General features: G+C 49.3%; 2 protein-coding genes across 6 annotated transcripts; both read right to left on the bottom strand.

Moving 5' to 3' along the window:
- Window positions 1–1,528: 1,528 nt before the first annotated feature.
- Window positions 1,529–32,436, bottom strand: COLEC11 (collectin subfamily member 11). 5 transcript variants are annotated; one of them, XM_045548978.1, is made up of 7 exons: window positions 32,227–32,436; window positions 28,294–28,447; window positions 21,444–21,515; window positions 7,253–7,324; window positions 4,728–4,781; window positions 2,559–2,654; window positions 1,529–2,445 (listed from the first exon to the last, which is right to left on the bottom strand). In XM_045548978.1, exons 2-7 carry the CDS (start codon window positions 28,421–28,423, stop codon window positions 2,036–2,038), a joined length of 834 nt encoding a protein of 277 aa, XP_045404934.1. In that variant the 5' UTR covers window positions 28,424–28,447; window positions 32,227–32,436; the 3' UTR covers window positions 1,529–2,035. The 5 variants fall into 5 exon arrangements, with proteins under 5 accessions (XP_045404934.1, XP_045404936.1, XP_045404935.1 ...); XM_045548980.1 differs by having other exon boundaries at window positions 1,529–2,427; window positions 32,227–32,434; XM_045548979.1 differs by lacking the exon at window positions 32,227–32,436 and adding an exon at window positions 30,199–30,260.
- A 10,666-nt stretch (window positions 32,437–43,102) lies between these two features.
- RPS7 (ribosomal protein S7) lies at window positions 43,103–48,276 on the bottom strand. The gene is made up of 7 exons (XM_045548977.1): window positions 48,195–48,276; window positions 47,922–48,005; window positions 47,676–47,747; window positions 47,267–47,410; window positions 46,374–46,438; window positions 43,870–44,020; window positions 43,103–43,213 (listed from the first exon to the last, which is right to left on the bottom strand). The coding sequence occupies exons 2-7, from the start codon at window positions 47,994–47,996 to the stop codon at window positions 43,136–43,138; spliced, it is 585 nt and encodes a 194-aa protein (XP_045404933.1). The 5' UTR covers window positions 47,997–48,005; window positions 48,195–48,276; the 3' UTR covers window positions 43,103–43,135.
- Between the last annotated feature and the right edge of the window lie 7,797 nt (window positions 48,277–56,073).

The following is a 56,073-nucleotide window of genomic DNA, read 5'->3' as shown; positions in this document are numbered from 1 at the left end:
TCAAATGCATGGTTTGGCTTGTGAGTATCTTGCAGATTTTTTTAGAGCAATTTTTGTGGAACCATGGATAAGTCAAAAATTTGTGTTATTTTCGAATATGAGTTTTGTCATGGAACCAATGCAGCACAGACAGCTCAAAATAGCAGTGAAGTGTTTGGGAAGAATGTGGCTAATAAACGCACAGTACGTTGATGGTCTGAGAAGTTCCATTCTGGTGATTTCAATCTTGAAAATGAGCCACGTGGGCCACCTGAAACCAAGGTGGGTGATGATGGGCTGAAAGCTGTAGTGGAAGCAAATCCATCTCAATGTATGTGTGAATTAGCGCAAGGTTTGACGTTACTATTCCAACAATATTGGCCCATTTGAAACAAATGGGCAAGGTAAAGAAGCTGGATAGATGGGTGACACATGAATTAAACAAGCATCAGCAGGGAAATCTTCTCGAAGCTTGCCTTTCTTTGCTGTCATGACATAAAGGCAAACAATTTCTATACTGTATTGTGACATGTGATGAAAAATGTATTCTTTTTGACAATCACAAGTGTTCAGCATGATGGTTGGATAAAGATGAAGTGCTGAAACACAGTCCAAAACCGAATATTCATCAAAAAAAGCTAATGGTGTCCGTGTGGTGGTCCAGCACTGGTATTATTCACCACAGTTTCATGAAATCTGGTCAATTGATTACAGCTGGTGTCTACTGCAACCAGCTGGATGAAATGATGAGGATGCTTGTGATTAAGCAGCAGAGCCTGGTCAATAGAAACAGGCCAGTTCTCTTGCAAGACAACGCTCAACCACATGCAGCACAAAAAATGCTGCTCAAATACAGAACCTGGACTTGGAAACTCTCTGTCATCCACCATATTCACCAGACCTTGTACCAACTGACTACCACTTCTTCCAGGCTTTGGACCTCTTCTTGCAAGGAAAAATATTCAATTCCCAATAAGCTGTGGAAAATGCCTTTTGCAATTTCATCACCACTCGCTCTCGAGGCTTCTTTGCAGCTGGCATAAACAAGCTACTGTTAAGATGGCAAAACTGTGTCAACAGTTTAGGCGCATACTTAGATTAATTGTAGTGCTTCTTGTTGAAGATATAATAAACTACACTTTTGATTTGAAATTGGATATTTCATAGTTAATTACCCATAAAAATAGAAAAAATTAGGCCCAGGCGTGGTGGCTCATGCCTGTAATCCTAGCACTCTGGGAGGCAGAGGCAGGAGGCTTCCTTGAGGTCAGGAGTTCAAGACTAGCCTGAGCAAGAGTGACACCCAGTCTCTACTAAAAATAGAAAAATAAGCCAGGTATGGTGGCACATGCCTGTAGTCCCAGATACTGGGAGGCTGAGGCAGGAGGATCGCTTAAGCCCAGAAGTCTGAGGTTGCTGTGAGCTATGATGTCACTGCATCCTATCCTGGGTGAAAGAGTAAAACGCTGCCTCAAAAAAAAAAAAAAAAAGAAAAAGAAAAACACACACAGAGAACAAATGACACCACACATCTAGTAGTAAAGTCAGAAGAATTTTTATTGTTGTTATTTTGGAATCTGAGTTTGAAGCAAAGCAAAATTGTTTCTCCTTGGATAAAAATGAAAAGGAACCTGTATGTTAACATAATTTACAGAAACTTGGTCAAAGGTAGGTGGGTTCTTTTCCATACAGAAATGAAAAGAAAGGCAGTAACTCAAGACCCTGCTACCGTTATTTGTACTTAACTATTGCAATAGTTAAAGATTTATTTTATAGTTTGGACGAAGGCAAGAGCTCTACGGAAAAGCAATTCTGAGTAATAATAATCAGATAATGCACATTCTGGCAACAATACAGGAAATAAAACTGTGCTTGTCAGAAACAGCACCGGGAACACTTTCTTCTTCCTCCTAAGCACAGGGCTCTCTGCGGCTCAGACCGGGACCCTGGGCTGGGTGAGCCTCTGCGCTCCTGGGGGGCGAGGCCCTTAGGAGCTGGCCGCCTCCGTCCCTGCAGAGGGACAGCCGCGGAGGTGCCACTCAGCGCCAGGGCCCACTCACACGCTCTCCTTGTCGAACTCGCACAGGAAGTACATGGTGACGTGGCAGGCCACGTCGTTCCAGCCACCCGAGGCCACCATCTCCACGCAGTCCTCCTCGTCGTAGGCGTTGTTGGGCTCGCCGCTGCGCCACTTGTTGAAGGTCTGCATGGGCGAGCGGTCGGAGTACACGAAGGCGCCCTCCCGCTCCAGGTCGTTGATGCCGATGAAGACGCGCGCCAGGCCGGCCTGCGCCACGTAGGCGGCCATGAGGCCGTTGGCGGCCTCGTCCTTGGGCATGCCCAGGGTGCCGCCGCGGCCCTGGCAGGACAGCTGCGCGTCCGCGTACCGCTTCTCCTCCTTCACCAGCAGGTAGATCTTGCTGTCGGTCTCGCGCACGCCGGCGACAGCTGCGGGGGAGGGCAGTGCTGGAAAGTGAGCACCTGCTGTCTGCAACAAACTCGCGGCCACACCCGGCCACACCCGGTGGCGAGCGCGGCGGGCGGGCTGGGGCGCGGGCAGGGCCGCGGGGACAACGTACCGTTCTTGATGAACTTCAGCTCGGTGGTCAGCTGGGACACCTGGTTGTCCATCTCCCCGATGGCCTTGCGCAGCTGGCTGCACTCGCACGGGATGCCTGCAGGGACAGGCCCGCGGTCAGAGGCCGCGCAGGACCCCGCACTGCACAGTCCGTTTGACAAACACCCCACAGGAGATAAAGGTTTGCTCTTTATCCTACAGGCAGGAGAAGCCGTGGGAGGATTGCGACCGAGGGCGGGAGCTCAGGGTGAGGCTCTCCAGCCTCACTCCGGCCGCAGGGATGAGGGCGCTGGGGGGGGGCGGGGAGAGAGGCCAGAAGGTTTGGGAGAAGAGGGGGCAGCGCCCGCGGCACCCAGTGGTGGCTGAGTGTGGGGGTCCGGCCGCAGCAGCTGCAGGACACCCGCCTCCCATGCTGGGGTTCAGGGGGGGCCGTGCATGGCTGGCTGAGCGTGGGGAGGGGAACCTGCCAAGCTGCAGGTGGACGCTCAGAGCAGGCAGTCGGGGCCTCGTGGGCACGTCCTCGTGGGCACGTCCATGGAATGAAGAGCTCGGGAGGGAGCTCAGAGCAGTGCCCACACCGGGACCACCCAGGCGCCAGGGGCTGCCAGGGTCAAGTGGAGGACGGCTGAGTGCTCAGAGGTCAGGGGCAGGAGGGGAGACTGAGGCCGGGGGTAAGAACTATCCTGCTAGAGGGGCTCAGAGTCGGGCAGCGCTGGGCTTTCCAACTGCGTGGCTGTGCTTTGAGGTGAGAAGCACTGAGTGTGTCTAAATGACGCTGGGGGGGAGCTGGTAGGACGGGACATGAGATGAATTCGGCGCCATCCTTGCACACCCGAGGGAACACAGCAAGTGTCCTGGGGAGGCGGGAGGGAGGATGAGAGTGGGCGAGAAGCCACCTCCTCTGCTGAGATAATGGTTCATATTTCTTGGGCCTTTCTAGGTGGAGATGTCACTCGAAACGCTTTGCATTCACAAGCCGGGCCAGCTCACACGCACCCAGACACACGCTGCAGTCACCCCTCTGTCACAGAGCACATGGAGACCCACAGTCGCCCTGGCCAACGTGACAGGGCGTGGAGAAGCCGGGCTGTGAGCCCAGGCAGGCAGTCTGGCCGATTCTGGCTCTAAACGCTAGTACCTGTGCCCCCGGCTGGACAGGGAGCCCCTCTGGCACCTCAGTGCCAGCTGAGCACCCAGAACGCATGGCGCTGCATCGGTCCCTGCGGGCTGAATGACAAACTCAATTAAAGTCAACCACCCAGCTCCGCCGGCCGTTCCTCTGTTTCCTTCCTGGGACCCACCTTCCCCCTGCGGGGAGCAGCACCGGCTCCTCAGCTCTGTGGTGTGTGTGGTGTGGGGTGTGGGGGGGGGTGGGGTGTGTGGGGTGTGGGGGGTGGGGTGTGGGGGGGGGTGCGGGGGGGTGGGGGGGTGGGGTGTGTGGGGTGGGGGGGTGTGTGGGGTGGGGGGTGGGGTGTGTGGGGGGGTGGGGTGGGGGGTGTGGGATGGGGTGTGGGGTGTGGGGTGTGTGGGAAGGCTGGGGTGTGGGGTGTGAGGTGTGGGGTGTGGGGTGTGGGCTGTGGGGTGTGCGGGGGGCAGTGAGCTCCAGGGAGGGGGCACACTGCCCTGTGGGGAGGCGGAGGAGCCGCAGAGGGAGCTTTGGGAAGGAGGACGGACAGACGGACAGACGGGCAGGCTGAGGGAATGAGAGGTCCCACGTCCTGGTCACTCGGCATCGGGAAGCAGAGCCAAGTCCACTTGAGCTGGACCCAGAGGTCCCTGGTGACCTTGGAGGTCTCAGTGGGAGGTCGTGGGAGAGCAGCTGCAAGGATGTCACGAAAGAGGAAAAATCCAGAACGTACAGGGCAGGGGTCCCCAGTGCCCGGGGAGCGATAAGAATCGAGGCTGCTGGCGTTAGGGCGGGGGTGGCCGAGCCTGGTTCCGGGCACAGACGTGAGCTCACGGGTGGGCAGGCAGACCGCACTCCTGAGGTCACTCCCACATTCCGCGAGAAGGAAATCAAATACTGAAGCACCCACCTGAGGGTGCGATCGTCAGTCGTGTGTACCCCGCTTTCCAGCCCGTTGTAGTTGTATTTAATGGTTTACATTTTTTCAGGAGCAACAATTTTTAATATATTTTATTAAAAATCCCTGGACCCTTTCGGCCATACCTGGTTCTCCATTAGGGCCAGGGGGTCCCATGTCACCAGTGTCTCCTTTCTCACCTAAAAATGAAAAGCAAGTCACAGTCACCAAGCAGAGGTGGACATGTCGCATGAGCTCTAAAATATCAAGGTTTAAAATGTTTTTGCTTTTGTGCATAATGCCCTGGGGTTTCTCCCAGGCCCTGTTTGTGCTGGGAAGTACAGGGGCTCTGTCCCATAGATAACCAGTTCTTCCCACTCCATTTGTATTGTGTGTGCTGTACATACATCGTGGGGTTGTAGGGATTATCAGATGATCATTCTTTAAGACAATTCTGGAAAATCCAAGATACGTGACAGAACACTTTGCAGACGTCATCTCGTGAGTCCTTAACACCGTGAGGAAGGGGCGAGGACTCTGACGCCAGCTCCTGCACGTGCCCTGTGACAGCAGAAAGTCCAGACAGAACACGCAGGGCAGAGCGAGGGTGGACCTCAGCGATAAGCCATCAGCAGGACTCACGGCCTCACGCTGCAATCAAAGTCCTTCTTGGCCCCTCTTGAGGCAGCACCGTGTCCTCGAAGGGCCCAGACTCGAGGACCCAGGACTCCGTCCTGGCCCCTGGGATGGGACAAGCCACTGAACCACGGTGCCCTCAACTTCTCTCAACTTACGGACAGAATGATGGCAACAAAGCTTTCTAGCTGCTCCAAAATTAAACAAGGAGTGTTTCTGTTAAGTCGCATGAACGTTCCTGAAGCACTATCTTTCCTCGCACCGAGAGAACCTAAACGTCCCTGCGGAGGAGCCGCCACTGCGGCGTCTGTGGGCTCAGGTTCCCTCGCGTACGAGGGCAAGCGCTTGGCAGTGGCCGCCCGCCTGGCTCCGTGGTGTTCTTCACCAACTCCAGGGGCCGGAAGGTGCAAGTGCAGCTGGACAAGGACCCCGGGTGACGATCTCAGACACGGAGCCAATCGAACAAGCAGAGCCAAGCAAGGGGCCCGGCGAGCTGTCCTTGGCGAGACGCTGAGGTTTGCCCGCACGCGCGGCGTACTGAGGTTCACACCCCGCCTGCACGGCAGCGCCACGCACAGGCACAAACAGGACGCGGGACAGACACGGTGTGGTTCACCCGTGCGGTGGCAAAGCGCTCAGCCGCAAGGAGGGAGGGGACCTGCCACGCTGCCACAGGTGACCTTGAAAACCTTGCGCTACGTGAAATAAGCCGAACACAAAAGGGTAGATGTTGTGAGGATTCCACTTGTGTGAAACACCTCGAAAAGGTAAACTCGGAGCGATGACACAGTTTGGAATAGACGGTGGCGATGGCTGTACAACATGGCAAATACGCTTAGTGCCGCTGCACTGTACACTCAAAACAGTTAAAATGGTGAGTTTTGTGTCCTAAATGTTTGCCACAATTTCACTGAAGTTTCTTAAAGCATCCGTCTCCCTCCCGACCTCATGCTTGTCCGTATGTCCTCTGCTGAGTCGGCCACCGTAGGGCAGGACATCGCAGATGAGCTGGTCGCCCTCCCCTCCCCCTCCTGGCCAAAGGCCCCTCTACCAGGGACAGGCAGGGCTGGGGGAGGGGAGGTCCATGGCCCCAGGTGTGGCCTCACCGTGCCTGTGTCAACCGCTCCAAGGCAGAGGCGTGAGCTACGAGAAGCCTGCACCGGAACTGGGCAGCCCAGCCAGACTCTCCCTGCCTCCGGGTCTCAGGGCAGCTCCACGCCGACCACTGTCCTCCCCAGCCCAGCGTCCACATTGCTGGCGCCACAGCAGGATCTGGGGGGGACTTCCATGAGGTCACATGTGCAGAGCTCAGGGACTGCCGGCTCCTTGCCCCTGGGGTCCAGCACAGGTAGGGAGCAAACCCAGGGTTCAGAGAATGAGCATTGGCTGGGTGAGGAGGGGCGGCCTGAGAGTCGTGTGATTCTGAGCAACCCTTAACTGTCCTGGGCCTCGCTGTCCTCGTCACGGGGAGAATGTGACCCAATCTACCCTCCTCACCAACGTGGTGCGAGTCAAATGCAGCAGAGATGGTGTGATTTGGAATGGCAGGTGTTACCTGAGCCCAGGTGTCACCAGAGCTGCCACTCCCACACCTGCTGCCATCTGTGCCCTGTTCTCTCTGAGGGCCACCCCATCATCTCAAAAAGCCAAAGAAACACACACTGGCTGGAGAGACACATTGCTTCCCAGCACGGTCCACCCATTACTTAAAAGAGGCTCTGAGGGTTTTAACAAACTCATTAAGGAAGTTGTAGCTGAAAAGTCAAGATCTTGCCCAAGCACACTTGCTCCAGACCCTCCTTCCTGGGGCACTGAGCAAACCCCGCCGAGCGGGGAGCCCCTCCCCCCACCCCAGTGGGCACAGAACTAGCAGCTCACTGACACTCCCAAAGCGCAGGCACTGCGACGGAATCGACCACGCAAATGCACACAAACAAGACACAGGTGAGAAGGCTCAGTCCATGATCCATCTCAGGTGTCCAGTGTTCGGCTGGGAGCCTGGGAGGGGTTGAGGCGAGAACCGCATCACAAGTACCTTTCGAGCCAATGGGACCAATCTTTCCATGGCGACCCACACTGCCTTTCTGTCCTTTGTCCCCCATGTCTCCTGCAGAAAACAACAAGATCAAGGTTGGTTGGTGCTCAGGTGATGCAGTGGCCTCCTCCTCAACAACACACGCACACAGGTGATCTGATGTACATCACACACATGCACAGGTGATCCAACATACATCACACACATGCACAGGTGATCTGACATGCATTACACACATGCGCAGGTGATCTGACATACATCACACACATGCACAGGTGAGCTGACATGCATCACACACATGCGCAGGTGATCCGACATACATCAGACACATGCACAGGTGATCTGACATGCATCACACACATGCACAGGTGATCTGACATGCATCACACACATGCACAGGTGATCTGACATGCATCACACATGCACAAGTGATCTGACATGCATCACACATGTGTGTAGGTGATCTGACATGCATTACACACATGCACAGGTGATCTGACATACATCACACACATGCACAGGTGATCTGACATGCATCACACACATGCACAGGTGATCCGACATGCATCACACACATGCACAGGTGATCTGACATGCATCACACACATGTGCAGGTGATCCGACATACATCACACACATGCACAGGTGATCTGACATGCATTACACACATGCGCAGGTGATCCGACATACATCACACACATGCACAGGTGATCTGACATGCATCACACACATGCGCAGGTGATCCGACATACATCAGACACATGCACAGGTGATCTGACATGCATCACACACATGCACAGGTGATCTGACATGCATCACACATGCACAAGTGATCTGACATGCATCACACACGTGTGCAGGTGATCTGACATGCATTACACACATGCACAGGTGATCTGACATGCATCACACAGATGTGCAGGTGATCTGACATCACACACATGCACAGGTGATCTGACACACATCACACACGCACAGGTGATCCAATATACATCACACATGCACACACACAAAAGGAAACCAAAACAAAAACAACAGCTCTCAATCTCTTCAAGGTCACATGTGTGATTGTCACTAGACCCTTCTTCATGGCTCACCTGTTGATATAGCTGCCAAAGGGAGATGTACTTCCCCTAAAAGTCACACACACCATGGAACGGAGGAGGCCAAATGGGTGTCCCTAAAGTCCCAACCGCAGCCAAGGTCTGTCCGCTCCGTGATTGTGAGGAGAGGGCAGTTGTCCTTCTTGCATCCCAGCTCCTGTCCCTGCACTCAGACCAAACCCAGCACCCACAACTCTGCAAACCGCACTCAGCCGGCGCCCTGGGAACATGGGTGGTCAACTGGCAAAGCCACTGGGCCCCTCTGGTGTGTGACGGTGAACTCGAGGGGGCCGGGGGAGGGTCCCCAAGTGCTTCATCAGACATCCCCTAATTTGACCAGTTCCACAGCAAAACGCCTGGCTCCACGTGACCTGTCATCACGGGAGTGCTGAGCAGGGTGCGGGTCCTCCGTCCCCCTATCCCACCCCCATCTCGTTCCTAGCAAGACGGGCACCAGGCCCCACAGGGCATCCCTCTGATCACAGACCCAAGACTGAAGAACAAGTTAGGTCAGAGGACAGGATCTCTCCACGCTCAGCTGTTGTTCCACAAAGTTCTTAGCCCCTGGGCGACTGCTCCTGCCAGTCTGTGGTTGTTGCCACCGGCCACCACTGAACCAGCAACAGCAAACGCGCACACGGGGGAAACTGGGAAGACACACAGGCAACCAGTCCTAATTTAATAACTTTGTCACGGACATGTTTACGAGTGATTAGGATTTAGTAATCATTTATAACACCCACTGTTAGAGAAACTAAACAAAATTCAGCACAGGTGGCTCTGCAGGATAGGGCTGGTGGGAAGGACTCACGCTGCATACAGACGGTGCTCCGTCCCACTCGGACCCCAACGGCGTGCTCAGAGCCCTGCCAGGAACGCCCAGCTCGTTCTGTTAAGTAGACGTAACCTTCCCTAAGTTCAGAGCAGATGGAAACCAGAGGACAGAGCACAGGCTTGGGGAGTGAGCTCCGGCAGAAATGGACACGCACGTGTGCACGCACACACATGCACACACACATACACACATGCACACGGCCCACAGAAATGGCCAACATTAGCACTGATTTACAAGACACCTCCATGTCAGTTCTCTTATTTGATTATACAATAAAAACAACTCGTCGAACAGCACAAGAGCCGTGGTTTGCTGGTCTGAAGCTGGGGCCACACAAGCCTGGGGGCTCCCAGGGAAGCAGGGGAGACCCTGACCGGCCCAGCCAGGACGCGCGATCCCTGCACAGGCACTGTGTGCTGCACGAGCCCATGTGAGTGGCGAGTGGCAGAGCTCAGAGTCCGCTGGGGCAGTGGGGACACAGCCAGACCACCGCACTGTGTGTGAGGAATGTCTGATTTCGAATCAAAAGCGTATTTTATTGTATCTCAAACAAGAAGCAGCACAATTAATCAGAGTAGGCGCCTAAACTGTCAACACAGTTTTGCCCTCTTAACAGTAGCTCGTTGATGCCAGCAGCGAAGAAGCCTGGAGAGCGAGTGGTGATGAAATCGCCAAAGGTGTTTTCCACAGCCTGTTGAGAATTGAGTATTTTCCTTGCGAGAAGTGTTCCAAAGCCTGGAAGAAGTGGGAGTCAGTTGGTGCAAGGTGTGGTGAATATGGTGGATGACAGAGAGCTTCCAAGTCCAGCCTCTGTAGTTTGAGCAGCACTTTTTGTGTGACATGTGGTCAAGCGTTGTCTTGCAAGAGGATTGGCCTGTCTCTGTTGACCAATTTCTGCTGCTTAATCGCAGGCATCCTCATCATGTCATCCAGTTGGCTGCGGTAGACATCCGCTGTCATCAACTGACCAGGTTTCATGAAGCTGTAGGGGATGATACCAGTGCTGGACCACCAGACAGACACCATTAGCTTTCTTTGATGAATATTCGGTTTTGGACTCTGTTTCAGCATTTCATCTTTATCCAACCATGGTACAGAATGCTTGTGATTGATTGTCAAAAAGAATCCATTTTTCATCACGTGTAACAATATAGTGTAGAAATGGTTCACCTTTATGTCATGACAGCAAAGAACGGCAAGCTTCAAGATGATTTCTCTTTTGACGTTTGTTTAATTTATGTGGTACCCATCTACCCAGCTTCTTTACCTTGCCGGTTTGTTTTAAATGGTCTAACATTGTTGAAATAGTAATGTCAAACCTTGTTAATTTATGCGTAGGCTGAGATGAATTCACTTCCACTACAGTTTTTAGTTTTTCATTATCCACTTTGGTCTCAGGTTGCCCACGTGGCTCATTTTTAAAATTAAAATTACCAGAATGGAACTTTTAAACCATCGACATACTGTGTGTTCATTAGCCACATCTTTTCCAAACACTTTGTTGATATTCTGAGCTGTCTGTGTTGTATTGGTTTTATGACAGAACTCATATTTGAAAATAATACGAATGTTTGACTTACCTATGGTTGAATAAAAATTGTTCTAAAAAAATTAGAAAGATAATCACAAGTCAGAATGTGCATTTGAAAGAATGAGGATGGACCTTTACAATAAAAATAAAACAAGTGTCCAAGTGAACTGTCACAGATATTAACTGTCAAATGTAGTACTAAAGGAAATCGACATTTCATACTTAATAATCTAATATTATTAGTCAGAGGCAGAAACTCTCAGAGTTGGGGAGAGGTTCATGGACAGGCCACATGGATATCACCTGGGGGCTGGATGAACATGCGTCTGCACGTTAACACGTTTCCCAAGAGATTATTATGGGCACTAGAGCTCGGGTAGGGCCCGTCTAGACCCTGTGGGCAGCTCTCTTTGACTGTCCCGTTGAGACTCCGCTACAATCCACTCCTCGCAGGCACCACTGCAAACAAGAGTTAGTGGTAGACGCACTTGGAATCCTAAGGCAGCTCCGTTCACTTTTCCACCTTTCAGAGGTGAATAGAATACTTCCAAGTATCCTGTGTGCCAGGAAATCACACTGAGGTGTATTCATTGATTTCAACTTCACAGTATTATCATTACTATCTGTTACGTGCTTAACTGTGTCCCTCCAAAATTCACAGGTTGAAGCCCTAACCCCAGCGTGGCTGTCCTGGAGACTGGGTCTTCAAAGAGGCCATAAAGGTTAAGTGAGGTGACAGGTAGGCCCTGAGGCAGTGGAACCGTGGCCTCACAAGGAAAGGAAGAGACTCCAGGGCTGTGCGTGTGCAGAGGGAAGGCCACGTGAGGACACAGCGAGGGGACGCTGTCTGCAAGCCCCGGAGAGAGGCCTCAGGAGAAACCCGCCCTCCCGGCACCGCGGTCTCGGACTTCCAGCCTCCAGCACCGTGAGGGACAAGTCTCTGCACTTTGAGCTGCCTGTCTGCGGTATCTGTTACAGTCGCCCAAGCAGGCCGAGCCCCTGTCCCTCTGCTCCAGAGGAAAAGCAAGTAAGAGTGAAGTGACGCCCGCAGGTCACACATGACCCAGCAAGAGACTGGAGTGTCTGGTGAGCGGAGCGCATGCAGGCCGGCCTGAACCCCTGTGCCCACCCTCGGACCCCTGGATGCGTTGCGACCTCTTTAAGCCTCGGCTTCCTCGTCTGTAAGACGGTGTCCTCGTGGCATTCAGTACTGCGGGTCACTGTGAGCGTCAGGAACAGGGTGGCCCTTGATGACGTGGATGTCACTCACACCGAGGCCCCTTGAGGCACGTCCAGGGCTCCAAACCCGCATCCCTGCTGTGGACCGCGGGCATTTCCGCCTCCGTGCCAGGCCCCAGCCTGCACCAAAGCCACCCCCAAACGGCAGCAACCACGGGACGGCTGCAAGTGTAAGAACTGGGGGCCGAAGTCATGGTGCCAACCATACATAATCATACACACACACAAACATACACATACACGCAAACATGTACACTCATGCATACACACATGAACAAACACAAGCACACATACATGCTATACACACCACATATACATACATTCACATATATACATATACATGTGCACAGTTATGCACATACACACATATATGCACTTACTATACACAAACATATACACATGACATGCACATACATACACACACAAATACCACTATATATGCACATGTATGTACAGACATGTACATACATACAAGCACAGAGACAAACTTATACATATGTATGCACACCTACATGCCATACACATACACCTGCAAAAATGCAGGCCTACATATATGCGTGTGTGCATATATATACATATAAACATGCATACTATATGCACATTCATGGCACCTTGTGCGTACATACTACACACACATGCACAGGTGCATGCACATAAGCACACTTCTGATCCCCACACAATTCAGGGTTGTAAACCTGGCAGGCACAGAGCTGAGTTTAGACCCAGACCACGGGAAGCAATCGGGAGACCCCTCTCGCCACACCTCACCCTCCACACCAACTGCTACACACACACACCGGGACCTGGTGCTGGTGTGAGCTGCTGTCTCTGATAAGAATATTCTATTCTGGATTTGCTGGAGAAGAAGAAGAAGATGAGAACCATTAAAATCCACTGAGACTGTCAACACATTCTCTACTTCACAGCAACCCGCAGCCTTTTTTGTAGCAGACTTGCATTAACTTGCAGATGTTTACTGGAAACTAAGCCTTGGGCAGAACAATAGAGGTTCCCTAAGGAGAGCGGATTAGAACAAGAGCTCTGAGGCTTCTTCCTACTTCCAAGGTCTCAGGCTCCTCCAAACGACAGCGAGCTTTTTGCAGGAAGCACACAAGGCCCCCCCCTGCCCCCGCGGGCTCCAACATGCTTAGATCCCCCCCTTTAAGCCGCAGGAGCTGCTGGCTGCAGCACCCCAGAGCGCTGGGAGCCACCCGATGTCCCGTCCCACAGCCCATCACACGTCTGTCCTCTGGACACGCACAGGAGTGGGGGCAGCTCACAGCAGGTGCGTAATTCTTACTAATTCTAACGAAGGCATCACACAGTCCTGGGAAGTGGAGACGGGACAGAAAGAGCGTTGGGGTTCAGCTTCCTCCGCAATTTCTAAGGAAGGAGGGTGTGCACATGACAGAGACCAGAAAGCCGTCACGGTCGCCCTCCCCCTCCTTGTGCCAGGAGGGGCCCAGCTTCTGTGATGGGGGGGCCAGGGCGGCTTCCTCACTCTCATCTTAGCGTGTGTCTGGGAACCAAAAGCCAAGAAGGCTGAGACGATATGCTTTTAGCAGGTCGGGTCAGCAAAGCCACTCTCTGTACTATTTCCACACAGCCGTGGAGTCCACAAATGTGGAAATGGTTCTTATTTCAATAAACAACAAAGAACAGCAGGAGATTTCTGCTGGGCCCTTGGCCTGGCTTCGTTACTTCAGAAAAGGCAACCCAGCAGCACGGCTCTCTCCCGGCCCGGCACGCAGCCCCCCTGCAGGCCGGCCCCCCACACACAGCCCGCAAACCAGGAGCTGCATTTAACGAGAGCCCTGGTGGTCCTGTGAGCCACCGTTTGAGAGGCAGAGCCCCCACTCCGAGACAAGCACGGAATGCAGCCCAGCTGGCGTAGCCAGAAGCCTCCGCCCTAGACCGCTGTCCAGGACCAGGGGGGCAGCTCCCCCACCTGGGGAAGGGAGTCCGACCGCACAGACCCAGGGCCCTCAGCCATAGGTCTCAGCCACGGCCACAGAGCTCAGAGATACTCAAAGATATTAAATCTCAAGATATTTTTCAAACAATTGGTTGAGGACCTTCGTAGTGTTAGGTTCCATGGCAGGCTCTGTGGGTACAACAACAAAAGCAACGTGGATCTGCACCCAGTGGCCCATCGATGGGCAGCCACGCTCAGTGTTGTTATTTTGGTGTCACAGGTTGGAAACTGATCTGCAGGGGCCGCGGAGCTGGGAAGCTGGGGGGCTGGTGTCTGAATGGACCTGTTGCACCCAGACCACGCTCTTCCGGCTCACAGGTGCTCCCCTCCTCCTCAGGAGCCCCGTTCAAGAAGCACTTGGACATGTGCCCATACCCACCCCACTGTCATTCTCAGTGGAAACAGGGATGTAAAAACGGAGGCTCAGAACCTCATGTGACTGGCAAGCCGTGGAGCCACAGGGCAAACCCTGATCCCCCAGCTCGACGTCTGTGGTCTCTCCTAGCTGAGGATGGGTCCACACCGGCCCTAACCCCGTTTCTCCCAGCAAGCTATACTGATTTGGACATGGCACTTGGGCTCCAGGCCTTCTCTGGCCATGTGACCGTGGGCAGGTTGGTCACTTATCCTCTGAGTCTTGGGATCCAAGTAAATGAGCCCAATAGAGTGGCACTCCCAGCTCTATCATCCTATGGTCCCATTTCTACAAAGGTCCATTCCTAGGAAGTGCACTTCCTGTTGGGGAGGTCAGAAGCTGCCATGCGTGACTGTGACTGTTAGAAAAGATAAATATGACATTATGACTATCCCCACTTGACAACTAAGATACCAGAGATAGATATTAAATAACCTTTGCAAAGTCATAGGGCCAAAAAAATGACACAGTGTAGACCCCTGAATGCTAAATCCCGCAGTATTACTCCCCTAAGCTGCCTCCCTGGGATGCCAAATGTCACATCCATCTATGGACTCCTAGCCCTTCATGGTCCCCACATTTCAGAAACCTTCAATTATCCAGTGGCCTCCTGAACCCCTTCCCCTACCCTTTCCCTGGGCTGGGGCCATGGCCCTGCACCCCCCATGGAGCAGCGAGGAAGCCATCTCGACAGTCACTGTCCACCACATCCTGCCTCGGGCCCAACCCCCATACACGCCCACCCTCAGCAGGGTCCCCAAGGCCACCTTGAGCACTGGAAGCCTGGCCCACACCTGAGCACCAGTGTGGACAGGGATCTGCACCTAAAGACGCCTGCTGCCACCCTGCCACTCCTAAGTAGGAGGATAAAGGAAAGAAGAAAAGAGGAAGGGAGAGAGGATTCCTCAGAGGTTTTAAGAGAGAAAACATGCAGCTTTGGATTGGAATTCTGTTGTGTTTGTGGACCATTTTACTAAGCTCCTTTGAAAGCTGAAAATGAAGAAATGATCAAACTTTAACCCCAAATCTCTACGGTAGCCAGTGTACGCTTTATGACCCTTTGTGAATCCATCAACACCATAATTACGAACAAATATTATACTAGGTCACAGACTTTGACTCACTTATTTGCAGGATGGCAGAATGTGATCCACAAATTCTTGCCTTCAAGGAGTTTACAATCTAATTAGGGAGATAAGGCATGCACATACAGGTGATATCAGGAGGATGGGAGAACAGGAGCTTTCTACTGTCATCCTCCCACAAAAGCATTGATTTTGACAACTACTCATGGATGAGAGTACCTTTGCGGGAGTCTGAAAGTCCAGTGGAGAAGTTCCAGCACACCACTGGAGCAAAAGCTCCAACAATAGATGCATTGAAGAGAGTAAGAGCAGTTTCAATTTACCTGTACCACTCCTTCCCCAAGGCAGCACAGCTCAGCACCAACGGAGACCACCTTGACCCACAATCTCGCCCACAGGAGTAAGTGAAAGTATAGTGAGTGAGCGCCCAGCTCCCCTAGCCATGCAGGATGCTGCCCAGAGACCCCTGTTTCTTTCTCACCCCACCTAGAATCCAGAGGTGACTGGCATGGTTGAGTAGTTGGGAGAGGCTAGGAGCAGGGAAGAGAGGCTACAGACCCTGATAACTGCTCTGCAGGTTCCATCGGGAAGCCTGTCCACAAGCCGGTTGGGATGCTTCACCTGTGGACTACCCCAGCTGATCCACAGGCACCCAAATGCTCACATGCTTCACCCTTCCCTCCCCAGCTCCCCAAGGGCACCCCCGTGGATGGTGAGTGCAAGCATCCTACAGACAGACAGCTTGACTGTGCAGGATGGAGAGAAGGCACACAGACTTGAGCATTTCACAGCACTTCCCTAGAGAAAACAAATGAGAGGCTCTCAGCACCCAGAATGGCTTTGTGGTATCAACAGAGGGATATAATCTGAAGAATTCACCTCCCCCCCATAAAAAGGAACAGAAGTTATGGAGCTGAAGCGTGCATAGAAAAGGTCTCGGAGAGCCTCAGAATCCCTAGCCAGGCTGTTTGGTGAAGGAATTTCTCTCCCAAAGACAGTCAGTAAAGACTGGAGGCCAGTGTGGTGGCTCACATCTGTAGTCCTAGCACCCTTGGAGGCTGAGGCAGGAGAATCCCTTGAGGTCAGGAGTTTGAGATCAGCCTGAGCAAGAGTGAGACGCCGTCTCTACTAAAAATAGAAAAAATTAGCCAGGCCTGGTGGTACGTGACTGTAGTCCCAGCTACTCGGGAGGCTGAGGCAGAAGGATCGATCGCTTGAGCCCTGGAGTTTGAGGTTGCTGTGAGCTAAGCTGACACCACGGCACTCTAGCCTGGGCAACAAAGCGAGACTCTGTCTCAAAAAAAAAAAAAAAAAGAAGAAAAAAATGAAGTAGAGAACATCAACAGCAGACTTGATAAAGCAGAAGAAAGAATATGTTAGCTCAAAGACAGGTCATTTGAAAATATCAAATCAGAAGAGAAGAAAAGAAAAAACAATGAAAAGGAATGAAGAAAGCCATCAAGACAGCTAACATTCACATTACAGAAGTTGCATAAGGAGACTCTAGAGAGAAAGAGATAGAAAGCTTGTTTAAAGAAATAATAGCTGAAAACTTCCCAAACTGGGGAGAGATATGGACATCCAGGTACACGAAACTTAAAGTCTCCAAACAGGTTCAATCCAAAGAAGACTTCACCAAGATACATTACAATCAAACTGTAAAAAAACAAATAAAAGAGAGAATTTTAAAAGCAAGAAGAGAAAAGAAACTGATCACGTACAAGGAAACTTTCATATGGCTATCAGCAAAAACCCTGTAGACCAGGAGAGAGTGGAATGATATATTCAAAGCAGTGAAAGAAAAAAAAAAAAATGTCCAACCAAGACTATTTTACCCAGCAATGCTGTCTTTCAGAAATGAAGGCAAAATAAGGACTTTCCCAGATAAACAAAAGCTAAAGAAGTTCATCACCACTGGACCTGTTTTACAAGAAATGTAAAAATAGAGTTCTTCAAGCTGAAACAAAAGGATGCTAATTAGCAGTATCAAAACCACTGAAAGTATAAACCTAACTGGCAAAACATGTACATTAGGAGGATCACACACCATGATAATGTGCGTTATGCCTGGGATGTACGGATGGTTCAGCATATGCAAACCAGCAAATGTGATGCACCTTATTAACAGAATGAAGAATAAAAATCATATGATCCTCTCAGTAAATGCAAAAAGAACATTTGATGAAACACAACATTGTTTCATGATAAAAACTCTCAACAAATTAGCTATGCAAGGAATGTACCTCAACACAATAGAGCCCATATATGGCAAGCCCACAACTAACACCACACTCAGTGGTGAAAAGCTGAAAGCTTTTACTCTAAGATCAGAAACAAGACAAAGATGCCCGATCTCGCCACTTCTACTCAACACAGTGCTGGAAGTCCTAGCTGGGGCAATTAGGCAAAAAATTAAAAAAGAAAAAGGAAAAAAGAAATGAAAAACACATCCAAATTGGAAAGGAAGAAGTAAAATTGCCTGTTTGTAGATGACCTGATCTTATATATATAAAACCCTAAAGACTTCACGAAAAAACTGTTAGAACTAATACACATATTCAATAAAGTTGCAGGATACAAAATCAATATACAAAAATCAGTAGCATTTCTATACATTAACAGTGAACTACCGGAAAAAGAAATTAAGGAAACAATCCCATCTGCAGTAGCACCAAAAAAAAGAGAGAAATACTTAGGAATAAATTTAACCAAGGAAGTGTTGTCCACCTGTACATTGAAAACTACAACACAGTCTACGGCCATACCACCCTGAACATGCCCGATCTCATCTGAAAACCATAAAACATTAATAAAAGATGCTGAAGACAGCACAAATAAATTGAAAGATTTCTCATGCTCATGAATCAAAAGAATTAATATTTCAAAATGTCCGTACTACCCAAAGTAATCTACAGACTCAGTACAATTTCAATTAAAATTCCAATGGCATTTTTCATAGAAATAGGAAAAAACAATCCTAAAATTCTTATGGAACCACAAAAACCACATGTAGCTAAAGCAATCTGGAGCAAGAAGAACAAAACTGAAGGCACTGCACTTCCTGATTTCAAACTGTATTACAAATCTGTAGTAATCAAGGCAGTGTACTAGCATAAACATGCACTGGCATAAAAAAAGACACATATACAATGGAACAGAATAGAAAGCCCAGAATAAACCCATGATCCACACAGAGTCATCCAATCTTCAACAAAGGCACCAACAATACACAATGGTGCTGGGAAAACTGAATATCCACATCCAAAAAAAATGAAATTGGATCCTCGTCTTACGCCATATATAAAACTCAACTCAAAACAGATTAAAGACCTGAAACTGCAAAACTCCTAGAAAAAAACATAAGGGAAAAGCTCTTTGACATTGGTATTGGCAATGATTTTTTTGTATATGACACCAGAAGCACAGGCAACAAAAGCAAAAATAAACAAGTGGAACTAAACTATCCAACCAAAAAGCTTCTGCACAGCAAAGAAAACAATCAGCAAAATGGAAAGGCAGCCTGTGGACTGGCAGACAATATTTGTAAACCATATATCTGGTAAGAGATTGATTTCTAGAATATACAAGAAACTCACACAGCTCAAAAGAAAAACCAAATAACCCAATTTAAAAACGGGCAAAGGATCTGAATAGACATTTCTCCAAAGAAGACATACAAATGGTCAACAGATATGAAAGGTGCTCAACACCACCAGTCATCAGGAAATGCAAATCAAAACCACCTCATGCCTGTTAGGCTGGTTGGTATCAAAAAGTCAAAAGAGAACGAGTGTTAGAGAGGGTGTGAAGAAAAGGCAGCCGCTACACACTGTTGGTGGGAATGTAAATTAGTGCAGCCTTTATGGAGAACAACATGGAGGCTCCTCAAAAAACCAACAGTAGAACTAGCATATGAGGCAGCAATCTCACTGCCGGCTACACATCCAAAAGAAATGAAATCAGCATCTCGAAGAGATACTTGCATTTCCGTGTTCAGTGCAGCATTATTCACAATAGCCAAGAAGTGCATTCCTAATACAGCCCAAATTCAGTTCCACATTGCCCCGTGGCTTTCTGCCTTGCTATACCCTCCCTGGGTCCACCCACCCGCCTGTCTCCTCCACTGTGCTAGGTCAAGAACTGGCCTTTCTCGGCTCTGCAGCCTCCCCGCACTCAGCCCCAAAGAGACACCCAATACCGTAGTCAAACCACAGGAAACGATGCAATAAATGAGGCTATTCTGTGCGCCCATCCTTGTCAGGAGACTGAGAAAGAACATTCAAAGCACTAGTAGTCACCGTGTGCTTGCGTTGGCTTTTGAGAATGAGAACAAAAGGGTGAAGCTGATGAGAAAGCGTGAGGACAGAGCTAACCGCTGAGGTGACAGATGGTGGAGGTGACAGCATGTGGGCGTCCACGTCAATGTGGCATGAGGGGTCTGGCACAATGTGCGCATGGAGCTCAAACATCTTTCCTCCAAAAAACATGAATTTACGACCATCTAGAACAGGGGAGATATCTACTTCCTAATGCTGAAATACAAAGTCATCCACACAAGAAAATAGAGGAACACCTATTTTATCACTTCAATAATAAAATAAGTAGCACAATTATCTACAGCATGTCCAACTTTTATAAGAAGTATAGTAATGAAGTAAAAATAATGCGCACTTTGCATTTCTAAGGTAACCCAAGAACCCATGCAGCAGGCCAGCCCTCCTCCCCTTCTCTCCATGAGAAAGCATCTAAGGGTCGAGCCCACCTGGCCAGCCCTCGCTCACCTGGCCAGCGCACCTGGCTCTGTCCCGGCACCGCAGGACTCGCTGGGGCATCCAGGGCCCCCAGGAGCTGGGTCCCAGGACCCCTGCCTCGCCCACTCACTTACTTGCTCAGCAGACACAGAGCGCTCACGCGAAAACGGCGGAGAAACTGCTCTGCAGAAGGGGACGCATCCGAGAGGGCAAGGGAACTCTACCGAAAATCTTCAAGGTTCACAGTTCCACTTCTATCACTTATTCTAAAGAAATATTCAGAGATACGTACAGAAAATACAAGTACAAAGGTATCTTACGCATCAAGAAGAAAAAGAATGCAAAGGGTTAAAAAAAAAAAGACAGAAAAAGACATCCCAAAGAAAGAACAAAAAGACATAAAAGCAATACAAATGACTTTCAGGCACATGAAAAACTGGCCTGACCTCATTCACAATAAGAGAGAAGAAAAGAAAACCACACAGAGGTAGCGTTTCATGAATACCCAGACCAGCAACCACGTCGGGAGGGTGTGAGGAACGGGCACTCCGTGCATCGCCTCTCAGAGAGGAGGTGACTCAGTCCTCTCAGAGAGCAATCTGGCAACATCTACCAAAATTTCAAACGCACATGCATTTTGATGTAGCAATTACACAGCTAGAAATTTATGTCCACATGAAAAATGACATATATACAAGGTTATTCATTGCAGCAACAGAGCAAGACACTGTATATCCTAAAGATAATAACCACCATTTATTGAACATTTACTGTGTAGCTACTTTACATGTATGATCTAGTTCCTTTACACATATGACCTAGTTCCTTTAAGCCTCCGCACAATCCCATGAGCAGGCAGAATCATGCCATTTCACTCACAAGGAAATAAGTTCAAGGTGATCCGGGTCCGCCCGCTTTGCCAGGCCGCCACAGATAACTACACTGATCGCACTCAGTGCCCACAAGGGATCCTGAATGTTGGTATTTTCATTTTGCAGATGAGGCTTAGAGGGGGGAGGACGGCGCTGAGTGTCCGGCACTTTATTTCCTGGGGCCCCGCAGGCCGGCACCAGGGAGCACTGTGGGAAGAGCACTCTCCCGTCCCTGCCCCCTAGACTCACTGCCTGCCTCCCCGAGACCCCAGAAGGTGGGCACCTCCTCTCTGGAATCACCACCCCCCTCGCCCTGGCCCATGCAGAAGCCAGAGCATCAGCCGTGGCCTCCGCAGAGCTCTGGGCGGCCAGGGGCTGCAGGTACCTTTTTCTCCCGTGGGGCCGACTCTTCCGGGCCGTCCGGGGGCTCCTTTGTCTCCCTTCTCCCCGGCATCCCCTGTGGAAGAAGTCACATCGTTTAGCAACTCGGCAGTCCCGTGTGACACAGGGAGGAGTAACAAGCAGAGAGGCCCCCCCTCCCCTGGCCCCGAAGCCTCCGAGGGCGCTCGGTCTCCTGCCCCTGTCCACGGACCCCCAGTCCTCTCAGGGATCCTCCCTCCCTTGCCCTACTGTCCCCCTCGGGGAGTGTGTTTGTCCCTCTGGGCTGGCTCCCAGCCTGTCCCCTGGCACATGGTGCCCCAAGACCACTCTGGCTGTGACCTACACCCACCCTCATGCCCTGATGTGGTTTGGATGTTTATCCCCCAAATCTCGTGTTGAAATTGATCCCCGTGTTGGAGGTAGGGCCTGGGAGGGGTGCTTGGGTCATGCGGTGGATCCCTCCTGACAGCCCGGTGTCCTGGCAGTGATGAGTGGGCTCTCTCAGTTCCCATGAGAGCTGGTTGTGAAAAACAGCCCCGTGTCTCCTCCTTCTCCAGCTCCCTCCCCCGCCAGGTGACACACCTGCTCCCCCTGCACCTTCTGCCTTGGCTGGAGGCTCCCTGGAGCCCTCACAGAAGCAGATGCCGGTGCGATGCATGTGCCGTCTACACACCGCGAGCCAAGCGAACCTCTTTTCTTTATAAATCACCCACCTTCAGGTATTGCTTAACAGCAACACAAACGGACTGATACACACCCACAAAATCTCTAAAACACAAATGAGATTATGCTATTTCTCTTCTCAACAGACATTTAAGGCTGGGCATGGTGGCTCATGCCTGTAATCCTAGCATTTTGGGAGGCAGAGGCAGGAGGATCGCTTGAGGTCAGGAGTTCAAAACCAGCCTAAGCAAGACCGAGACCCAGTCTCTTCAAACAATAGAAAAATTATCCGGGCGCGGTGGCGCATGCCTGTAGTCCCAGCTACTCGGGAGGCTGAGGCAGGAGGATCGCTTGAGCCCAGGAGTCTGAGGTTGCTGTGAGCTAGGCTGACACCACAGCACTCCAGCCAGGGCAACAGAGCTTGACTTTGTCTCAAAAAATAAAAATAAAAAACAAAACATCAGCAAGACTCTCTAAAGACTAGGACCTAACAGGCGTTTTCTTTCTCTCTCTCAGGTAGTCAGAAAATCACTTCGCTTAAGCGCCATTGTCCCCAAGGGCCCAGCTGAGTGGACGCTGGATGGACCAGCTTGGGCCGATCACACTTGCGCCAGGACTGGGCAGCAGGCATCGGGGACATCCCGGTGTCGTTTCTGCAGGGGTCCAGGGCCTGGCTTGGGAAACCTCTTCACCCCCCGGGCCAGGCACGCTCCCCCAGCCTCCGTCTGCTCATCTTTGATGAGGATGCAATGAAATACACCCTGGAAAACTCCATGCTGGTGTTGGCACTCGCCGAGCTCCAGCCAGAGGGGAAGGGGTGAGCAGGGAGGTCCCCACACCTGGCCCCCGCAGAGCAGGCTGCCCCACACCCTCCAGGTGAGGCCAAGCGCTGGCTACAAGAGCCGCTGGCAAGACGCCCCCTCTCCGGGAGGGGTGAAGAGGCCCCGTGGCAACAGGGCTGGCACCGCGGCCCTCTGTGAAATCAGATGTTGCCACAGGTCTGCTGAACCGATTCCAAACTTCCTCGCCAGCGTCTGGCGGGACGATTGCTCAGGACTCCCAGACAGATCCATCTGCGCCTCCAGAGCCAGCCGCTGGCGCTTGGCGGAGGCGGGCGAGGCCTCTCTGGTTGGCCTTGTGGAGCACCCATGTGCTGTCCATGCCACACACCTGACAGTTGCACGGGAACACACCCAGCCAGCACACGCGTGCATGGAGAACACGCTTAAGGTCCCACCATGATGGGACACATTTCATTCTAAAAAAAATTCTCTTCTTCTTGGTAGTTCTGAAGATGACATTTTCCCCCCACGGGGTCAAAAGGCACCTAAGTATATGATTGCGAGGAAACGTGGAGGGCAGAAATCAGACATTGGCAGTTCTTCCATTTTCGTTTGTGTGTGAATTGTTAATACAGACGTCGGGATGTGAAGCATCAGTGCAAGTCAGAAACGTTTCGGTGAGCAAGTCTTAGCACCTCGACTTCACAAAAATTATAAAGAACCCTGTTACATTTTTCTGGACATTGTCAGCATTTGGATTTTTTTTAACAAGTATATTTCTTATTTCCGACAACTGAATGGCAGCATTTTCATCATGTAGCAGACTCCATCCACTCACTGCGCTTTTCTAACTGAGTTGTCCTACATGCAACCACTTGCTTTCAATTTTGTCTTCTGTGCTGTTCCTGTAGGTTTGCTGTTAAAACACGTTAAACTATCTTTTAAAAAGCTACTTTAATCTCTGGCTCTGGGGCAGCAGCACCAAAGCCCATGGAGACCCTCGCACGGCAGGACGGCGCCTGGCCCTGTGCTGCCCTCACTGCCTCCTCCCGGGGAGCCGACCTGCACACGCTGCCTCGGGACAAAGGCTGACTTCAAGCACTGCACGCCACTGGCAGGGTTCGAGTCTCTGCTACACGCCTGTCTCGGGGTCGTAAAGACATACGGCCCTGCTGGTAACGACTCCGGAACAGGATTTCTATGAACCTCTCCACGCAAAAATCACACGCACTTTATAACACACGCCCGGGAGCACAGTGGCATTTTCCCTGTGTCCTTTCCTTTATCAGGTATTGACGTGGGGCCGATCTGCCGCCTGAGGTTCTGTCGCCAAGTTGTTTCTCCGCCCGGAGAGGCCAGCAGTCCGACTGTCTGCCTCATTCTCCGACTTCCTCTCCGCTCTCAAAGAAACAAAGAAAACGTGGCCAGTGTTTAATTTACCACTCGCCTGCCTTCCTGCAAGTCATACATAAATCTGAGAACAAAAAGCTTTTGCCCAGATTGCACCTGGGGCCATTTTCAACCCACCAGGAAGGCACACGCCAGTTATTTTCACGCAGAAGATGAAACACCTTGACCTATCTGCAGCCTGCGGAGGAGGAGCCACGGACGTTCCTGGCCTGTCATCCTACCCGCCTCTGCATCGGAACAAGCAACAAGGTCTGCAGGGACCTCCTCCCCGCCGGCCACGGCCAATGCCACGGCTCCCCAGGGCCGCGGGAGGCCAGAGAGGGAGGGGCCGGGGACCTGCCCAGCGGCTCGTCCCACAGAAGAGGAGCCTCGTCTGGGGGCAGAAGCGCAAACCTCCCCAGCGCGTGCGGCATTCGGGGCCCATTACTGGCTTTATCAAGCTTGTTTTAAGGGACGACAGTTAATGATTACTTTGATTAAACCTCTGACCTTTCAGACTTCTGAGCAGCAGGCTTGCTAATATGTATAAATTTTTCCCCACCCACAGTCAATTTTTTTAATCATTAAGGAAAGACCATTTTTCCCCAACAGAAGGAGCTGTCATCCTCTCTAAATGCAAAGGTAATGTGTCATCATTAGGCCGTGAAAGAGCAAATACGTGTCTTCTCAAGCACCAGCAGTCAGTGGGCTGCCTGCAGTGTGTGGCGCGGAAGATTCCGCAGCCACGTTTGGACCCAGCAGAAGTCCCAGGACCCGGGGGACAAGCAAGGGCTGCTGGGGGGACTTGCAGGCCAGACGCTGCCCTGCGCGCTGGGCTGACGCTGGGACTCTGAGGAGATGCACAAGGGCTTCTCCCCAGCCCTGAGCCTGGCCCTGCAATGCCCAATAAATGTGCATGCAATGACTGCGACCGTTCACGTGCCTATTCGCCCCGCAAAAGCAGGAACTGTATTGCATTTGTATTTTTTACTCCATTGATTAATGCAATTCCTGACGCATCAGGTATAATGAATCCTTTCAGACCCTCTTCTCACCCCTCGGGCTCACTCTCACCTGCTGACGCTCGCTGGACACCGGCAGGTGGACATCTGATCTGCTCCCTTGCGGGGCCAGTTGCCCGGGACAGGGACAGCATTAGTGGTTTGCAAGTCACCGTCCAGGAGCAGGAACCAAGGGCTGGGTCCCCCGCCTGGGTCTGGCCTGAAGCCGGCAGGGATGGCTGGAGGCACAACACCCACCTGCAGTGACACAGAATGACTCCCAGACATTCCTATTGAAGGGGCGTGGAGCCGCCTACCCTGCGGGCTCCCATCTCTCTGCTCTCACAGTGTCACCTTGTGTTAGCGTCACGGTATCTCTGTGAGGTCAGTGGCATTGATACTGCAGCCCTGTTTTGCAGGAAAAGCACACTCCCGGGCAGCGAAGCAGGGACCAGCGCAGACCTGGAAAAGTCTCTGGCTCAAAGTGCCCTCAAAGCGTGCTTGACAACCGGGAGACATCTGAATGTTGATATTGCCTTAATTTTACATTTAGATTGTGAAATCTGCTAACTCTAGAATGCTCAGATTGTTCCCCTGTGAACATTTGTAATCATGTATCAGTCTACACTCAGAGACCGCCACTGCCATTAACACTGTAGCATGCTTCCTTCCAGCCTTATTTTATGTTTCTATATATTTGTTGGTTTTGTTTTTTGTTTTTTTGTTTTTGAGACAGGGTCTCGCTCTGGGGTCTCATCATCACAGCTCACTGCAGCCTTGAACTCCTGGGCTCAAGCGATCCTCCTGCCCGAGCCTCCCGAGTAGCCGGGACCACAGGTGCACACCACTGTACATGTTTGGGTATTTTTAAATGAAATTACAAAGGGACTGTTAATATTTAAAATTTTATATTCCACTGTTCTAGATTTTTAGCTTTAGAGAGCACTGTTTTAGCTTTAGGAAACATTGAATCTCTCTGTAACAATAAATATACATTTAAACCATGTATTAAAACCTTCTGCTTTGGGCACACTCAGCCCTGTCCTGTTTCCCAGGCTGCGTCCCTCCCATACCTGCTAGAGAGGTGGACCCCGCACACGTGTGAGACGGTGGCACGTGGGGACCCAGGCTGGTGGCCACCTGGGGAGGGTCCCCACCACAGTGCCTGGGGAGGCGTCTACACAGGAGCCGGCCCCAGCCCAGCCCCACCCGGCGCAGAGCCCGGTGGAGGGGCCTGCGGGACTCCAGGGCCCCGTGGCCAGGTGACGTCCACAGCCAACATCTTCCAGCATGGGCCTGGAGGCTCCACTCACACACCCACACACGCCACCACAGGCGCCAAACCTTGAGAGAGGCACACATCAGAGTTTGTGCTTCTTCCAGCCCAGTTAAAAATGCTAAAAAGGTCAGCGTGTTTATCACGACTGAAGACACAAAAGCCAGCGGGCTTATTGGGGCTGCAGGACTGTCTCCTCGGCTTCCAACCACAGCGTGAAAGCAGAGGAAATAGAACCTTCCAAACAGGCCACACTAGAGAATGTCCTGGCCTCCCGGTCCTAAAGCCAGCACCCGCCCCAGAGAGGGACGTCCTGGCAGGACCGTAGGGACCAGTGTCCCCCTGTCCACGACGGGCAGCCCCAGCTGTCCAGCCTCTGCACCCTGCAAGACGTCTGATCTTTTTATATTAATAGTATTTTGCACAACACGGAGGTAAGTGGAGCTTGTCTTTTCTGGTGGTCGTTTTGAAGCAAGGGTTTGACAGCTCCTCAATGTGAAAATCCACTCTTCTCTCATGTTTTGATAAGAAGAGGGGGCAGCCTCCCCACAAAAGGCAGCACCTCGTGGGGACAAGTAGCAGTCCCTGTGGATGGGGAGGGGCAAAGGCAGAAGTAACCACGCACCCTGCCCACACTCTCAGCGGCCACCTGACTCCATGCCCGGCACCCACACACCCCTGAGCACCCCTCGCCTGGTGTGGGTGCGGCTGTCCCTTTTTGAAATTCTTTTTTTTTTTTTTTTTTAAGACAGAGTCTCGCTCTGTTGCCTGGGCTAGAGTGAGTGCCGTGGCGTCAGCCTAGCTCACAGCAACCTCAAACTCCTGGGCTTAAGCGATCCTCCTGCCTCAGCCTCCCGAGTAGCTGGGACTACAGGCATGCGCCACCATGCCCGGCTAATTTTTTCTATATATATTTTTTAGCTGGCCAGATAATTTCTTTCTATTTTTAGTAGAGACGGGGTCTCGCTCTTGCTCAGGCTGGTCTCAAACTCCTGACCTCGAGCGATCCACCCGCCTCGGCCTCCCAGAGCGCTAGGATTACAGGCATGAGCCACCACACCTGGCCCCTTTTTGAAATTCTTAATATTCAAACAAGGGCCCCACAAATCATATGGCTGGTCCTGCCGAGGAATCGCAGGGTTTGGGGGTCTCCTCCCTACGCTCTGTAGAAACGGACGGTTTTCCTGAATGAAGGCACCACGCGGGGGCTCGGACGCGGCAGCCTCAGCTCTTGCCGCTCGCTGTGCTCGCCCACCCGACCTGCACGGCCGTCTCTGTCCGGACGTCGCTTATAGACAAAGCAACAAGAAAAAATTTCTTTTGGTTTTTAAAATAAAGAATATTAAGAGCTCTTGGGAACAGTACAGGAGCCCACGTGGGTCCTGAGGCAAATTGCTCCATTTCTCTGAGCCTCAAAGGCCGTGATCTGTAAGACAGACCCAGGGAGAGCATCTCCTGCCGGGGGTCCCGCGAGACCACGTGGGCAGCGGCCAAAGCAGATGCCGGGGCCTCCGACAGGCCCCTGTGCACAGGGCTGGGCTGCAAACAGACAGCTGTCTTGGGGTCACACAGTCCATGGCTCAAGAAAGTTTAGGCTTCACGCAGCCCAACCCCGGATTTTACAGATGGGGAGACTGAGGCCCCGTGGGGTGAGCACGGTTTGCAGGGGTGGTCTCAGTGCTTTCCGCTGAGCCACCCAGAGGCTGCCGACCCGGCCTGGGGTCAAGGAGCGGCGCCGCTTACCTTTGAGGCCGGGGACGAGGATCTGCACGGAGCAGGCGTCGTCTGCAGTCTGCTGGGGACGTCCAGACGGCAGCAGCGACAGGAAGGCCAGGCCCAGGACAGCGCCCGCGAGAGCCAGGTGCCCCTTCATCGTGCACGGGCAGGACGTTGACGCCTGCTCGAAGGAGAAATGAACAGTGACGGGAATTCCAGGCGGGCAGCCCGTGACAGGAGCAGGCCATATGCACAGTGGGTCCCGCCTCCCTGGGCCTGGGCGGGGGTCTGGGGCCCCCCCGGGAGGTGTCCCAGCAGCCCTGGTCAGGCACAGGCACTGAGTCACCCCGGCCCCAAGCTGCGGGCACCGGTGGAGGCCTGCCCTGTGCCCCCCATGGCTCCGTCTGACCTGCAGAGCAGCTGATCCCAACAGCGTGGGGGGTACTCTGTGCGGGCAGCTGTCCTCCCACCCTCCGCCCCCCCGCCCCTGGCCACAGAGCCGGGCTGTGGGGGGGGGGGGTGAAGTGCCAGGGAAAGGCCGGGTGCCAGTGGAGCCCAAGTTTAAGGGTTCACTTTGCAGGCGGGAGTCCGTGGCAGGTGTGGACGGCCAGGAGACAAGGCCACCAGCCAGGGGCAGCCCCCCCCTCAGCAACCCAGCACCCTGGGCGGGGGGGCGAGAGCCCAGAGCAATGGGGCTCCTGGCTTTTGACTGTCCCAAGAGGGGCAGGTGTTTGTTGCCCCCTTTGTTTCTTCAGGCGGGGCATTAAAACTTTGGAAACGAAGAGGGCAACAGAATCTGCCATGCTTGGAGGAGGCTCAGGAAATGGCGCGGGAAGGGAGGGGAGAGGCTGGACGGGAGGAGGGGAGAGCACAGGGAGGAGGGGAGAGCACAGGACCCAGCACAGTAGAGAAAGGGCAGAGCTGGGCCGGGCCTGGCTCCCAGAGCGGCAGCCACTCAGAAGCACCAACTCGTCATCCAAGGGCTGCGCTTCCCACTCTCCCCGCCAGCGTCCTGCCCTCCTCACTCACTCACGCAGCGTCTGTGGGCGCCTGACCGTCAGGCACAGCTCCAGGCACTGGCAGTAGAGGCGGCTGGAGGAGACGGACAGACAGACAGACAGGGGAATGGGAGCCTGGGGAAGAGCCAGGCAGGGCGAGGTGGCCGGGGACGCCCTCTGCTATTGCAGAGATAGTCGCCACTGGGGACAAGCGTGTTCAGGGAGACCCGTGGGTGTGAAAACCCTGAGGCGGGAAGGAAGCGTGCTAAAATGTTAATGGCAGTGGCCGTCTCTGAGTGTAGACTGAGGCTGAGCTCACGCAAATATCACAAGAACAAGGAAAATGTACAAGGGGGAGCGAATTCGCCCACAACCCAGGCCCACGCAAGCTGGCTCCACGCCTCTCATCCGTGTGCCCTTCGGGCCTGGGTCCACGGGCGACAGTTTTGCAACTGGTAAAGACCTCCACGCGCTCAGGGGCTGGAGTTGGGCAGGCGCTAAGTGAACAAATGAATGAGTGAATGAATGAATGAGCGAGCAAACAAAAGCTCACAAATGCGACAGGAACAGAACTCTGTGCTCTCCTCCTCGTGGACTCCCCACATGTCTGGAGTCCTCATCGTGTCTCTTCCCAGGGCCACGCCTCAGATACAGGGCCTGTGCTGTCCCATGGGGCCTGCAGACCTGGTACCACTCTGCTATCGTCCCCCTGAACTCCCAGCAACGTGGTAACGGGGCCCCGCGAAGGCTGCAGCGCGACCCGCTATTCCACGGCTCTCCACCACGGCACACTTGGCTGCAGCCTCCACGGCAGGTTTCTGGTTCTCCCTGGTGTGCAGCCACCAAGGCAAAAGGAAACCCTTACCACCCCCCGCACCTGTGCCGAGGCTGACGCGTGCTTTTGGTATTTGCTGGATGCACACTGGATTTAGACCTTGCAAAATGTCTCAGTTGTCAAAAGCTGACGTGGGGACTTCCTGTCCAGTTAGAAGCGATTCTGTCTGGAGACACCCAGGTGTTCGGCAAGACTTGTGATGCCCTCGCTCTGCATTAGTCCTGAGAGGGGCTTCAGAAGAGATCGGCCGCCCCCGCCCAGGAAGGGGGGCAGACAGCAGGAGGGAGAAACCCAGAATAAACGAATGCTGGGACTTCTCAGGCCCTCACTCACTCACTGACCCACCTGCCCATTCCCGGATTTCCCGCCTACTTTCCAGCGACAGGCCCCCCTTGGCCTGTGGACGCAGGTGGGGCTCAGGCCCTGCCCTCGGGGGCTCTCAGGCTCGGTGGGTCCAGCCAGCAGAAGCCAGGGCGGGGGTGCAGGGGAGGAACCCACGCACGCACGGGAAGGAGCCCCTTCCCCAGAGCGCCCGCTCTCCAACTGCCTTCTGAGAAGAGGAATTTCGTTTCATAAACAGAGAAGCCACAGCTACCCCCAGGGTCTCTTTAAGAACAACATCCTTATCTCCCAGCGGGGCCAGGACACGGGGCTCTCCCTTCAGCGAAGGAGGCTGGCGTTACACGCGGGGAAAGGGGATTCAGTGTGGGATCCTTAGAAGAAATGCATTATAAGAATGACACAGACAGGCCGGGCGCGGTGGCTCACACCTGTAATCCTAGCTCTGGGAGGCCGAGGCGAGTGGATCGCTCGAGGTCAGGAGTTCGAGACCAGCCTGAGCAAGAGTGAGACCTCGTCTCTACTAAAAATAGAAAGAAATTATCTGGCCAACTAAAAATATATATACAAAAAAATTAGCCGGGCATGGTGGCTCATGCCTGTAGTCCCAGCTACACGGGAGGCTGAGGCAGTAGGATCGCTTAAGCCCAGGAGTTTGAGGTTGCTGTGAGCTAGGCTGATGCCACGGCACTCACTCTAGCCCGGGTAACAAAGTGAGACTCTGTCTCAAAAAAAAAAAAAAAAAAAAAAAAAAGAATGACACAGACAACGGGAAAAAACGTGACTTAAGTTGCCAAACATGCAAGTTGATGTTCTCACTAGGAATCCACAGCAGGGCCCAGCACTCGCAGACACTGGAACTGTCTACTGAGACCCGCCCCTGGAAGCATCAGGGGGGCTTGTTCTGCCGCAAACTGGCCCCCACCCCCGCCCCAGGGCAGGAGGATTTCCACCCACAGCACACGCTCTTCTCGGCCTCTCACCGAGACCACAGCAAGAAGAGACTTACCCCCTGCTGGTCTTTGCCTGGCTCTAAGCATACCATGGGTCTGTTCTCTACTGGGAACAGAGATTTTTCAACATTGTAGGTAAAATCGCACAGCTGTGGGAGTTTGGGGCACTGCTCTACCCACCACCAGCCCAAGTATTTCCATCAAAGTAACAATCTAAGTATGCACATGCGATGGCTTTAAAACGTCGTCATTTAAATTTGGAACTGCCACACCACTCCAGCTCTGAGAAGACAGCCAGTAAAGCTAGGTTGTCATGGCAGGAGGTGGCCGCCCGACGGAACTTTTCTCTCTTCCAATTTCTGGAGACAAGGCGACCCCACTCGTACCAGATGCCCCACCGGAACTCGGACAGTCCCTCCTTGGAAGTGGCCACTGCGAGCGCCACCCCCCCCACCTGGCTCCCCATCACTGAGTCCGGCAGAGCTTCTGGCCACCTACAGAGTGATGGCTGTCACCCCCCCTCCCCGTCCCTCAGCTGATCGACCCTCCAGACGCTGCTCAGGTTCTGGGACCAGGAATTACACTGTGGTTTGGAACTGAGACTGCAGCTCCCTCTGGGCCTAGGGTCTTTGAATTCTGCGTAACCCAGGTGGGCGTGACCCGATCACCTGGTAACTCCGAGCCATCGAATCTGTCCCCACAGCCTCCGCGGAGTTGTCCCCATGAACTACTGAACTAACCAAACTTTGGAATTCTGGTGCCTGGGGTGTTAAGACTCGATCGTTTGCCTGGACTGAGAACAAATTCCCATCTCCCGCCTCAGCCCAATCCCTACCTTGATCCCGTGAGGAATCCTGCCTTCTGTCCAGCGTCTGAGCACCAAACCTGGGTTCTGTGCCCTGGGGCGGCCGTCCGGGCAGCGTCTCCTACCTGAGCCCACGCTAGGCGAGGGGCGCGTCCTGACTGCCACTGGCCCGCGAGGACACTGCACCCGGGAGCCTCATGCCTGCTATTTACAGACGCGGCCGCGGTCCAAGCGCAGAGGGGAGCCGTGGCCTGGGCTGTCGGGCAGCCCAGCGAATCAGGCTGGGCGGCTGCAGTGTTATCTGCAGGCCGCTTCCTGTTTGAAATCCATCAGCTGTCCCGCAGGGGGGGTGGACAGAGTGTGGGAACATCCGTGATGCCAGGTTTGGGGGCAGGGCAGGACCCTCCTGGAGAGGCTCCTGCTAATTCCCCAACCCAAACACCCCAAACCTGTCTCGAAAAGCCTTTCTTTTCTATTGTTTTTTTTTTTTTCCTTAATAAGCGTGAGTATTGTGGAAATTGAGAAATGTATAAAGAAGGGGGTAACACTCACCTGGCATCATGTCAGACAGAAAAACACAGCTGATGTATTTCCATTCCTTTTGTTCCATACGGGATTTTGCTTCTCAAGGCAGTAAGTACTTGACCAGTGTTTGTGGAGACCTGGCCCACAGTGAGGCCCAAAACCCACTGCACTCACTCATTTAAGTTTCATTTAAAGGAAAAACACATCAGAAATGAGTCTCTGTGGAGGGCTGGATGGATCCAGTTTCTGTGCAGCCCGAACCCTGCATGTTTGGGGGGGGGGGCCCTCTAAGAAAAAGATAAACATAAAATTATGATCGTAAAAAGCTAGGTTCAAAGGTGAATATTTATTTAGAGTGGAAAATCATAACAAATTTAAAATGTAAACACAGACAAATTACATACAAATCACAAAATCTGTGAAAAAGAATGGATTTATTTAAAACATATTAAAGTCGTACATAAATTTGACAACTTAGACAAAACGGACAACTTCCTACCACAATGCCCGCAACATGAAATAGATAATTTAATAGCCCTGTAACAATTAAGGAAATTAAATTTGCAATTTAAAAACTCCCCAGAAAGAAATCTCTAGGCCAGATGGTTTCACGGGAGAATCCACCAAATGTTTACAGAAAAATTAACACCAATTCTACACATCCCCTTCCAGAAAACAGAACAGGATGGAATATTTACCAATTCATTTTGTGAATTTGCTATTACCCTGAGACCAAAACCAAAGACAGTACAAAAGAACCACAGGCCAACAGCCCTCACGAATATATTAGTGGGTGCAAAAACCTTTAACAAAATATTACCAAACAGAATTCAGCAATATATACACAGATTTATAAACTGCAACCAAATGGGGTTTCACCCAGAGACGTGAGGCTGGGTCAACATTCAGAAACCAGTCAACACAATCCACCACATCAGCGCCCAGAAAAATCACATGATCACATCAGCTGAGGCAGAAAAAGCAACTGGCATAATCCAACAACCCTGGAACTCTCAGAAAACAGAGGTAGACGAAGAACTTCCTCAATCTGATGAAGAGCGTCTCTGAAAACGTCTACAGCCAACACCACACTTCACAGTGAAAGACTGAAGGTTTTCTTCCCAGTCGAGACACGGCAAGGAGGTCTACCCTCACTGTTCTTCTTCAACACAGAGCTGGGAGTTGTAGGCGTGACAGTGGGCACGAAAAGGAAACAAAGGCATAGAGGTTAGAAAAGAAAGAAGTCAAACTGTTCCTTGCTGCAGATGACAGGGTTGTCTGCTGGGAAAATCCCAAAGAGCCTACAAAACACGCCTACAACAATTAAATGAGTTCAGCAAGGTCATGGGACACAAGATAAACATTAAAAAAATCAATTGTATTTCTATAAAATAGCAATGAATTTGTACACACTAAAATTAAAAACAATGCAATTGATAATTACTCAAAAAATACTTAGGTATAAATGGCCAAGCGCCATTACACTAACAAATCACATACAGGACTTATATGCTGAAAACTACAAAAATACTAATGAAAACATCAGAGAAGATCTAAATAAACAAAGACATCACCTTTATAGATTGAGAGACTCAACAGAGTAAAGATGTCCATCTCTCCTGAACTGATATATAGAACAAGCTTAACATGATTCCCATCAAAATCCCAGCAAGGACCAGGAACAGTGGCTCACATCTGCAATCCCAGCACTTTGGGAGGCCAAGGCAAGGAGGATCACTTGAGGCCGGGAATTTGAGACCAGCCTGGGCAATATAGCAAGACCCCATCTCTACAAAAAATAAACTAAAAATTAGCCAGATATAATGACGCATGTCTGTGGTCCCAGCAACTCAGGAGGGTGAGGCAGGAGGATCACTTGAGCCCAGGAGTGTCAGGTTGCAGTGAGCTATGATGGCACCACTGCATTCCAGCCTGGGCAATCAATCTGCCCAATTCCAAGACTTATACAATGAAACAAAACAGAAGGCCCAGAAACACACCTACACAAAAATAACTGACTGATTTTTGACAAAGGAACAAAAGCAATTCAATGGAAGGAAGATAGCCTTTTCAATAAATGGTGATGGAGCAACTGGACATTCATAGGCAAAAAGATGAACCTCTAGACCTCACATCTTATACAAAAATTAACTCAAAGTAGATCACAGACTTAAATGGAAAATGTAAAATTATAAAACTTTTAGAAAAAAATATAGAAGAAAAAGCTTCAGGATCTAAAGCTAGGCAAATATTAATAGTTCTTAAATAAAACATCAAAAGTATAATCCATAAAAGCAATAACTGATACATTGAACTTCATTAAAATTTTAAAATTTTGCTCTGCAAAAGACTCTGTTAAGAGGCTGGCATGGTGGCTCACACCTGTAATCTTAGCACTTTGGGAGGCCAAGGCAGGAGGATTACTTGAGGCTAGGAGTTCAAGACCAGCCTGGGCAACATAGCAAGATCTTGTCTCTGCAAAAAAAAAAAAAAAAGACCCTATTAAGAAGATGCAAAGACAAGTCCCAGGATGGGAGAAAGTATTTGCAAACCACACAACTGGCAAAGGACTAGTATCTGGAACATACAAAGAACTCTCAAAACTTAATAGTAAGATAACAGAGTCCAGTTAGAAAATGGGCAAAAACATGAATATGCCTTTCACCAAAAAAGATACACAGATGGCAAATAAGATATGAAAAGATGCTTCACGTTGTTATCACCAGAGAACTGCAGATTCACTAATCCTCAGTGAGACATCGCTGCACAGCCAGCAGGAAGGCTAAGCAGGGCTGCGACGGCACCAAACGTCGGCCAGCGAGGGGAGAAACTACGGCACTGCTGGACAGAATGTAAATGGCGCCGCCGCTGCACTGGAGGACAGTTTGGGAGTTTCCTAAAAACCTAAACAGGCAATTACCATGTTTAGGTGCAACTTAGACCTAGCGATTGCACTCCTGGGCATTTACTGCAGAGAAATGAAAATTTGCATTAACACACAAACCTGTGCGCGAACGTTCACAGGAGCTTTGTTTGTGTCTCCCAAAACAGGTCAGCCTGTTTACTGCAGAGAAATGAAAATTTGCATTAACACACAAACCTGTGCGCGAACGTTCACAGGAGCTTTGTTTGTGTCTCCCAAAACAGGTCAGCCTGATGTCCTCCACCACGTGGACGGTTAAACAAGCTGTGACACACACGTGCTCCGGACGCCACTCGGCAGTGACAAGGAACACACTGTTGATACACAAAACAGCTCGGAGGAAGCAGGGATTCTGCTCAGTGAAAAAAGCCAATCCCAAAACGTTCCTACTGTGTGATTCCACTCACACAGCACTCGGAGAACAGAGCGGTGGTTGCCGGGGATTAAGAGGAGCAGCTGGGGGCTGTTTCCGGTGACTGTGTGCTGTCACGTGGGACATCCACATAAGTATCGGTTGTGAGACCGTCCCGTGGGTCCGCGAGATGTTCCCCTCGGGGAAACTGGGATCTCTCTGTATTACTTCTTACAACTGCATGTGAATCTATAATTATCTCAAAATAAAAGGTTTAATTTGTAAAAAGCTGCTTGATAGCCCTTACATTTCTTTTTTACTGTAGCATTTGGCTGCATATCCTTCTATTGCCTCCTCCCATCTAAACAAGTTTCTATAGAGAGAAAAGAGTGTAACGCAGTATTTTCTCTATCTTACACGGTTATTTACGTTTTTTATTATTGTTAGCTTCAAAAAAGTTTATTTCAACTCCACAAGCCTTGTACATTTTTGGATAGTTGTCAAATTTGGAGAAACCTCTATCCGTTTTCTTTCATATATGAGGGTATACGGTTTCAGGCATTTCGAGTTTTGGTTTGTTTTATGCAGAGTGACCTTGGTCTTCGACGTGACCACACCACTGGCGGGTTTGTGACTGACGGCCCCATCGAACAGGGAGGTCCCTGGGAACCACTTAACACCCTACTGAAATCCCAAATATACGATCCCAACTCACTTCAGCTTGCTCTCCCCAGCCCAGGCTCAGGGGACATTTGTACCTGTCACAACTGGGGGATGGCACTGGCTTCTTCACAGATGCTGCTAAACATCCTACCATGCCCAAAGGCCCCCCACACAGCGACCCAGCCCAGCGCCAACGGTGCCCAGCGCCACTCAGCAGCCCTGGGTTGGGGAGCGAGGCTGCCGTCCTCACTGATTGTAGTAAATAGCTCATTTTCGCTAATTTTATAAAAACACGCCCACGGGAACAGTGCTAGGGCCCCTCCAGCTGAATCTCTATTGGTCTCATGGGGAACCTGCCCCTGGTGCCTGGTGGGGGGCGGGGAGCAGTGTGCACGGGACACATCACAGCCCCGGAGGCCACCCCTCTGCCCAGGCCATGCAAACTGGGTGGAGGGAACGGGACGGAGTGAGGACGATGCCAGGTGTGGGCGAGGCTCACCCACAAGCTCTCACTCAGGCCTCACGACTCCTCAGGGCTCGGCATCATCGCCTCCGTTTTAGAGGTCAAGAATTAGAGACCCTGCCCAAGGTCACAGTTATGTAACAGGGACTGTGCCAGGTGGGGCTCCACATCGTGCCCCAAGCTGTGCCTGGCAGGCCACACGGAGCAGGCAGGCACACCCCGCCACGGCAGTCCCCAGACCAGCTGACATGACTGTGTTCTGTGTGTGTCTGTGCTCCTCAAAGGTCAAGGGCTTTTTTAAGAGTTAATAACCTGAAAATGACTCAGTTACAAAAATAAAAGTCATCATTAACTTTTTCTAGCTAGATGCCTATTCCAGGTAGACTGTAATGAGAACCAGTTTTAGGTTACAAATTGCAAATACGTGGCAGGAAGTCATCGGGAAGCACCAGCTACCGCTCCTTTTGGGCCGTCCCTGTCCCTCTCTTCCCCTCAGCTTCTCGACAGCACCCAAGCCGTGGCCCTCGGGGACAGCCTTTAGCCTCGTGAACTCCGACCCGCCCACTAAGCGGGTCACTCCGCGCCAGGACGAGACTCTGGCTCGAAGCCCAGCTGGTATTTACATTCCTCAGAGATAACTGCGAAATCTGCACGGCAAGAGCCGGATGAAAACCGTTTGTCCCCGGATGGGAATTTCACTGAGGTCACTCGGTACGTGTTGCCGTATCTCCAGGACTCTCCGTCCGTGAGGACACTGACCCTGGCCAGCCTCCCCGCCTCGTCCCCGAGGCTCGTCTCCCAGGTCCCTGCAAGTGCAGAGCGGCTCACCGCCCTCCCCCTCCCCCGGCCCCTCCCGGACACAGAGCACTGATGGCCCAGGCAGGGACAGCCATTGTGGCTGCCCACGCACCTGAAATCCGGACTGCACCGCCTACCACGAGGTTCCACGAGACAGCCGCCACCAGATGAGGGGGCCTGATACCAGCTGGTCTCACACTTGAGCCGCATCAGAACCCCCCCCCCCCGAGGGCGTCTTCAGACAGACTGCCAGCCCCACCCCCGGGGTTGCTGACGCGACAGGCGGCGGATCGGGCCTTTCGCTGAGGCTGCTGGTCGGGAGACCACACTTGGAGAATCACCACCTACCGGGGAGTATATACAGGAAACGGTCCACCCAGTGCCAGACACGTGTGGACGCTCTCTCGACACGGGGTGGCTGTGCCAGGCATCAGGGACGCCCGTCCCACTTGCCCTGCGTCTCCCGTGCCCTCGTCCACACTCAACTGGCCGCTCCGCTCCAGCAGACCTGGGAACTGACGGATTAACCCGACTGAAAGAAAAGACCTGTTGGGCGCAGCAACCTCTCCAGGGGACACGGTTCAGTCATCGCCAGTGGCCACTCAGGAACAGTCAAGGGCAATCGCAGGAACGCGCCATGTGAGCAGCCCAGCGACGGAAAGGCACAGGGGTCACAGTGGCCTTCCCCACGCAGGGGGGCATCAGACTGAACCAGTGTCGCGGGCATGGAAAGCTGACGTCACACGAGACTCCTTTGTGTATGGGGGGCCTGTCTCCCCCCGCCCCTCCTGGGCCATCGCCCAGGGCACGCCTGCGCACCTGTGCCCCAGGTCAACAGACACAAGGCAAAGAGCGGAGCCTTCCTGAGGCAGGTAATTTGAAGCAAATGCCACATTGTTGCATAAATGTTTTTGTGTCTGTCTTACCCGCTGGGCAGTGAGGACTGTGACTTATTTCGTCTTTCTGTCCAGGGTCCGACACAGGACCTGGACCCAGGGAACACGGTCCAGTGCAGGCACTGTCCCTGCAGCCAGCCAGGGCTGGGTCTCCCAGCGACGGCTGTAGCTGGAGTCTGAGCAGGCCCGTCCCGTGGCTGGACTCGGTGACCCTGACTGCACTAGTCACCCATCTACAGGACCTCCAAGACATACCAGGACGGATCTGAACCTCAGGAAGAGACCCTCAGCTAAAAGCCTATCGAGCAATACCTTTTCTGACATACACCCGTCGCAGACACACAGAAATCTAACCTCTCTGCTGCTCCTAAGGGCAGCCAGGGGCCCTCCTGGCCACCTCACAGAGCCACCCGACTTAGGAGCAGGGACGAGTTTATCTCATTCAGTCCCTCAAGTTATTAAGAGGACACTGAGACCCAGAGAAGTCAAGAGACTTCAAGAAAGCAGCACAGCATGAAATGGAAAAAGGACTCAAAGATACGAATAAAGTTTAGAATCCCCTTTGTTCCATTCAGCAACTACTGCTCGGCCGCTTCTCATCTGGTCCCTGGTCACCATGACGGGCTTGCGAGATGCCAAGGAACAGTTATGAACAAAAGTAGCAGAATGACAGCTCTGTTTAAGGACCATGCCGAGTTCTGTCACATGATGCAAATGATGACTTAAAAACTGAGTAGTGATTTGTTCTACTTTCAGAACAATGGTTACGCCATTTTAGGTGTAGACAATAACACACTAAGTGAAATAACAGCCTCACTTAAATGCTATTACGGGGCACGAACTTGATTTTCTCCACAAAGGAATTTTGAATAAAAATGTAATAGCCAGAGGCATTCAGACCAAACTTCATTTTAGTCACTCACCCACAGGTGCTGCGGCTACTATGTGAGGAAACGCAGTGGAGTTACGAGCATTTTTATTTATTTTATTTTATTTTATTTTATTTTATTTTATTTTATTTTATCCCGCAGTAATCGGAACGTGAGCAACCAGGCCTATCTCTGGTAGTTGAAATGTCTCCACTTTATTAGATCGTGGTTGTATTGTACTGTGATGCATTTACATAAAGTCTAATGCCTATTTTAAAGATACATTATGCATCTCAATGCCTCAAAAAAATTAAAATGATGAACTACTTATGAACTTTGCATACCCTTGTGTACCCTTATCAGTTCTTTTACATTGTACAAACCAGGAAGAAAACACTAGACTAATACAACTAGCAAGGTTTAGTCTCATTCTTGCAGGTTTAATATCTGATCTTTGTTCAATAGGATCTTAAATCGTTTACCTTTCCAAAATATTCAATATATTTAAGCTTTCTTGACACCGAATTTACTGATGAAAATTGTGAAGACAATTTGGTCATCAAACTTTTGTGTATCTCAAGGAAAACTTTTGAGTAACTCCAATGTGTAGTTAATATAGAACGTACCATAGTATACACATTACAAAAACACAAAGAAATTTTATATGAATAAAAATAGCACCTGAAACTTTTTGTTCACCAAGGTATTTAGTAAAAGCAATGTGATTGACTAGATTTAGAAAACCTTTGTTTAACACTTTGTAATATAACAATTTAAAATCTAGTTGAGTTTATTTTGGTACTTGATTTTAATAATTATCACAGCTTAGGCCGGGGTGGTGGCTCACACCTGTAATCTCAGCACTCTGGGGGGCCGAGGTAGAGGACTGCTGAGTTCACCAGCCTGAGCAAGAGCAAGACCAAGACTCCATCTCTACTAAAAACAGAAAAATCAGTGCAGTGTGGTGGCGCCTGCAGTCCCCGCTACTCAGGAGGCTGAGTCAGGAGGATCGCTGCGAGTTCGAGGTTGCAGTGAGCTATGATGATGCCACTGCACTCCAGCCAGAGCGAGAGTGAAACCCTGCCTCAAAAAAAATAGTAATCATCACAGCTAAAACATTCCTAATATGATGTTTAGAATTCTCTTCAAAACTCTCCAGCAAAAAGAGGCGGGAACAGCTCCAACAAGATCAAGCGAATTGTCGGTAAAGCCGAAGCCAGGCGACAGGTGCACCAGAAGCCCATTAGGACATCTGCTAGACCTGTGTGTGTGAGAGAAAGCTGCTACGGAGGTTTTTTTTTTTTTTTTTTAAAGAAAGATCCCTTACAAAGATAGATGCAAATGGATATCTTCGGCTATGCTTCCTGCGCAGCAAATGCGCAAGTTTTTATTGAAAATAAATCAAAATTTTCCACCTTTTTTGGTGTCCTGGTAATCTTTGTTCTTGCAAAGGAATTAGACGAGATTGAACCAACGGAAACTCTTCTTAAAATAGGTGAGAATATTCTGTTTCCAAGTTTTCATAGCATGCAGGTACCTTGCAGGTGACATATAACTTTCACCTAAAATGGAAGCATTTCCCAATGGCCATCCTAAAATATGCTCGCTCCTTACGGTAGTTTAAAAAACAATTATTTCTCCCGTAATGGTAAAATTTGTTTTCCTGGAGATGGATTTTTTTAACACTTACTAGGCATACTGATAGCAACTAACATCATAAAAAAAAATCAACAAAGTGTTTTTTAAAAGAAAAACAACACTCTAGGGCAGCTTGTAAATCCTCCTTCCCCAGCCTGAGAAGTGAACCTGTGCGTGACACCAGCAAGTGTCATAATCACGCTCCACCTAAGTCAGATCCAACCACTTAACCCAAATTCCCATCACCGCTTGTAACTGGAGCATTGCACAAGCTGAAACAAGCAAGACTGAATTTGCTTCAGTCAGCTCCTCCAGGCTGTGCAATTCCTGTCCCCTTCTGCAGTTTACAGTTGAAGGGCTCATCCCATGTGCCACCTCTGCAGACCCCGAGGACTCCCAGGTGATGGAGCCCTGGTCAGTGTTTAGTGAAGCACACACTTTAAATCCCTTGCACCAATTAGCTACTACTTTGAAAATGATCTTGGTATCTGTACATATAAATTTAATATAATGAAGCAGGTAATAAATTCTCATCTTACAGACCAGAAAACTGGGGCTCAAAGTGGTGACATACAAAGCATATTATGACATCAGGAATGTGCTCAACTGAAATGTACGTCCACCTACAGCACGTCCAGTTTCCAGGTTTATGTCCCTGTGACCTTCATCCTTACTTTTTGAGGACCAGTGTGTGCTAAACATGAGGCAACAGTAAGCAGGACAAAGATGAACCCACTACAATGCCAGAAAACACATCATCAGGAAACAAAGGGCTTCATGCTGGGGAGGGTGAGACAGGTTTGCAGCACCTCAACCTGGGCCTGAGCAAGGGCTTCACTCCAGAGAACCAGGAAGGGTCAGGACTGTGGAGACTGTGATGGGGACTGATGGGGTATAGACAGCAGAGGGGAGAGGGGGTCTTCCTCACCCACCCACTACCCAGGCCTCACCCAAGTACAGGCAGCTCAAGAGCACGTGGGGGTTTAAAGCACCCGGCAGACCCACACCACCGACTCAGCCTGAGCTGCTCAGGGGTCCAGCAGTCCAGCTCTTACCAGGCCTTATTTGTGAAATGAGACAATACTATTGTTTTGCGTCATGTTCTTCTCCTTATATAATAAACAGGAAGGCAGACTTAGCACAGTAAGTCTAGGGTTAGCAATTCTTGAAAGCCGCTTGGCAACAAAGCAAACTGAAGAATCAATTTTCTTTTAAGACATCTCCTACTACCTAGAGAAAGACCTGGAAGAACTATGGTCCCCTCACGCTGCTCCAGGGTCATAACCTCAAGAGCTTCGCTTCACCCAATGCCTTCATTTATGAACTAGAACACCCAAGTCTACACACCATCTATTAACTACACTCTTACACTTGACTATTCAGTCTTTTGAAAACCTAACATGGATTTATGTATAAAAATTCAATGATTCTGAGGGAACAAGGGAGAAGTGAAGTTGTTGGTTTAATGGGCAGTTTCAGTTCTACAGGATGAATGAAAAAGTTCTGGAGATGTCTTGGAACAATGCAGATATACTTAAGGCTACCGAACTGCACACTTAAAAACAGGTTAAGATAGTAATATTCACCCATTTTCGGCATTATCATGGGATTACACCTATTGCAACATCACTGGATACAAGTGTACCCTTCCCAGCAAACATCCTGGCACAAACATACACCTCTGCTCAAAATCCTCCAGCCTATGTAAAAAACTACTGATGATGCAAGTAGCTGTGCACCAGTGTCTCTGGAGTTTTGACAAACATGCTTCAAACAGAATACTGTGAATATACTTTATTTAGTCATTTTTGTTTACAACTGAAACTCTGGGAATTCAAAATTAACATCCTTGCCCGTGAGCTTCTTATAGACACCAGAAAAAGTTTCAACCTACAAGAGAAGGAATAATTCATCACAAAACTTTAAATACACACATTCATCTTAAAACCTACTAATTCTGTGAAATTGTACCCTGTAAACAGGGTTTTTCTCCTCAGTAACCAGGTACTGAGAAGGTGAGAAACATACAGGACACGCCCGCAACAGTCCTGAGGCTGGGGACAAGGTCCTCCCCAGTGTCCTGGGACAGGACTCTTCACCACCACACCTGCGTGCTGGACTCCTCTGCGGGTGCCATGCGGACAAAGCCACCAGGGCGCCCCAGCGGTTCTCCATGTTCGTTATGTTCTCTCAAGTCTGAAGGAAACTGACAGTTCTCTCAAAATTCTAACCCCATCACCACCCCATCCCCGACTCATCAGAAACACACAGCCTTACTCTAAGTCAGACCATGGAATTATTTCACTTCCGTTTTTCCTACTAACTTCAAAGGTACAAAGAGTGTCAAGTGTACAATTTTTAAGACATCTCCCGATTTAAAACTGTGGCGGCACGCACAGTCCAAAGGGGAGCAGCTGAGGTACAGACGAGACAAGCTGGCCGCAGTTCCCAGTTCTCACTTCTGGTGGTGCACGGAGACACAGTACACTGCAATCTACCCTCTTCTGTGGTTCAAGCTTTTCCATGAGATGATGTTAAACCATTACCTTGTGTTCCACATTGTTCTGCTGTGCTTTGTCCAGGTGAACCTTTATGAGCCGGCTGCCATCCAGTTTCACGCGGATTCTCTTGCCCACAATTTCACTCGGGAAGACCAAGTCCTCAAGGATGGCGTCGTGCACGGCTGTCAGAGTGCGGCTTGAAGAATGGGGACAGAAAGTCAGCAATCCGGCAGCGCCTGCCCACCAGTGAACCCCAGAGGGCACCGCGTACAGTCAAAATGAAATGGTCAATTCTAGGTTCCTAAAATCTAAATTCATACTCGCTGTCAAATAGGCTAATTATATTTCACATTTCACACCGAACTCTTTGTCTAACTAGAATATGGTAAGAACCAGCTTATTTTTTTAAAAAAACTTGGTCTATTTCAAATGTGATATAAGTCACTGCATATTCAATACAATCCATATTCACCAAGGTATTGAGTGATTATCTCTAGGGAATGGGAGACTGGCAAGGACTTTTTAACATCTTTATTTTCACTTGTATTATTTCTCAACTAAATCACTGTAGTAACCACTTCACCAGTCTTGCTCACCTCCAAGACCACCCTCCCCATGATGCTGTCCAAGTAATCTTTCTAAAATACCAAAGTGATCACATGATTTACCCACTAAAGATCCTTCAAGAGCTCTCCCCATCCTCCAAGATACCACCAAGCTTCCTACTGTCTATGATCAAATGAGGGCTACAATATGCCACCCCAAACGATACTGTCCCATCACCAGCTCTAGGATAGCTGCCCCCCAATGCGGGTCACTGACTTCCAACCCATCCTCACTGCGCTGCCAGTGGAATATGCTCATCTGAGTGTCACTATGAAGGTCAAATCCGACCTGGCTGCTGCCTGACAAATGAGGTTAATTCCGGGCTTTTGGGGCGCCCACTATGTGTGACGAGGTACAGAGCTGCCTTCTATTACGGTTATTTGTACAGGTCTTGTTCACGCCACAGTACATACTCCTCCCGTTTCTATTTCCCACTTGGCAGTCCCCATATACACTTAGCGTTTTCTGGTGGCTCTGGATTTGACTGCCAAGGTCTTACTGTTCCACAGCCACAGACAGCAACGCTGGAAGAAAAGCCGCTTCCCACAGCCTCCCATCACCTTCCAGAAAGTGCTCAGACGGCTGCATTACTCACTGCTGCTCATGAAGCACATTCTTACAATACTAGGCAGGCAGTAAACACGGAAATGTATTCCTTTCTTTAAAATATAAATTACAATAGACTCAAAGCCATTCTTGGCATCATCTGTCAGATTTCAATGTTATCTAAACTTTTAAATGGGGGAACAGCACTACAACTTTAATAATCACAAACCACACGGACTTAAAGTGCTTCAGAGGACAAAACACTGAATTCTGCTATAGCCAAAAATATATATGTATTTCACACAGGTTTGGGACGAGGGACAATTCAAGCTGCAGATCTGGGAGGCAGTCCTTGAGCTGGGCAGAAAGCAAAGGGACTGGTTTTATACTCAATTCCTAACGCAGGCTCTCAGAATTGAGATTACAAAATCCCCTTTACATACCATGATAAACAAAAAAATCCTCAATTCTTATGCTACTCCAACTACCCGTAAAACAAGTCCCAAGTGCGAAGGCAAACTCTAAAAACGCTGCACCTACCTTTCTGTGCTTACCTTCCTTCCCACAACATGGTACCACACAGTGACACCTACCCACTGTTCTAGATTCCTAAAACTCACTTCCTTTGGTCTTTCAGAACAAGACTGAGTTATTAAGAAAATTTCTTGGGTATCATTATTAGCAGTAATAAGCAAACTCTCCAAGCCCTGGGTCAGTTTCCTCATCCATTAACTAGGGTAACACCACAAATCACACATTTCATAGGATTCTTGCCCATCTGGTAGAGAGACAACTACATTTTTCCCCCAAACTGGTCCCTAGGGAAGAGTCTGGAGGGATCCAACAATCTAAGTCTGAAACAATGTACTCACCAGGGACATTCACGAAATACCAAAAGGCCTACCTGTCAAGAAGCCAACTGTCAACATTTGAGTTTATGCCAGAGTAAGTCAATCAAGTTCATAAATAATTTCCCATCAGCATCTTCAACTGCAACAATACTTTAACCAGTGGTGTTAGCACCAGAAAAATCCACCCAGTTTTATTTTACCTCTAATCCACCTCAAAAATTAAAAGCAAAGACACATCCAAGCCCACCTCAACTATGTCTAGCAGGCTTTACCCCAGCACTGAACTACTGATTTCCTTCTCGTCATTCCTATCCTTTGTCCAAGACCCAGAGCAAAGTCTCAGCTTTTGTGACAGCACAGACCCATATCTATGGTGCCTATGTGGACACACCTACACTTCACTTCTAGAATGAATTCTAAACACACCACGGATAGAGGAAACCAAATGTTACTCAATAAGGATTCCCGTGTGAACGGCTTGTGTTATAAATTACAACCTGTACAAACTAAGCACAGTACACAAATTTTGATGCTACTAATACTCACCTCCTGGGACGCTTTTGCTTATTTTTTGTGCGGCTTTTTCGAGTTGGTTTAGGCAGAATTCTCCTCTGCAAGGTAAAAATTATCATGCAACAAAATGCCAAAAAAAGGACATTAAGTTGACACAAAGCTAAGAACTGTCAAATTGCTCTAAAAGCTAAATGAGTAACAGAACAAGGTCGAAATTTAAGAAAGCAAAACAACTTAGACCAATTTACTCAGAAACCCTCCCATGAAGTCACTTCTGATTTTCAGCTACTCATTCAGAATCCACAGTTTATAGTAAAATGCTACTGAAAACAAAATCCTCAAATACATCATTCCCCCTTCAACAAGGCCCAATACAGGCCTGTACCCAATACAGGCACTAAAACGTCTACTGACCCAGAATACTACTTCTTTTATTCCTGGTCAATCCCGGCACTTAACTCCCCATACACTTCAGTTTACACCAAAGCCAGACCTGAACTTCAAAAAAACCTTTCTTGACTATTTGCCTTTTTTCCCGTTAACTACCCCTCAGCATCTCTTTTCCCTCCCGAAGTCTGCATCCGACTCACCTGAGCAGCATGACCACAGGACCACTAGTTCTACCACGCAGAAAAACCACTGCTCGGTACCAATCACCTCTGTAAGCAACCCACTGCATTTATGGAATTGTATACACATAAAGCCATTTTAACAGCTAAAAGACACAGCTCTCACTTAACAAACTCCTTAAACTGTTTCCACTCCTAATCGTGTCTTTTTCCTACTCAACACGAACAACTTTCCCAGCACCCTACCACCTGGAACAGGTTCTCTGTACTCACACAAGAATAGCTTTCACTGACTACCAATGCAGTCTAAACACATAATTTTAGCAAAACTCATAAAACATTTAACGGAAGGGATACCTGAGCGATAAAGACAACATGCTTCCCACTGAACTTCTTCTCCAATTCACGAACTAGCCGGACTTGAATTTTCTGGAAAGACTTCAGTTGAGGAACAGGAACAAAGATTATGATAGCTTTCCGACCACCACCAACTTCAATTTCCTAAAGGAAAAAAAAACGCACTAGAGCTAAACGCGGACCCAAACGGACCCAGCCCTCCTGCACGTTGCTCCACCCCACGCGAGGGGTCTGCCAAGTCGCAGCGCTCCCGGGCAGGTATCGGCTCCCCGGCGACTCGGATGAGGAAGCCGGCTGCGACCACCAACCACGGAACGAGGGTCGCCTCACAACGCAACACGCCCCCCGCAAGCCCCGCGCGGCGAGGACGCGCCACCGCCTGCCCGCGCGACCGGAACGCCGGGTTTACCTTGGCCGCCGTGATGTTCAGCTCCCGGAGCTGAGCCTTGAGGTCCGAGTTCATCTCCAGCTCCAGGAGGGCCTGAAAAGCAGAGAACGGCGGGGACGACCCTCAGCGCCCGCCCGCGCGCCCCCCGGGCCCGGACGCGGCCCGCCGAGGTCGCCACCGCGGGACCCGCCCGCGGACACACGTGGCCGCCTCCCCCCGGCACCCCAGGGGCCTCTGCCCGCCCCGCGGCCCGCGAACCCCACTCACCTGGGAAATGCCAGACTCGAACTCGTCCGGCTTCTCGCCATTGGGCTTCACGATCTTGGCGCTGGAACTGAACATGGCCTTGCCCTGCGAGCACAGAACGCGCCGCCGTCAGCGGCCCCGCCCGCCCCGCAGAAGCCATCGGAGGGCACAGGCCGGGCAATCGGCTGCATCCCCACCCGGTGAGCAGCACCCGCTGCTCCAGGGTTGACTCCGAAAGCCGTTTTCCTCCATGCCGGCAAAAACCTCCATCCCGAGCGAAGGCCGCACACCTACCTTGCAGAGCGCCGGCTTAGGAAGAGGCCCAAGTCTCGCGAGAGCTCGTCAAGTTCCGGCCCCGGAAAGCAAGGGGCGGAAACAGCGCGAGTAGAGGGGCAGAAACCGGAAAAGCCACTGAGAAGCGGTAGGTAGTCTAGAGAGTCTCAGGAAATGGATCGGGGGAGGAGTGTGTTCGTAACGCTTTTCCTCCGTAGGAGTCGCATTTTGGTTCCGTTCACGAGAGTCTGGCGCCAGCTGGGGAAGATTGGAGACACTGGAGTCCAGTTTTGCTCAGGACTCTGCCTGGGATACAGTCCCGACTTGTTTATTCAGGAGGACTGAGAGTTATTATGACCAGAGAGTCCTTGCTGTGTTGTATTACAGCGATGCGTTTATAAGCTAATTTAGTGTAAATAACCCTCATCTGCCTTACAATGGTTATTAAATTGGCATTACTGTCAGTATATCGATGTCTAACATCAACCCATTGTCCTGTAAACCCTTTGTAAATGGAAATAGACAAAGCGTACCCAAGGGAGAGCAGGTGATCCATGCTTGTTATATCAATATTAAAGGTAATTGTACTGCATTCTTAATTCAGAGCTAAAGGCCTAAAAGAACTCCATGCCTAGTCTTCAGAGTAGTATATGCAAACCTAATAAGAACTGTTTTTCTTCTGACTCAGGACCCCATTTTACTTCTAGGATCAGTCATCCGTGCAACATAATGCTCTTTCTGCTAGGTACAGTAGCTCACACCTGTAACCCCAGCACTTTGGGAGGCTGCAACTGGAGGATCATTTGAGCCCAGGAGTTCGAGACCAGCCTAAGCAACAAAGCAAGACCTCATCTCTACAAAATTTTTTTTAAAAATTAGCCAGGCATGGAGGTGTGCACCTGTAGTCCCAGCTACTTGGGAGGATGAGACAAGAAGGATCGATTCAGTACAAGACTTGGAGGTAGCAGTGAGCTATTATGACACCACTGCACTACAGCCTGGGTGACAGAGCAATACGCCATCTCTAATCATCATCATCTTTCTTCCTACCAGCCTAAGGCTGTGTTCGCTTTCTTGCTGGGGGAAGCCTTGGCTACAGAGAGAATAGGCGACATACCACTGAACATGCCTATTGCTTGGGGAAGGCCAGGAGAGCCTTAAAGGGGCTCCCTTGCTCTAGAAGTGATATGGGTAGGTGGTGCGCACAATGGAAAATGGCTGTTAGGAAATCCAGCTGCAAACAAAAATGATTAAAGTGTATTTTGTCATCTCTCCCCATCCCCAAGAGTGCTACTGGTAGGGCATCTGGATTAGCGGAAAAATTAAGGGGCCCCGGGACCCCTCTGAGTAGACCTAGAGGCTGGGATCAGAGTGGCAGAAGCAGCCTACTGTCATTCAGGTGGCCGTTCACAGCAGATGAAGGACACAGCTGAGGAGTGGCACAGAGAAGGTGCCTGCTTTGTGGGGTTTCTTCTTTTTTATGAGAGAAACAGATTCACCAGCTGCAATCACCTCAAGCATTTTTTTTTAGAATTTCAAGAAACAATGATATAATGAACAAACTAACAACTTATAAATTCAGTTAGTTAGACTTATATATTAAGGAATCTCAAGCTTTCTTTAGGCATTTCAATACTGAAATAACTAGGCTTCACCTAAAAATCATTGGTCTAAATCTTTTACTCAAATACACATTTCAAATAACTGCTACTGGGCTGTCACTCTAAACAAGCCAAATTCTCCCTCGAATTATGGTTATACAAAAGACCAAATATGCACTGTTTCTCTCTTAACAAAAATAAATGTTTGTACAATAGGTCTAATTCTCATAAACATTTGTATCTTAATTCTGAATCTTTCCAGATTAAAAACTGCTTACCAACCTGAGGAAGATAGTTAGCATAGCAGCTAATTGATATTATCTACTACAGACTTAGGAGACAGGTGCCTGGATTCTTGTTCATAACGCTAATCGAATGTGCTAAGGCACTGGTGGTGGTTTTGCTAATGATCTTGTAATTTCAAGAGAGGAGTGATCACTTAGCCCACTTCTCTTGTTTCAAGTTACAGACATTACCTAATTTTTATGTCTACTATTAGAAATTCTGTAGCTCCCACCAAAGCATCAAGCCATTAAAATACATAAATCCTTTTCTAAGAATTTGAACCTCATGGGATTCTAAGAAATGTAACTTTAAAAACTTAGAACCTGATAGAATGTTGCAGTGTATATTAAATAGGTGTTTTTAGGATCATAGCCACAACTTACGTGATCATTCTACTAATATTTGCTAGGAAATGCCTACTAACTGTAACATTTAATTTTTAATATTAGTTTTATTAGTTTCTTTATATATTTACTAGTTTTTTATTCTTTAAATGTACAAGAAGTCAATGATACCAAAATGATTGACAACTCGGAAATATAATCTATCCAATTCACTTACTTTTAGAAACTTTGTTAACTCTTTTGTGTATCATTATGGATGAACAACTTTCAGATTTACTGTACATCAGTCAACCTCAGGTAACATTCTCCCTGATGTTTAAATGGTCTCACTTATGTGTGGCCAGTAGGACCCCCTTTTAGATTAGCGCCCATGTCCTGTCATCTCCATTAATGTCTGCACATCTTGCTTTCTGCTGCAAGATGTTCCAGGTTCTTTTTGTACTTTTCTGCCCCTGACATGGAATGAGCCTTTTCTCCAAAAAGGCCTGATTCTTTTTATTTTTGGGGAAAAATAATATTGGAAACCAGAATCTTGGCACCTAGGATGCATGATGGAGGTCCTCTTAAGCCATTTAAGTGGGCAGGGCTAATAGAGATGCATTTTTAAAACAATATTTTCATACAAAGATACACGTTCATATTGATATTACCAATCTGTTACTAATAGGACAGTGTTCCTTCTGAAATCCTTGATTCTATGATTGCACCTCCTTTTCTCTTATAATGAAAACCTTGATTCCTAAATACATAAATACATACAATTACTTGTTTTATCTGACAATATGAGAGAATAAATTCAAAATAAAATTCAGTATTACTGTAAACCATACTATTACCTAAAAAATTCAAAAAATTCTAGTGGGATCTGCAGTCTGTTTGCTCTGTTCCACAGTTTAATCATCATCTCTCATGCTGGTATCTATTGGTTCTTCTCTGATAGACAATTTGCATCAATTGTTTCAGCTTGTTTTCAGTTTGGGGACTTCGGCATCCTAACAGCCATTGGTTTTAAGGTCATAGAAGGGGGTGGCTTTCCGCTACTAGAAGATGGAGGGTCTGCACTATCTTGAGATGATGGAAAGAACTTCAACAGCTCAGTCTCCAAAATTCTTTAAATGGATTCATTTAGCTACATTCTGAGTTATCCATCTACAATAACTAATGTATAGCAGCACATGATTCATGGAAATAACTGCTAGCTCAGTTAACTGCCTCCTATTTTTACATTTCTAGTAACATCAGAACTCAAGTACTTCACATCTTCATAAAAATTTCTAAGTATCCTAATTCCTGTTTTGATCTTTCAAGCTTTATAACGTTACCAATCTTTGTTTAAGCTACAAGTTCTTTTTCATTTCATGATATACAATATTCCCTACCAGTGTAACATATATTGTTATATGAAGGTTTGCAGTACATGATCCAAATGATTCACCTAATAGTAACATTTTGATAATTCCAAATGCCACCATGAATACACCTGAACAAGTTGGCTTATTACTCATTGCAGGGAAGAAAACACAACACCCTAAACAACCGTGGGGCATCTCATAAGGAGGTGTTAGAAAAGACTACCAGGGTTTGGGTTTGTGTTAGGTAGTTTGGGGAGGGGCTTAAAGAAGGGGGACTTTGCTCTGGATGGGTGCTGTCAGGAAATGGGAATAATTCTTTAGTTGGGTGTCTTAATAAATTTCACACATAGTGAGAACAGACTAGAGCAGGGCTGCAGCTCTAATTTGTAAGAAGCAGCCATCACTCCTGTTAGCCAGGAGAGTGGGATGTTTGGTATTTTGTGGCTTCAACAATTTTTCTGTTTTGCTTGTATTCAGATGTGATTTTTGGAGTGGTTTTGTTTTTGTCTTCAGCAATCATGAAGATTCTGATATTCTCTGAAATCATTTATGTTCAAAAGGAAAGCACCAAGACCTTGCTGTGGGCGCCAGGCCAGTGGTCACAACACCAAGGCCAGCTGGTGGTTCCCGGACAGCTCCTACATGTCAGAGGCTGTTTTTCTCTTCCTCACCCAGGACCAGCCAAAATTTTTCATTTTCCTGCAGAGGTGTCAGGGAGTGATCAAGTAGATTAGAAATTTACATGAGTAGCCTCTGTTAATTGTGAATACAGATTCTTGAATTTCACCTAAAATCTTCTTCTGATTTATGGGTCAAACCCCAGAATTTAATCCTAGCACTCTGGGAGGCCAAGACGAGTGGATCGTTTGGGATCAAGAGTTCGAGACTAGCCTGAGCAAGAGCGAGACCCCGTCTCCACTAAAAAAAAATAGAAAGAAATTAGCTAGCTGGACAACTAAAAATATATAGAAAAAAATTAGCCAGACATGGTGGTGAGTGTCTGTTGTCCCAGCTACTCGGGAGGCTGAGGCAGGAGGATCGCTTGAGCCCAGGAATTTGAGGTTGCTGTGATCTAGGCTGATGCCGTAGCACTCTAGCCTGGGCAACAGAGTGAGACTGTCTCAAAAAAAAAAAAAAAAAAAAAACCCAGAATTTATACACACACATACACACACACACCTCACTAATATACTTGTTACAGAAAACCTAAATGTAGAACTCAAATTTTCAGAAGATTTTGGATAAATATAAGAGTCTTTACCTTAATGCTAATTAAATTCAAACTTCCAAAGCCAATTAGGAATGTTATACAATATAACCCAGTCCTGCATATCTAGCTAAGAGAAATTAAAACGTATGTTCACACAAAAATTTGTATGTGAATGTTTATAGCATCATTATTCATAATAGTCAAAACCAGGGAAGGACCCAAATGCTCATCAACTGATGAATGAACACAGTATAGCCATACAATGGGATACTGTCCAGTAAGTTAATAGAGCAAGCTATTAATGTAAGTTACAACATTTGGGATTCTCTGTGTCTTTAGCCTGATACAGTCACAGTGACATGTTCCAGGGCCACTTGACTTACTAGGATTTACTTTAAGGCACCCCCGTCCATCCCCATTTAGTCATGTTATTCATCTGACGTCCAGATACGGTCACTGAATTAAGTTGTCATTTGATATTAGTTTTTCTCCAGCCTTGTTGATTTTTGCACATGTGAAACATTGCATTTCTGAAAGTCAAATCTCTCTGAGAAGGTGTGTTCTGAGAGGCCACTCCCTCACCCCTGCTACCCCTCCCATTCCCTCCCCGCCATAAAGATTGAATTCCGGCTTTACTGGTTCACACAGGAGCTGGTTGTTTAAAGAAGCCTGGCCTCTCCTGCTCCCTCCCTTGCTCCCTCTCCTGCCAGGTGACACACCTGCTCCCCTTCCCCTTCCGCCTAGACTGGAAGCTCCCCGAAGCCCTCACCAGAAGCAGGTGCTGGCGCCATGCTTCTCCTACAGCCTGCAGAGCCGCGAGCAAGCAAACTTCTTTTCTTTATGAATCACCTGGCCTCAGCTATTCCTTTATAGCTGCACAAAACAGACTAACGCACCCACCTTGCTTTCTGCTTCATCTTTCCTGTGTTTCTTTTTACTCAAATGTGTATTTTCTTATATCCCCTTCATTCTTACACACAGGTAGTATTTTTTCTTTCTTTCTTTCTTTTTTGCATTTTGTTCTTCACCTAACTATATTTCCTAGAAATCACTCCTTGTCAGTTTGGGAGATCTCCCTCATTCTTTTCTAAAATACACTGAGCAGTACTCCACGGGATGGTCAGACCAGACTTTATCCAACCTCTGTCCTGTGTGGAAACATTTAGACTGTGTCCGGGTCATATCCAGTGTTCTGTAATTACAAACAGGGCTTCAACCAATCAACTTGTGCAGATGTATTTTCACACTTTTGGAGGAGCACTTCAGGGTAAATTCCTAGAAGTGGGATTTCGGCATCAAAAGGCAGGACACAAGTAATGTCGTTACATGTGGCCCCATTCCCTGGAAAAGGGTGTGCGTTATGTGGGGATCCTTGTTTCCACAGCATCACCAGCCGCATGTGTTGTCATACTTTTAAAATTTTTGTCAATCCAACAGGTGAAAAATGAGATTTCGGTGTAGTTTAATTTTCATTCTCTAATTTTGAGAGAAAACACATCTTTTCGTGTGTTTCATATGTTTAAGGGCTATTTTATAACTTTTTAAATCTTCTTGTGAACCATTTAACTATCAAGTTTTGGTTTTTTCCCCCACCACAGATTCTTTTAAATGTCTGCTTAAAGTGTATTTTTCCAAACAAATTATTCTTAAGGTCCAAATATCCTTTAGCATTATGTTTATAGAACAAACATAACTATTAATATTACTGGGTCAAGTCACCTAACCTTTCAGATCTTCAAGATAATCTTCTGTTAATGAAGGGATTAAACCCATCAGTTAAATGATCTCTGAGTTTAAGAATCAGTGTTTCACCGACTTCAATGTGCAAACAACAAGCCACCTGGAGATTGTGGTGAAATGCAGGTCTCAGTCTGTTTTAGCTGCTGCAACCACATACCGTAGACCACATGGCTTATCAGCCGCAGACATTGACGCCCCAGACTTCCCAAGTCCAGGATGCAGGTGGCGCGGATTCGGTGTCTCGCGAGGGCCTCTTCCTGGTTCGCAGCGTCTTTCCACAGCGTTCTCACACGGCCTTGGCAGAAGGGGGAGGGAGCCCTCTGGGGTCCGTCTCATGGGGCTCTCATCCCACCTTGGGGGCTCCGCCCTCATGGCCTCTTCCCCTCCCAAAGGCGCCAACTGCAAACACCATCACTGTGGGGTTAGGATTTCACATACGCCCTGTGGGACGCAAACATTCACATTTCTAACCAACTCCACGTGATGCTGACGGCTGGCCCAGGGGCCACACCGCGAATAGCAAGGGACGAGAGGGACTCAGCCAGGGATTACGAGACAAGCCGCAGCAAGGCACAAAGCTTGCTTTCACTGTGAAGACACCAATTAGAGCACCTACAGTTTCACCCCGGAGGGACTAAGTGACACTGGGGGGAGGGCAGTTAAAAAGCCAAGACGTGCTCACCTGTTTAAAATAAATTACTTCCCTATTATGTAAATGTACTCATTAAAAAGGACCCTGTGCTGGGCTTGTATCATCTCAGCATCTAAGCCTAGAGGTCACAAGGGTGACAGAGCCCACAGGCTCCAAAGTCATTCTTCCCCTCCACATCCTAATGTTAACAATAAGTGACAGACGAGAGTTACTGGCGAGTCCTTGTGTGTAAGAAGAATTTATGCACCTGTCTGTGCGACCAAGAGTTAATGGATTGAATTTAGCAGAAGGTCCTTTCTCTCACCTCCACTCATAGCTGCCGGGGCTGCTATTGTTATTGTCATCTACCGCCAGCATAAGTGACATGAATATACGGTCCTGTAGCCGAGGTGAGACTCCTGAGCCAGCTTGTGCTACGTTGAAGCAAGGTCGCTGGCTTGTCCTGCAGAGCTCCACGGCCATGAGCATTGGACACAGGTGACCCGTCAGGTGGACGGAAGGAAACCACTCATGCATTAATATTTAAGATATAGTAATACTTACACATTTAATTTTTATCATAAACTGATAATTTTCTCATTGTCAATATATTTCATCAAAAGCAACACCAGTCTTACCATCAATGTTCATGAGCTATGCACAGGATGGAAAGAATGCGTGTGACGCTGAAAATGCCCGTAGGTCAGGCTGTGTCAGAGGCATCGCACACACTGCTG

This window comes from Lemur catta, chromosome 4 (genome assembly GCF_020740605.2).
Source record: "Lemur catta isolate mLemCat1 chromosome 4, mLemCat1.pri, whole genome shotgun sequence".
Classification (NCBI taxonomy): Eukaryota; Metazoa; Chordata; class Mammalia; order Primates; family Lemuridae; genus Lemur; species Lemur catta.
The sequence above is the reverse complement of the archived record's forward strand: the minus strand, read 5'-3'. Positions and strand labels throughout refer to the sequence as shown.

What these genes read in the sequence shown, in the direction of transcription:
- RPS7 (XM_045548977.1), bottom strand. Translation starts at nt 47,996, where the DNA reads ATGTTCAGTTCCAGCGCCAAGATCGTGAAGCCCAATGGCGAGAAGCCG. An exon ending in TCGAGTCTGGCATTTCCCAG is followed by an intron (nt 47,748 to 47,921) that starts GTGAGTGGGGTT and finishes TCTGCTTTTCAG; the next exon opens with GCCCTCCTGGAGCTGGAGAT. An exon ending in TGAACATCACGGCGGCCAAG is followed by an intron (nt 47,411 to 47,675) that starts GTAAACCCGGCG and finishes TTTTTCCTTTAG; the next exon opens with GAAATTGAAGTTGGTGGTGG.
- COLEC11 (XM_045548978.1), bottom strand. Translation starts at nt 28,423, where the DNA reads ATGAAGGGGCACCTGGCTCTCGCGGGCGCTGTCCTGGGCCTGGCCTTC. An exon ending in CGGCCCCACGGGAGAAAAAG is followed by an intron (nt 7,325 to 21,443) that starts GTACCTGCAGCC and finishes TGTTTTCTGCAG; the next exon opens with GAGACATGGGGGACAAAGGA. An exon ending in TGGCCCTAATGGAGAACCAG is followed by an intron (nt 2,655 to 4,727) that starts GTATGGCCGAAA and finishes CTGTCCCTGCAG; the next exon opens with GCATCCCGTGCGAGTGCAGC.